General features: G+C 31.4%; 6 protein-coding genes and 1 pseudogene across 6 annotated transcripts in view; 3 read left to right on the forward strand and 4 right to left on the reverse strand.

The window, feature by feature from the left end:
- LOC122595375 overlaps positions 1 to 199 on the reverse strand; it is a 6524-nt gene extending 6325 nt beyond the window's left edge. Inside the window, exon 1 of the mRNA XM_043767726.1 lies at positions 1 to 199. This exon is cut by the window's left edge and continues 107 nt beyond it. Within this exon, the coding sequence (XP_043623661.1) occupies positions 1 to 115 (115 nt within the window). The 5' untranslated portion in view covers positions 116 to 199.
- Positions 200 to 5845: 5646 nt separating this feature from the next.
- On the reverse strand, positions 5846 to 8280 carry LOC122596777 (probable indole-3-acetic acid-amido synthetase GH3.1). Its single transcript, XM_043769407.1, has 3 exons — positions 7870 to 8280; positions 7669 to 7770; positions 5846 to 7504 (listed from the first exon to the last, which is right to left on the reverse strand). Exons 1-3 carry the CDS (start codon positions 8184 to 8186, stop codon positions 6130 to 6132), a joined length of 1794 nt encoding a protein of 597 aa, XP_043625342.1. The 5' UTR covers positions 8187 to 8280; the 3' UTR covers positions 5846 to 6129.
- A 250-nt stretch (positions 8281 to 8530) lies between these two features.
- Positions 8531 to 36112, forward strand: LOC122597464 (annotated as a pseudogene).
- Positions 36113 to 37587: 1475 nt separating this feature from the next.
- Positions 37588 to 40086, forward strand: LOC122596301 (TIP41-like protein). Its single transcript, XM_043768850.1, has 8 exons — positions 37588 to 37834; positions 38440 to 38625; positions 38803 to 38878; positions 39048 to 39161; positions 39238 to 39297; positions 39394 to 39435; positions 39514 to 39642; positions 39753 to 40086. Exons 1-8 carry the CDS (start codon positions 37704 to 37706, stop codon positions 39861 to 39863), a joined length of 849 nt encoding a protein of 282 aa, XP_043624785.1. The 5' UTR covers positions 37588 to 37703; the 3' UTR covers positions 39864 to 40086.
- Positions 40087 to 42189: 2103 nt separating this feature from the next.
- On the reverse strand, positions 42190 to 42663 carry LOC122597465 (zinc finger protein 7-like). The gene has a single exon (XM_043770054.1). It carries the CDS (start codon positions 42661 to 42663, stop codon positions 42190 to 42192), a length of 474 nt encoding a protein of 157 aa, XP_043625989.1.
- Positions 42664 to 50071: 7408 nt separating this feature from the next.
- Positions 50072 to 50957, forward strand: LOC122596724 (MFP1 attachment factor 1-like). Its single transcript, XM_043769348.1, has 2 exons — positions 50072 to 50434; positions 50528 to 50957. Exons 1-2 carry the CDS (start codon positions 50133 to 50135, stop codon positions 50769 to 50771), a joined length of 546 nt encoding a protein of 181 aa, XP_043625283.1. The 5' UTR covers positions 50072 to 50132; the 3' UTR covers positions 50772 to 50957.
- A 4132-nt stretch (positions 50958 to 55089) lies between these two features.
- Positions 55090 to 59063, reverse strand: LOC122595566 (alpha-L-fucosidase 2-like). The gene is made up of 9 exons (XM_043767948.1): positions 58820 to 59063; positions 57988 to 58133; positions 57100 to 57890; positions 56718 to 57009; positions 56418 to 56642; positions 56230 to 56331; positions 55974 to 56109; positions 55692 to 55887; positions 55090 to 55612 (listed from the first exon to the last, which is right to left on the reverse strand). Exons 1-9 carry the CDS (start codon positions 58962 to 58964, stop codon positions 55282 to 55284), a joined length of 2364 nt encoding a protein of 787 aa, XP_043623883.1. The 5' UTR covers positions 58965 to 59063; the 3' UTR covers positions 55090 to 55281.
- Positions 59064 to 72089: the final 13026 nt, after the last annotated feature.

Genomic DNA, 72089 nt, shown 5'->3' on the forward strand with positions numbered 1-72089 from the left:
CTGGAACCGATTGATTGGGACGAAAACAAAGTGATGATGATGATGATGATGAAAGAAAAGGATTAGAAGAAGAAGAAGAAGATGATAGAAAAGAAGCAGCTGCAAAAGATGCCATTAATTTTAATTATAAAAACTAAAACACCTTTTTGCGCTAGCTTTCTTTCTTTCTCTCTATCACTTCCTCTTCCTCTTGATAATACTTGGTTTATTTTTTGCAGCTCATATAATTTGTTACATTTACTTTTGTCTTTTACTTAGACCCAGTTGTCGACAGATTGTGACTATTTTTTTTTTCTTATTTAGTTGGGTCGTCTACATAAAAGCCCAAGTTATACTTTTGGGCTTTGATAAAAATAAACTAGACTTTATTTTATGCCATCGAATAAATGTAAATCCTTGATATTAATATGAAAATAATAATATCAAAATTACAAAGTATATGATTGATACCTACGCTAGTGATGTGGAAGCGTTAACCGATTGTCATTTAGATTTGAACTATTCATGTGTGCACCCGTATAACATTTGTAAGGTTAGATCGTTGCTGTTAAAACGTAAATTTTGATTTATCTCATTTTATTTTTTCGGTATTGGCCCATCGTGTGAAGTCAGATGGGTTTGGGATGTCGGGGGTGAAGTGCAAAGCTATTATGTTGCCTCATGTAAGCGTATGATATAAAATTTAAAAGATGAAGGTTGGTATGGTTTGAATGGTGTAAGTGAATGCCGGAAAAAAAAAAGTGAGTATCTTTGGTTGGTGGGTTGAGATAGACAGGTTGCCAAGGTACAAAAAAACATCACGAAACGAAGTGCGACGGTTGCGATGCTACTCATTTCCTATTTGCAACGACTAGTGGCTATTTTTTTCTTTTATTTCTTTTCCTATTGTTTAGAAAGTGTGGCAGAAGGTTGTAAAATGGTGTAAGATTTCTCCCATTTTTTCTTTTTCCACACGTGATCTATTTTTGAACTACATTTGGGGTATAACTTTGGAGTTGTGGGCAAGAAGTTAATCCAATCGATTATATGTTTGCTTGTTGGTGCATTTCGAAATCACATAATCATGTGGTTTTCCAAAGGAAAGCTTGGTCCAGTCAATAGGTATTTAAGGACATTCTATCTCTTGGATTTATCTGAATTGAGAATAAGGTGAAGAAGGTTTTGGTGATATAATCTAGTTGGAAAAGTTTTTTATTTTTGTAAATAATGTAATACTTGTGCTGTAGTTTTTTTCTTGGTGTATTCTTGTGATAGTGTACTTAATTGATTGATTAATAAATTAGCTATTTTTTTATGGTTAACTAAGATAATGTCATGTATTTTGTATAGGGCAACCCAATGGTTAAAGGTGCGCACAACCTGCTCATTATTCCAGATGCACGGAGCCCTAGCCCATTGAACTCCACATTCCGGGAAAAAACCACTAACTTATCCACCTGTAGGCACTATAACGAATTAATGGTAAAACCCAGTGCTACCTGAAATCTAAACCTGAGTCTCCCCAAGCGTCTCCCCAAGCCTAAACCATCATCCGCAATTTCCATGTCTTTCCAAAATCTTGAACATGAGACCTCTAGTTTAGAAAATTGGCACTCAATCACTAAGCTATAATATAATGAATTAAGAAAAAAGAAAAACTGATTTTTCCATATAATAATGTAATTAAAATCTACACATTATAACCTATGTAAACTATTTTCGCGTGAACAGTGAAACAGTTTGGCTGGCTGCTAGCTTAGCAGCTAGCCTACCTGCTTAGTTTTTTTTTTTTCATTTATTAGCTAATGTGTTGTGTAGATGACAGTTATTTTTTTTTGTTTTATTGATGTCATTTGCCTACTTTGTGTTTTAATTTTTTATTTTTGATTTATATCATTACTTTTAGAGTAGTTTTGTTTCACCTTAACCGCTAACCCTTTTTTTAAGACTTTTGTATTTTTACCATTAAAGTTTTAATTTCGATAATTCATGGTACTACAGTTTTAGAATTTTTTTTTACCGTCAAAGTTTTTATCTTCCAAGAAAGGTTGCAATTATTATTTCGATACCAAAGTTTTGTATTTTATGATTTACGTTGTATTGTTTACCGATAAGTTTTATTTGTCCAATAGTAATAGTTGACATATTAAAATTATGACCTGCATTAAAATATATAACTGCCTAGTTTCTAAGAAACCGAGACATGAAGAGCCTTAAATGAAAACAATTCAGCATCTAACAAGACACTTCTCTTCCCAGTTCCCAGGCTTTCTCTATTTATCCAACATATAATATTATGGACCAAATATGTTGCAACAAGCATTTTAAATCCACAAGGGAGTGAAGGGAGGCCCAAAACATTACATAGGACGAAGTATATAAAACATTAAAACCTAACGAAATAAAATAATCTAATTTTAAAAAGATTTCTCAATTAACTATTTGATATTTAGGCATTTAGGACATGATGAAAGTTTATTTGAGAACTCACGAATAAAAAAGAACGTGAGAACAATTCTGGACCACTCATTTTTTTATATTTTTTCTCTCTTCCATTAAATAAGAAAATTCACCTAAATCATTTAAAATGCTTTATCTCACAAACCGTAAATCGTTAGACGAAACAAAAAACATGGGTAGTCTTAAAATTTCATCCTCTTTCATTAGAGATCCAATTCGATATAATTTTGACGACTTTTTAATTTTGGTTTTTTTTTTCCCATCGCGTTCATCCTACATATGTGTAGGTTCATTCTACACATGTGTAAGATCATTGTTTTCATATGTAAATTGGTAAATGAACATATGTACACAACAATGAAGGTCAAGGGCGGAGCCCGTCAATCCATGGCAGAGCCATGGTAGCCAAGGACGGAGCCCGTCAGTCCATGACGGAGGAATAGCGGCTAAGGGCGGAGCCCGTTAGGTAGATCACCCCTCACTGGTCACCCCCTATGACCTATCACCCTCTATGACCTATCACCGTATGACCTATCACCCTCTATGACCTATCACCCCCACTAGCTTTGGTTTATGAATATCCTTAAGGGTGAAGCCCGTTCTGAATCATAATTTTTGTTCAACCTACACATGTGTAAGTTATGTGTAACTACCAAAAAGAAAAACGAAAATTAAAAAGTCGTCAAAAGTATATCGAATTGGATCTCTAATGAAAGAGAACGAAATTTTAAGACTACCCATGCTTTTTGTTTTGTCTAACGATTTACGGTTTGTGAGTTAGAACATTTTGAATGATTTGGGTGAATTTTATTATTTAATTGAAGAGAGAAAAAAATGAAAAGAATGTATGGTCCAGAATGGTTCTTAGAGAGTTTTTTTTAAGAGTTTTCAAAATAACTCACCCATTTGGACCAAATTTAAATTTAAAATGATAATTAATAAGAAAATATGAATTTTGAAGCCTTATCATTTAATTTCGTTGGATAACAGTTTTATACTGATTAACTTTATTTTTTATTTTTATTTATAAACCCCCAATAACCCATCTCATAAATAGAGAAAATGCAATTTGAACATGGTTAAATACGTTTAAGGTTAAAAATTTTACCAATAATAAATCAATTTGTTATGTCTAATACCAAGAGATATGCGAGCAAATATATCAGTTAACTATTTAGAATGTTACTTCCTTCGTCTCATTTTAGTTGTTTATTGTTGATTTTCAAAGTTTTTTTATTTCAACTTTAACCATAAATGTTTTTGTTTGTATTATATAATACTAATTAAAGTTATATCATTGAAAAGTTTGTTTAAAATCAAATTTGTTTATATATTTTATATCAAGTGTTATAAAATAAACAAAAATATTTGCGGTCAAAATTGAAACAAAAAGACTTTGAAAGTCAACAACGGACAACTAAAATGGGACGGAGGGAGTATTATAAAACTACATTTTTTCGATGTATATCTATATTTATATCTATACTATATAACAAGTCATTTACTCCCTCAATTTTTTCCAATTAAGTCGTTAATAACTCTAAACTTTTCTCTATTTTAAATATATTCAATTAAAATAACTATAATATTTCTTTGAAATACTTATAATACCCATGATGAACTTAATTTACAACATTTATTCTTAACTTTTAGATAACTACATTACTCTTTTTTACATCAATTATTTTTACATTAATTACCATATTGCTATTGCCAACACCATTGTCGCTATCACTGCCGCCATTCCCCACCGTATTACATAGACATATGATTAGTTTATAAATCATTTTGAGTCGCAATTGAGATTTTCATTTGCAAAGTTGATCTCTGACACTTTATTATTATTATTATTATTTTAAACTTAGCTTACTTTTTAGATTAAACATAGTCTCTAAATCTTCAATATTGGTCCAAGTTTTGTGCATCTATTGTTTTTAAAATATAGGTTAAGGGTTCAATCCGCATCCCATATAAAAAGTCGGGGGTCCCTTTCTACCAACTATAATCTATATTTATATTTATAAGTACTTATAAAGCAAACTAGATATTCTATTTTTAGAATATCTTAATCTCTTAAATATTAATAGCGTATATTTTTATTTACTATATTATATTCATTAACTCTTTAAATCACATGATTATTTTACATCAATTATTTATCTTACTCGTCTTCGTTGTCACTATAAGTCGCCGCTGCCACCACCGACAAGTCACCGCCTACACCGCTGCATTGCGCGGGTATTCGTCTAGTTTTAGTAGATCATTTAAGCAGCCTCTTTACTTTGGCAGGGGTAAAGTGTGCCTACATCTCAACCTCCTTCATACACCGTCAAAGTTTTAGGTTAAAAATCCGCGAAAAACGACAACGAGCATTGAGCAGTTCCTTTATCGTTTTTAGAACATGGCCGGGCTTTTATATGTAAATTGTCATTCGTTGGATAATGTATATTTCAATTTTAATGTACCCAATATTGTATTACCAGTTTAACACAATAATTGATTGAAATATGTAAGATAAACTAAATAAATTAATAGACAACTAAAGAACGTCCAAAGAGAAGAATTGCATGTGCATTGTGGTTTTAAATTTCACACCCATTTATGAGTTTCACATTCCTCTCATTAAAGCATGCAATTATGGTTATATTATATCCAATCTAACAACTGTGTTAATTTACAACTGTCAAATTACATCAAATTTATGCTATTTATTAATTTAATTTATCAATATTTTAATCTATCTAGCAAAAGCTTGATTTGTCGGGTAACCTTTGACTTGGATCTTCTTTGAAACTTGCATGATCCTTCCCCAAAGATCAATACATAGAAATGAGTAGCCAGTGAAACGTATTCCAGCTTAAAACCTTTTGCTAAGGAGTTAAACTTTGAAAATAATATTTTCGAATAAAACCATTTTTAAATTTCTTCTTGTCACCTCAACGTTTTTCTAATTACCTAAGACTTATTATACTGACCTTGTGACAATTAATCACTAGGACACTTATTTGATGATGGTTTATAGACAAAATGTATGTACATTATGATATTTGACACGAATCTTATTACTTGTAATGGATTAAATATCGTACATACGTCCAAAGTAAGGCAACCAACAAGCTTATACACGTATACGTAACTTTTTTTGGCACGTTAGATATAGAAAAGTTTAGCCACTTGGGTCTTGTACATGTACGTTTTTCGTTGTATTCTAGCAACAGACTAACCGTACTCAAGTAAAACTTATATAGCAAGCAATTTCATTTCAATAACTATATATAAACCCCATGTGCCAAACAGTTAAGATATATTGTTATGAAAATAAATATTTCTTGTATGATTACGTAACTTCATCTACATAAAATTTCATCTTTCCGCCTAACTGTAACATAAACAAAAACAAATGCCATTTCGTCACGAAACAAGAGTTTTAATTCCTCAAGTAAAAAAGAACTACACAAGTAGACGGATACATACAGGTTTTTATTTATGAAAAAACATACAAAAAAAACCTGTTTTTTTTTCTTCTTCAAACCCATCTTAATCACCTAATTAAACTATACCCATAAGTGATTTAATTATTCAAAATCACCCACACAAAATGTTATAAAAAGAAAATCCTACATGAACGAATCTTTCTTACATTTGACTTCCAAATGGTCGGTTTCGTGTGACAACTAAACAATCACCTGTTCAACGACGTCGTTCGGGTGTCCAATGAGGCAAACTTTGACTAAAATGAGATGACACCACTCTGGAGTCAAGCAGTTCCATGATTGGTGTGAAGTTTACACACCTTGGAACTTTGTATTGATTGATTGATGCACCTCTAGATATTGCATAATCCATTAGTTCTTCAAATGTACCATTTTTCACTACTCGGATCTCCAATGGCCCGATTGAATTGCACTCGACCCGACCCTGTCTATAGACCGAATTCAAGGACTCTTCCATTGCTAAGCAACATTTTTCGAGAGTTTCATCTGTTGGTGAATTAGCCGAGTCTTTAACTAGTAGCTCCCAATAAATGACATAATGGCCCGGGATTGTTTTAGTATCCGCGTAGCTTGTATACTCCACTACACTAGTATTGAATTTCTTCAAAACTGTAGAAGCATTCTCTACCGCGGTTTGTAACTCTGCCTCATCTGTTTTGTCAGAGTCGATACTAAGTAGTACATTTTTTCTTCTGACAAAATGGAACTGCGGGGCAGAGTTGTGGAACCCGGTGACTCTTAGGATGTCACCCACTCTGTACCGGCACAGGCCTGCATAAGTGGTGATTACTAACTCGTATTCCTTTCCTACTTCTACATCCACTAGGTCGACCAGTTTGTCACTGGTCGCCCCAGTGGTGGAATTGGAGTGGGGATCATGTGGGAGAAACTCAAAATACGCCATGTTAGGCATGATGGTGTAGGAAACTTCAGAAGGTTTTGACATCGGGTTAAGATTGAGCCCGAAGTAACACTCGGATGACGCATACATGGTGCAAACTTTAGGTAATCCGCCACTATAATAATCAAGAGTCGGAATGTACTGTGCCATTGCCCCTGTAACGATCACTTCTAGATATTTCGTGTTAGGCCAAATTCGTGTAATAATTCTTTCCCAATCATCTTTGGAGCACTCGGATTCAATAAAATCCGCGAGCTCCAAGTTGGGTCTAATCACTTGTGACATGCACCTTCTGATATCCGAGTCAGATATCTTTGAGTTAAGTGTTCCGGTTCGGATATCATGGGCAAGTTCCTTCCAGTTAAGCTGGAGGAACCGTATGGCACGAAGTAAACCGGAAGCAAAAATTGCACCAAGACGAAGCACTTGTTCACGCTCATAAAGCCCACAAAGCATTTGAGAATACATGCTTTGAAAAGAATCGGGGCAGAGAATAGCCTCATTCGGGCTGGTGTACACATTATACGGGTCAAAGGCCCGTGTCTTGAAATGATCACTTTTGTAGTAACTTGTCAATACGGGTCGGGCCATTAGCCCACCAGGAGTCTTTGTTTCCGACTTGACAAACAAAAAGTATAGTCCCTTTCCTTTGTCTAATCCAGGCATGTACCTGTCAAAAATAAATTAAAAGTCTTGTAAGAAAAAAGAAAAAATTGGTCAACGAATATTAATTCTCATTATTCCGTACTTAATTCATAGATCTTCTTAATTTGTACTTCATAATATCTTATTTAAATTATTACGAGTATTATTATTAAAAGCTAGGGAACTTACAAATTCATAACTGGCATTAGCAAGCTGTAAAGTAGTTGGCGTCGATCCAACTCTTCGCGAATTGTGGGCATTAGTTTGCGTTCACCAGCTGACGTACCCGAGCTGTTACATACCAAAATGCATGTATAAAATTAATACATATGCACAATATATGTAACAAATTTATAAATAATATTTGTTGCATGCATTGAGAATACTAACCTGGTGAGAAATTCAGAAATTGGGTGTGACGAAAGAATTGGAGAGCGATCGCCATTTGCGATACGGTTAATAATAGGCTGAAGATCCTCATAAGTAACCATAGGAATCTTGGACTTAAAAGAATCACGATCAGTAGCACCATTAAGATTGTATAAGCCAAGATATTCGGTTTCGGCATTTCGAGTTAAAATTTCTTCCAATACATTTTCTTGAACAGCATCAGCATTTCGTGTCATTTCTTCAATAAATTGAAGTGCCTTGGCATCTTTTTCGCATGCTGGAGGTCCCAATGGAGAGCATAAAGCATCAACTGCCATTGTTGTTTATTTGTTTACGTATATGTATTTATATATATATATTGGTGTATGTATAGACAATAGAAAGAAAGAAGGAATTGAAGAAAAAGTTTGTTAAAAGAAGAATTTGAAGTGAGGAGAAAATGTTAAGGGGTGAATGGGGTATATATAGTGACATGGAATGGAAGGAAGAAATGGTCACGTGACATGTCATGTGTGGGGTCCATGGGTGGTGAAAGTTGGAAGGAAGGTAACTATTTTCTTTCAAATACGGAAGAAAAAAATGAATGGAGAGGTCGTGGGCAAATTTGTAAATATAAAAAGGAAAAGGGTGGGTGTTGTGTAAGGAGGGAACATGTGGGACCATGACAGGTATAAACAGGGGAACACGTAGGGGCCGCGTTGGCACACGTCACCCAAACCACGCGGCTGTTTTCTGGTAAAATTGTTGCTCGTTGATTACGATGGCTAGCCGTCGTACTCGGCAGTTTCAACTGTTATGCCACATCAGATTGCCCAAACATATACAATGTATATATATTATATACAAACTCACGTAAGCTAAATATATATATACCCGTATAGTCGTTTCTTGTATGTGATAACACAACACGAATGCAAGATAAAAATTAAGAAGTCTAGATTGGAGCTAAATGACATCTCGCCAAAGTCTCCGTCCAACTGAGATTGGAATATATTTGTGATGAAGAATGTAATATCTTTGTTTTGTAATCATGGTCATATTCGGTCATCAACCAACTAAATTGGTTAAAGTTTACCTATGTAGATAGTAGTCAAAGGTTTAATCTTCTCTTTAGATAGTTAGATAGTGGTCAAAGGTTTGATCTTTTTTTGTTACCTTTGAAAAACATCTTTACTAGCTAGCTTTAAATAGCAAACTAGAAATAAGACTGTTTACATTTCAACCTTCCTCTTATAGCGTAAAAGACGGTATTAAAATCAAAACCTATAGAAGACGGCGCAAATAGGTCGTTACTTGGCCATTTTCAGTCATTGTTTCAACCGAGCCAAACTTAACTTATTTGTAACACAAGATAAATTATATAGTGGAACTATATTCAAAAGTTGATATGACATTAGTACAATTTTTTTGGGAAATCGACACAAAGAGTGTGTACATATGAATTACATGACTATGTCGTGATGACTTCGTTTTTCATATTTGTTCGATTTCAAACACTAGTTGCGACACGGTATGTATGTTTTGCTTACACAATACGAGAGTATATATGCCGTAACATGAGCTTTTTAATATATGTCTCGTTATTAATGGAATAAAGTACCGAAACTAACATCTAGATAATCACATAATTAATTAGATAATAGATGCAACACACCATATCGCTAAATTGCCTAACATTTTGTCTACTTCTATTTTGTCTACATAAGAACTTTCAATTTCAAAGTTATACCATTCGAAACTGTTACCAAAATGATTTTGCTTTAAAAAAGCGAAAAGATAATCCAAACGCACGTTGGATTTGTCCTAGCCCATCGAATTTCTTTCCCTTTGATATTATTGTAAATGTCTTTTAGCCATTATTTGTTCATCAATCACCATTCTAGCTAGTAATTTTCTTTTTATAATATTATAATTAGATAGAATAAATCCATACACGTACTCCATCAATCATAAATTGCAGACTTTGAACTGATTCAACCATGACTTCATCGAAGGCCGAAATCTAAATTAATCAATTTGTAGAAGAAATTTAATGCTGTTATTATAATATATTATTAAAAATGTAGCTTATACATAGATAAATAATATTAATTGGTAAATGTAAAAAGTATGTGTTGCAAAATGCAAACACTCGGACGCAGATCTAGTTAAGTGTGTGTGCGCGCGCGCGGAGAGTTCCTGGAGACTTCACTAGTTCGATCCCTTTAAGAAGACAGTATCCCAAAGCATTTTTATTATTTGTTTTAGTAAAAGAGAATGAATCGATGTTTTCTCACTAAACCTTATTATAATATAGACAGGGTATTAGTTAATTAAGCTACAATTTAGCTAGGCTGCATGCCTGCATACTTGCATATAGTATGATTTATGATAATATTACCATCAAACACTGTATAAGTTGACTGTATAAGTTAATTATTAATATTTATACGTGATAAATCCGGTCTATAAAACTAAATTATAGTACAAATATCATCATCCTATGCTAATGGCAAAAAAAAATAATTATTATAAATTGAGTATCTCTACTATCCTAAACAATTAATTACAGTTGAAACAATATCATCGTTTTGTTTTTACACACAGTTGAATCAATTATTTTCTATTTTCAAATTTTTATTCATCAAGAAGCGACTCAAAATCTCAAATTAAAGAGGCTGAGCAATAGGCAGATATATTGATATACGAGTAACTTGTTTGGTTTTTAAAGTTAATATATGAATTATATATCGTTACTATTGATATAGCATAACGATAGACAGTTTGTACGTAATTGATGTTGAAGTAGTAATAAGATATGTTTTATTCTAAATTTGACAACTTCAGTCCAACTTAAATTAATATTCACAAAATCCAAAAGTTTCCATTCCTAAAATATATAATTTTATAAAATTGGGGTTGCCACACTAACGACTTTTTAATCACCTCACCATAGAGGCGGTATCAGGAAAACATTTTAAAGGGGACAAACTTAAAAAACTTATGAAAAATAAATCTAAAATGAGGCAAAATTTTAAAAACTTATAGAAAATTTTTAAAAATTTATAAAAAATTTAAAAATACATGACAAAATTTTAATTTAGAGGGGGGCATTGAACCCCCTTGCCCCCTTTAGTACCGCCCCTGCCTCACCATATGATATATATTAGAATATTAATATTCTGTTAGTTTAAAATAAATATCTACACAGTTAACTTTCATTTTTAAATCAATCAAGATGTATTTTAATAATACTATGGCCTTAACCTTTCCTTGTCACATCCTTTCTTTATGTTATATAATATATACTAGTTTTAAACCCGTGTAGAAACACGGACAATCGATAGACCTTCGTATAAAATAATTTTGACGCTACATATAAAAGCAACTTCATCAATTACATGTTTGTTTACGTTACTTGTTATATTAATCATTAAATTTGATTAGTCTCATGTAAAAACAGTCCTTATCCATTCTTTCTTCCAATATACTACAAACCAACCATCACAACTAATAACTTTTACTCACTCCGTTCCATTAAAAGTATCATTTTTTGAATATTAAAAGTCTAAGTTTTACAACTTTGACCTCAAATAATTTTCTTTGTGTTGAAAGATACTTAATAAAAGTTATATTAATTGCTTGTGTATTAAAAGTGTTTTTAATGATATAATTTTCATCAAGTTTTATATAACATAAAAAAATTATACTTAATGTCAAAGTTTAAAGATTAAGACTTTAAATATTCAAAGTAGGATACTTCTAATGAGACGAAGGGAGTACATTAACTTAAATAAGTTAGATCTTTAAAAGAGAAAAGACAACCCAAATCTCTTCCCCATTAGCACTTCGAGTTGCATTTCATTCTACAATATACTTAAATCACATTTTTTCTCCTCACAACCAATAAAAAAATCATTCCATTCTATATACATTAACCCAATACTCAAATCGGAATGCATTTCTTTTTATAGCTACAAAAATATTAAACATTCCAAAATCCCCACCAAAGTAAAACATGAGAAAAATAAGACTCAAACCAGGAAAAAAGAAAGCGAACCAAATGACACATGCTCAAATTTTATCGGTCGCTAAACATATTCCAAGCAATTTATAAACCACCTAATAATGGAAACAAAGTTTTTCTAACACACGAGGGTTTAAATCCCGTGCGTTGCACGGTGGGACGAATGATAATTGATTTCGGGGAATCGATCATTTTTCTCAAATTTACAAATATCCATATGATACAATCTGTTCTTGTAGTCCACTACGTTGATCGATGGAGTTGTCCTGTTGGGTAGCATTGCTAAACAAAGTGGCATCATTGTAATTGCGTAGAAAAAAAATAAAGAGTCACAATTGATTTGGTGTAAAGATCAAGTAATACAACATATGAAGAAGTAGTCACCATGTTAGGAGAAAAGGACAGAACACTTGCTATATTAAAAAATACTTTTAAAACATAAAATTATAAAAATAATACAAAATTAAACATTAATATAGCATTCAAGCTCGAGGAGCTTCAACATTCATATAACTTTGATGCAACCAAGAAGACATAATTACATTAAAACACTTAGTAATAGGTTGTAGTCCAAGTTGTTTCCATTATGCTTATGCCTTATCTAAAGACTTGCAAACAAATTAATAAGTGAAAATTTCTCAACTCACAAATGAGACAAGTCTGACTATGAGATTTGTCAAAACTTGGATACATGAACAAATGATTTTAAAAGGTAAACAAATTGTCAAACAGATAGGAAGAAACATTGACACCATGGACACAATCAAAGCTCATAAGAAATACAGAGATGTAATGGAACAATTCAGTTGTGTGAAAGACCAGAAACCATTGATCATTTGTTTGCAAAAATCCTAGTCTTTGTTACCAATATGTAAATAGTACAACACACTTCCGTACATCAATAAATAGAAGAAGTGTTTCAATGAGTTCCTGCGATTCTTGTGATCAACATCTTATTATAGGCTCACCAGATAAGATAGATGTGGAAGCACTTAATACTCCATTATTCACCCACAAACATTCTTATGAATATAACATATACAATAGGTCTCCATAATCATACATACTTGAAAACGCCAACCGACCCTAATTACAGCTACTCAACATCTTATAAGTCATAATTTAAATTTGGTCCAGACTTCAAAACCATAACTGTAACACCCGTTGTCTTAAGAACCTGGATTTCAAAAACTTTGCCAAACGGCGTTTAAAAAGTAGCGGAAAAGGATCACTTTAAAACTGCTCCATCCGTAACCGGATGGTACCTTTATAAAATGGTGTTACTAACGTGCATCATCAAAACAATATAAATGAAATCCAAGTTATGGCATAAACATAAATGCCATCATTAATACATGTTCATAAATCATGAACGAAAGTAGCCAAGACATAAGGCTAAAAGGGGAAGTCTAAGCATTCAACAAACTATGCTAGTCTTCTTTATTGCATCTACCCATCTCACCGAGCTAATCCTTTCCTAGCTCAAACCTGTTTACCCTGAAGGACACAACATTTTCATAAAAGCAAGTGTTAGCTAATAAAATTAGCTAAGTAAGATACACACATTTTGATAAAGCGTTCTTCATTTTACTTTCATAAAACTTCGTCATATTTTACTTATCAAAACATGATCACATTACACTTCATTCACAATTATCATAGATCAACCCATACTTCCCTTTTCCCACATTGCATCATATTTCATTTCATATCAACATATACATCATATTATCATATACCCACATCTTAATGAGTATCTTATATCATATCAACATAGACTTACCACTTAAACGTAACTTCATATCATATCTTAGCATATCACGCATAAACTTGTCACACGTATTCATATTAGCACATATTCTCACGTCACATGGTGGTCTCACAACGTAAAGCACATATACTTCTTCCACACATATCTTATTATCATCTTAATCATCTTAATCGACTTCATCTTACGTCTTACATATCACACATAACCATATCGCACATATATGCATAGCACATGTAGGACATATACTCCTAATTGCGCCTATGCATCGTTCTTATCACACGTCTCAACACATCTTATTAAATCTCACATCACCTTGTAATCCCACGTCTTAAATTACATATACATCTTTCTCACATATTCATATATCTATCTTAATCGACTTATTCTCACGTTTTACATCTTTACATATTACGCACTAGCTTTACAACTAGCACGATTTCCCACGTCTTACGCACTAGCATTACAACTAGTACGGGTTAAGCTTAACACTTCCCACATCAATCTCACGTATTTAGCTATAGTATTTCCCACGTATTTATCTTTCTTACTTTTGCGCACTAACACTAAGGCTAGAACGATTTCCCACATTTCACACTTTACTTTAACATTAGGTATATTCATTACCTAAGTAATCTCATATCTACTTTAACGTTTAATCCCACTAACGTGCACAACTCATAGCAATTCCCACGTGTATTTAGTGAACTAGACATGTCATACTTAAGTCCCATATACAAGACATCACATATCAACATTAAGGCATATCAACGACATTATCAACAACACATATCTTAAACATATCATAGCAACGTCATTATAAGCATCATACTTCAAATGCACATATATACTTCTACTTTAAACATCATCATATCAACATAAATCATTTCAACATGCATATATTACCACATAACCTCCCGCATAACCCGGAAAACCCAACACATATAAGGTAATCCGATTAAGAGGTTACTTACAGAAAACCACATTTTGTTGTGCCTCCAGCGTGAGAAAAGTCATGTATCTTACCTCGTAGAAGCGTACAACAAATGATAGCGTAAGTTACCGAGCTTTGCAAGTATTCCCGACTACCTATAATCATTAGACAACATAATGAGCTAACAAGTACTCACTTACTTATGGTCATGACTCAAGTCCAAATACCTATAAACATGACTCATGACAATGCTTGATGTATCGGAGGTTCATTTAATACTTAAGGGCTTATATAACTCGACGGAACTCGACATTCACTCACTAAATTAACCTTTCTGGAAATTTGACATCATCATCATCATTTAAAAGCATTACCATTAGAAAGTAGACTCTCTCACGATTTCGTGGATAGCTTATTTGTCAAAAACGGAGTTACGGTTCAAAAGTTATGACCATTTGAAAATTCTGTCGCTATTGCGTCGCAACTATATGTCACTGTTTTCTAGTTGCGCGGCAGCTTAGTAGCTGCGCCGCAGCTAGCCCCGAATCTGCACAAACCTCATTGTTTAACCTTCAAAACTTAACCAAATACACCCCAAACGACCCCAAATCTTATGAACGACTTTTGCACCTCAAATTTCACCATTTTAAGACCATAATGATGCAATGAAATCATTGATTAATCCTTTCTTGATTTGCATCACAATAACAAATGTTTTAGGTTACCGAATTGATCAAAACACACGTTTTTGACATCAATTGATCTTACAATAACCTAGACCAGTTATGGATCTGATTATATGATTGAAAGGACATAAAATCAATGTTATTATACCTTGGATACCTGGAGATTACAAAGAGGATGCAAAAACTTGATCAAAACACTCTCGAATCAACTGAATAACGATGAAATCGAACAATAGAATGCTATGGAACCAAGGGGACAACTAGGGCTTCAAAGGAAGAGTATAATCTCTGTATTATGAGTCTAATGATAGGTTACAAGACCCTTAACCCGTTTTTGAGTTTAACCCTAAGTCAAAACTAGTCTCTAAGCTTCCAAACGACTTATTTTTAGCTCAAAACACTTATGGAGAATACTTACAACCCATTAAACACTTCAAGCTCGTCAAAAGGCATATAAAACATATCTTAAACAATTTAACACATCAATCATTAAGTCACTAAAGCTTTACACGTATAACACATTAAACACATATAGACATTAAATTATTTAAAGGCTTAACAGACACGTATTGTTGACTTAACGACTCAAGTCAACCGTTTAATAAAACGTTCGGGATGTTACAATAACCATTAAAAAGAAGCTTCTTTTACCTTTATGTGGATTCGTCTAAAACGAAGTCAAGGTTTAAAAGTTATTACCATTTTAAAATATGTTAGGAACTCCAACAAACAACTCCAACCTCTGTTTTTGGACTCACATTTGACTCACTTAAATAAACCCGTTTTCAGCAAGTCTTATTTCATTTGAAAGAGCTTCGCCCATACTTTCATTACCTATTTTCAGTTTCTACCAAAACATTATACACAAATAGTTACAGCTTCTAAAAACTGCCAAAAGTCATTTTGGCTGCTGGAAACTCAGCCCAACAGCTCCAACCGGCAGTTTTCCAACCTTTTTTTGAACTACCTAGACGCATCCGTATTCTGAAAATCATACACCATTTGAAAGACCTTCAACCATACTTTCATTATCTACTTTCCGTTTGAAACAAAACAAAATACAGAAAAAGTTATAATCCTTCAAAATCTGCCGCAAGGCCATTTTTGTTTTTTACCCATGTTGTCTGTCGACCCGTTTCAACAACTTATATGACTTGAGTCCTCGACCTATTTCCATAAGCCAGTAACACTTGAAAACACACCCAAAATCTGCAGATTACTTCAAATAACCCAAAATGGACTACCAAAACTTTCAAACCGCTGTTATTTTGCACCAAAACTTTCAGAATTTCAAATAACATAATATATATGGGATACTTCTAACTCAACACTTCCTAAATTTGACACTAAAATGGCCAAACAGGGCAAGTGACCATACTGAAAGATATAAACCATATCCTAACCATTTGTGTAAATCATTCATGGAATGTCCACAATAGCACAGTTACATTTGACCTGCTATCCAGAATTAAACAGACCACAAAGACATCTATATGTAAATTGGTCAATCCCACATGTAAGAGAAATAAATAGCAAAAAGAATACAGGATTATGAAGAACCATTAATGGGGCTAAAATTCAATAGGGAGAAAGATGCATCACCTGGCCTGTCGGATGCTTATGATCCGAAAATTCAACATCCGCATCATTTCCTTGAGATGTTCTTTGTTGAGGAGGCGGGGCCTAAAATTGAAAAACACCAATTATAATCCCACCATATTAAACATACTAAAACCAAGAAAATAAAGCTTTGAGTTGCAGACTTTAAAAGACATACATTAGATAGACTAAACCTACACAAGGGAACAAATTGTTGTAGGAAAGCGGGATTTATTAATCTGAGGGAAGACTTGAATGTGTTCAAGGCAGCTATATCATGACTATCAAGATGAAGAGTGCATGATAAGGTTGAAAGGCAGAAATTATCTGAAACTAATGGGATTAAAATAAGAGAGGAACCAAATCCTAAAAACAAATACCAACAAAATCCATATTTTTCTTTGTTGATTTAGTTTAGAGAACCAGTCTTCTCATCTGCTTAATACATGTAATACAAAAATTAAAAGAAAACGCAAGAAATCTCACATAAAAACCCAAACAATCAATAAAGCTTAAAAGAAATCTGAATGAGGAATTTCATCTAACACTAATCAGATTTGTACCTTATCTGATTAACCAAAGTCCATCACATTCTTCCTTTATATATATCCAGGACACCTTTATCATCTGATTCACCCCCTGCATCTTGCATCTAGGACTTCAACAAAAAGAAAACATATTAAAACTTTAAAGCTGTATTCTAGAACTGACCGAGTTATATATATATACATATATATATATATACACACACACATACACTAAGTACGTTTTCATAATCTTACATCTCTCAAAATCAAAAAATCTTTAAAAATCGATAAACACATAGAATGATGTATCATCACCAGCAGCAGCCTACCAACACCAACTTAAGACGAGCATAAATTAAAATCATACAGGAAACGATTTCCAAAGATCAATAACACATTAACTGTGAAAAGTAAGAAATCAGGATAATTTAATATCTTGCATTCTTGCCTCATATACATAAAAAAAAATTTAATATCTTGTAACATAAATATCCAAATATTACCTTCATTATCCCAAAACATCTTATCAGTTTCATGAAGAATCTGCTCCATAAAACCCAGAATACAAAAAAGCTCGTAAAACCAAAACCCAACATTCAAGAACAGTAAAAAAATTAAAACTTTTATATGAGATAACTGCCTTTTTTTTTTCTTATCATTAGTTTCTATTAATGATGATATCAAACCTTCAAAATGACCTATTTTGCACAGAACAATCCATTCGAAACATTTCATCAAACAGTTGAAAGACAATCATCCATCCTGCACACAAAAAAAACACCACAAAATAAATATGTTACTGTATTGTTTTTTGATATACAAGAACCCCCAATAATAAAAACCAAACAACAAAAAGTATATTAGATAGAGTAATAAAATATCAACATCTTATAATCGAAACAATATTGTTGTTTGACTAATTAATTGTTAGTTTCTTCATCTTTCAATAGCTACTTTTAACTTTTATCAAAATATCGCCTCTACCAACTTGGTCTTCCATCTTGAACTTCACGAGCGTTTGAAGCAATCCCTGTAGGAAAAACTGGTTCAACCCAAACATGAAAGACTATCACTCATCCTAAACAATAAAATAAAATACAAAGCCAAAGAGATGAGATTACATCAGAATAAAAGTAAACAAAAACCTGAATTAAGTTCTTGGTTTAGATTCCATTCTTCCCAAGCCTTTAGTTTAATGGGCTTTCTATAGTTGAATCTGCTTGTTCCCTTTTCTGCCTTACTTGTTCCACCAGAATTTTCACTATAAAAAACGATTCCATATGGAAAATTATCAGATTTTCTGCATATGGTTAAATATCAGCAAACTTGCATTTGGTTCTAAAATAAGGGTTAATTATCGGTTATTGAGAGAGAGATTTGAGAATTGAAAATAGGTTATAACAGAAATAGATGAGAGAAAAAATAACTTTTATGGGAATAATATAGTCATTGGGAATAATAACCTTTCAAAGGAAGCTATATGATTCAAAATTTAAAAGTGCCGCTCAGTTCCAATTTTTTTGAGATTTAGTTAATTAAAAAATACATTGATTAGTTGGCTTTTTACAAGATTCAAATGGAAATTTTGAATTTGTGCATGGGAAACATATAAAGTAAACCTGCAACATGTTCCTGATCAACCTACAACACCTCCTTTGTATAGTACATAATATCAAACCAACACAAAATCCAACCTAACTAAATAGTTAAAACAAAAGTAACCTCCTAACTAAGTCCCTAACCAAAATCTTATGTCATCAAATCAACACTTTATACTAACGTGGCCACTCTAATTACTTGACAACACCATTTTCTTAGGTCATCATAGAATCTCCTTTAATAGTATTGTAAGATATGATATGATGTTTTAAATTAGCTACTCTTACTGCTTTTTTGTTGCTAATTAAAAATGCATATTAATTTGTTACTTAATTTTATAGAAGCATGCTGAATTCAAGCAAAATTGACAAATTCAATACTCATATATTAAACTTGACCCTATGTTTTACAAAATTAGTATAATAGTTTTGGTTGCCTAACCAGTGTCGGGGTCTCTACCACTGGTCTGTTACCCATACGTAAGTTATGATGCAATTTGTCTACTTAGTTCACTAGTCTATGTCTATTGTATAGAAAGTCTTAAATATTTTAATGAATTTTCTACATATACTAATGTTATCTATGTTAGTTGAATTTTATTTGGGTAGTTCATTAATTTAGTATCGAAAGAAATGGTAATATATCTGGTTTTCATCACTTATTTGTTTATACAAATGTATCAAATAAGGGAATTGATATCCATACCAAACATTTTGATAAATTTATCAAACTGTACAAACTTTATAACATACAATACAAGTAATTAATGTATAACTTTGATAGATTAATAAAAGTAAATGGTACAAATGTCATCTTTTATCAAATAAATAACAAAGTATATGCAAATATTATATAAGATTAATTGCTCCATTTGATTTAGTCAAATTGTTATTATGTTCAATTTTTTAATGATCAGATTACATATATGTGATGATGGTCACTTTATTCTTAAAAAATAAGTGTGTACCAATATTTGATGAATATATTACAACTTTTCCATAAAACGATATGCACATCTACAGTTGCGGAGACATAATTTATATCCTGAGATCGCCGAAAAGTTTTCATGATACTAATAAATGTAAAGTTTTTCTACAAATTTCAATTTTTCTAGTCTCACTACAAACAATATTGCAGTTGTTCGCACTTTTATTGATTGTGAACAAATTAAAATTTTTGTCACGTTTTATTGTGTGTAAAAATATATAAAATTAAAAGTGTGTAAAAATTTCTCCACACTAAAAATTGTGTAGAACTAAAAGTTCACAATTTTTAGTGTGGACTTTCATAATTATTTGTAACACCTCATTTGTCCACGTTTTTAGTATGGACTTTCATAATTATTTGTAACACCTCATTTGTCCACGGTACCGTGGACAAATGAGGTGTTACAAATGGTACCGTGGACAAATAAGGTGTTACAAATAATTATGAAAGTCCACACTAAAAATTGTGAGTTCACAATTTTTAGTGTGGAGAAAATTTTTACACTTTTAATTTTATTTATTTTTACACAAAAAAGCGTGACAAAATTTTTAATTTTGTTTACACACAATAAAAGTGTGAACAAATGCAATATTGTTTGTAGTGCCTGAGGTTGCCAATTACCTTAAAACTGAATACATACTTAAAAATAATATTAAAAATATAGAGTTTATAGAAATTGTGAGATTGTCATAGCCACCCATAACCACCACATAGCTACTCCGCTGCACATCTACACAAAAACTAACACATAACCATTATTCGTCTCCCTTTTTTTCTTCTTAGCATCATGAATTTTATTATATTTTATTTTATTTATGTTACCCATAACTCTCTAACAATTTAAATAACATAGCAACAAATGCATGTCTATTAGGGGTGAGTATGGATCGGTTTGGTTCGATTTTTGCCTAAAACCGAAACCAAAACCGATCCATTCGGTTTTTAGAAAACCAAAACCATTGGATTTGGTTTTTGTTCGGTTTGGTTTCTCGGTTTTCTGGTTCGGTTTGGATCGGTTTCGGTTTTTTTTCGGTTTTTTTAATAAATTTTGTTTTTTAAGTTTTTTTTAAAATATTATGTTATAAATTTAATTTTCAATTGTTAAGAAAAAAATATGATATAAAAATTCAAATACAGAGAAGCTTTTTATTAAGTAATTATATTTTTTAGGTGTTAAAATTTGTATAACTTTTATAAAACGAATTGTTTTTACTGCACGTTTTTATTAAAAATATACAATTTGTATAAATTTGTACAATAAAAAGATAAAAAGATTAAATTATGAACATATTTATAAATTATAAGTAATAAATATAAATGTAATATGATATAAAAATAAAATAAATTAAAATATATTTAGTTCAGTTCGGTTCGGTTTTGATCGGTTTTTTGGCATATGAAACCGAAAACCGAACCGATCCGTTCGGTCTTTAGAAAACGAAAACCAAACCAATGGATTTCGTTCGGTTTTCGGTTTTTTCGGTTTGGTTTTGTCGGTTTTTTTCGGTTTTTGGTTTTCCGGTTCGGTTTTTGCTCACCCCTAATGTCTATGTTTAACAAACTCCATATAAACATTGGAAAATAAATTAAATTAATATGCAATTAGCCTAAGTAAGATTCGCCCTTTAGTTAAGTAGTAAATTAATTATATAAGATTCGGGTTCAATTTGTTAATCAACCGCCACAATAATGTAGCCGGCGCGAACATTAAAAGAATCTCATATATGGTAACTACATGTTATCATTTCGTATTTAACTAATTTAACTTGCTCCTGTGGAATTTTCTAGTTGTATCTGTCGCACGCAATTTAAATTATATCTAATTATATGAACTCATTAGATTGGATAAGGACTACCTACATGTTATTATTTGACTTCACGGCAAAATAGTTAACAGCATTTACAACCGGCGGTTATTGTGTGCGTTTGCTCCACGAAATATTTTTATAAAAAATAAAATCTATCAAATTAAATTTCAAAGAAATACAGTTTAACGGAATATTTTTGGTTTTTGAAAATTCAACTAATGGAATAAATGAAATTCCTTCTTTCATCTCTTAAAAAATAGAGATTTCATCAAATGATGAATGTTTACATTCTAACATAATGAAATTTTTTTCAACTTTAAATAACCAAACACAATAAAAAATGAAATTTAATTGCAATTTCATCAAACGCGGCCTAATAGTTGCAGCTAAAGCTGATTAGCTATTTTAATGAAAAACAATTGACTAATTACAATGTCTTTAATTTGTTTATAAATAAATTATAAGTTTATTAATCTAAAACTATATTTCTTATCTAAAAATCTATATATTTCGTTAAACTTTATTGTAATTTAAAGAATATCTGTACAATGTGACAGAGCAAATGGGAAGCGGTGGCAGTGGCACTACATATGAGTAATGTGGCGTCGGAGGTTCGTGTTAGTAATGTGGTAATGTAAATTGGTGATAAGGTTTTGTATGGGATTTGTGTTTAAAGATAGATATTTGTAGAGGTGCAACTTTGGTATTCTAGTATTGAGTCGTTAGGTATATATATTATTATATATATAAGATTATGTTATATGTTAACACACGAGATACTTTTAAGTCACATTTTAAACTTAACATTAGGATGAAGTAAGATCTACAATGATCGTTAGTTGGCAGTTATATTCCAAAAAAATAAAAATAAAAAGTTTAACTTGAAATGTGAACGAAATATCTCCTACACTATAGAAGTTTTATGAAATCATTTATTTATATGTTTTAACTTTCATAAAAAATCAAATAAAGAAAATATTAACTAAATATGACAATACAAAATAATTTACTTTACTTACTTTTTTTTTCTACTTTAAATGAACAAATTTTTAGAATTTAATTTAAATCCAACTAAAATCTAAAGACTAAAACAATTTAAAGAAAAGGTTAAATCATGAAATTTTAATTATGTGAAGGGTATAAAATATAATCGGACTTGATTGTAGTTAAGATTATTTTTGTTAACTTAATTACAAGTCACACCATCAATTGTAGATAGAAATTTCATTAGAATATAAATAAAGGAAATATTAGCTAAATATATATGGCAATATAAAATAATTTATTTACTCACATTTTTATTTTAAATGAACAAATTATTAGAATTTAATTTCAATCCAACTAAATCTAAAAGCTAACAATTTATATAAAAAAAAGGGTTAAATTGTTAAATTTCAACTATGTAAAGGGTATAAAATATAATAAAAAAGAAAGGACTTAATTGTTATGAAGGTTAAATTTGTTAACTTAATTAGGTCTCTCCTTATAAGGAGTCGCATATTCCACTATCATTTCACTATTCATCCGGTTTTTACTCTCCGGCTTATAACACCCCCTCCTTATAAACTCCTCTTCTTCTCATATTTTTCCACTCACATCATTTTTCTGGGACCCACTTTCCTTCACAAAACGCAATTCTAATGTTGACACAAACCTTCGGACGCCGGCTTGGACACAACCCTAACTACTAGCTTCTTCGGGTTTGCTTCCATTGGACGCAATTGGACACAAGGAGTTTAAGTCTATAAGGAACGGCCTTACATCATCAATTCTAAAAAACAAACATTTCTTTTAATAGATAGAAAGAATGGGTAAAACAGATATATCAACCGATGTCGTTCGAGTTCATAAGGAAATTTCATATATGTGTCTCATGCATCTAAAACTTAAAAAGTTGTTCTAGCTCAACACCACAAAGAATTTCTTAACTGACATTATGTGGGAGACTAACACATTTCCACTTCATTTGTTTGACATAATAATTAATCAAACTTAATTTATATGCTTAAAAATCAACCTAAAACTTTAAGAATTTAACATGTGGATTTCACTAATTCTTTTTTTTAATCTTGCCCCCTGTTTTTCTATATGTCATCATCTTACTATTAGACATATCTTTAGGCAAACCAATTAAGTTGATTTATCATTATTCGTTTTTCCACTGAAAATTACCGTACATCAGAAAATCATTGTGCATTAATATATATATATATATATTTGCTCTTCGTGAATCTTCTTGTATCGATTTTACCATAATATATAGGTCAAGATCTTGTTTTATTTATTTTACATTAATACTTGTTATACAATAATAACTCATATATATATATATATATATAACCCAAATGACCCCACTTGTTCATCGCTTAAACTAGACGATCCATAACCTATATGGAACAACCGAAGAAGTGCTGCCAACGATTCACAAAACAGTCTAACTCGATCTTCGGTTAAAACCGAATAAGCTGTTGGCATTCTTTTAAGATGTACGTGCATCATAAAGAGTGTTTTAACTTACAAGTAATTGGTTATTCATAAGTACGATAACGGTACCCGCACGTTGCGGCGGTGATGGAGGTGATGTCGGGGTGGTAACGTAATGGCGGCGGTGGCGGTGATGGGGTGATCTAATTGACGGGGCTCCGCATTCAGCCGTACGGACTCCGCGTTCAGATTTAAAAATTCATCGAAAGTATATCGAATAACCACTCTAATGAAAGAGCATGAAATTTTAAGAACACCCATATAAATTTTACAATTTATCGATATACGGTTTTTGAGATAAAAGATTTTGAATAAATTAGAAGAATAAAATGATTTATGGAGGAGAGGAAAAAAAATGATTGGTTGAGATTTGAGGAAATAAAAAGGGTATTATAGTTATTTTAGGTAGAGAGACAAAAGTCGAAGGTAATCAAATCCAACATATATACATATATAACACATAAAAAATAAGGACAAAATATTCTACATGATCATGCATCTTTCGTTTTAATTAATTAGTTTGGAAATGAGGTTAAGTTACAATTCGAGCTAGTTTGTCATAACGTATTTAATTTCCTTTTAAACATGTTGCGTTAGCAAAAGAAGTTCACGGACTTCTTCGTCTTCAGCTAATTTGGAACGCACCCTTTGACAAGAAACTCCCTTACTCGCTATAGAACAAGTGTAGAACGTAACCGTGATGGTGATATAGACTGATATATAGTATATATGCACACATGTCACATTCTGTAAATTCATTTGGGAAACAAATATTGGCGAACATTAATCCGTCTACTGTTTGATGTATGGAACACAACAATTCTTTTAAACGGTAAATTGGAATTCAAGCAAATTAATTTATATGGTTAGTTTTAAATAAGAAAAGTGGTTCAAAGACCGTGACCCATGAGCAAACCTATTCCAAAATTAAAGAAAATAATGTGTGGGACATGTGAAGGGACTTCACCCCTATGGTTGATAAAGCATATTTGGTAAAAGTTGTGGCACTCTAGGGACAAGCTTGCAGCTTGATCACATTTTTAGTTTAGCTTGAGTCATTATCATGGTAGGTTTATCTAACCATTTGTTTTCTTTTTTTGATAATTAACTCTTATTTTTTAATTATAGGTGCATGGAAACATTATGTCATATATATGGTATGTGTCTAATTCAACATTATATATCTCTGTTCATTTACATCTGGTTCGGATGACGTTGAAACTTGTAAAATCGATAGCCATTAGTATCGATCGATCAAGTGTGAATTAAGTATGGTTACGTGTCTTAGGTGATAAGAAATTAAGAAAAGACCGTACATGGAATTGTAAGGACAAGAAGAAGTAAGTGCGGTTGACATATTCTCTTGATGTACCGACAACGTAATGTTTGAAGCTCGCAGTCAAATGCATGTACTTCAATTCAATGCCACCCGACAACAAAATTAACACTTTGTTTCCTCTAAAGTTAAAAAAAACTCTACACATTTTTGCCGACCAAGTTTTTATTATGACATCCATATAAGTTAAATGGATAATGTTTTTCTGTATAGAATATGTATATTTATTATAGTAATGATTAGCTAGTACGAGTAAGTAATTAAGTAACAGGGATTGGGCACAAAGTAGTATCTTTAGTTTTGGAAGACCTTGAATTAAAGGGATCATATCATTGCACGTACATTATTGGCAATTGTTAGTGTAGTCGTCGATCACTAAAATACTACAATTTTAAATTGCTACCGTGTTTAGTTTAAGACATGATTAACGCTTTGAGATTATCTAGTACTAGTAGATTAAAAATAGATGGTTGTTATTGATTAAATTGCGGGGTTAGAATTACAATTGTTGCCTCCTTATAAGCTTTAACTCATTCCAAATTGTCAAGTTTTATGTTTTGTTGAAGCTTCTACCCGTAATTATTAGTCTTAATTAATATGTAGTATATATGACCAAATAAATAAATTATCCATGCGACATACATATATAATGGACATGTGTTTTCATACAAACCTAATATAACTATAGCTAGAAATTAAGTTCAAAACAAGCATTATTGTCATGTCCCTATATCCAATTTTGAAAGAGACAAAAAGCTAATTCACTTTCTCTTTAATCACTTTAGACAAAAAGTGATCAAACCAATGGACCCTCTTTACTTATTATTTTGTGTCCTTACTATTTTCCTTCTACTCACATAAAGTGCATGTGACATCTTCCCGAATCAAATGCACATAATTAAGATCGGTGTGAACTGAACTTACACATAGAATGATAAAGTTCTAAATTTGCAAACCATCGTGTATGCAACATTTTTTCATAACCCGCCTTTCACAATGCATTATTGTTATATATACGTACTAGTCTTAATACTCGTACAATGTACGGCAGTTATATAAATTGCATTATAAAAAAATTCGAATATGTTATACATGATTCATGGGTATGAAATAAATTATGGTTAAAGATGGAAGCTAAATTATAATAAATAGTAATGATAAATATAATATATGTTAGTTAGAGTTTTGGATTTACCTTATATTTTACAATCACATCAAAATCGGAACTTATAAACACAGTGAATGACAACAAATAGCCTTGTGATTTCGGATTGAAAAACTCAAATTTTTGAAATTTTCATGTTAATAACTTATTATAAGTAATAGGAGTTGAAGAATTGAGAAAGAAAATAAGAGATAATTTTATTAATGAGAAAACGATCAATCAAATAAGGTTATAATGTGTTTTGTATTTATAAGCCAAAAGTTAGAGTTTAACTCCAAGTCTAATAAGAAAATTGAATTTATATAAAATTAAAAAAGCTAAATTACTAAAATAAACAAATTAAAAGGAAACGTGTCGATCAAGGATTACGCCACATGTCGTTTCAAGAAGATCTCAATCATGTTTTAATTTATTGGTAGATATAAAAATTATAACTAATAATACTTCAAAAACTATTTAATCGTTAAGAAATCTGACAAGATGTATAATTTTAGGGTGTCGTCAATCGTCATTACCTTATAACGATACAACAAAATAATTAGATCGCTTGAAAATTAAATGACACAACAAAATATATAATTACTTATACTTCAAAAACTGTTTAATCTTCCTTTTTATAACTTTGGCATAACTTAATTAAGCTCGATATGATGGCTATTATATTATAAATGTATGTATACCCGCAAGTACGGATGATTTATCGGTAGTGTATTATATTTATATATATAGATATGAAAAAATTAATTAAGCATGTGGCGTGTGGTTGTTACAACTCACAAGTGAGTGTGTGTGTTTTTTACGGTTAAAGAAGAGAGAAGTGGAAGAGACATGATCGAGTTGACGGTTTAACACGGAAACTTCAAAATGCCATTAACTATTTGGTCGCCACACGTTTTTCCTTCTGTACATGATCGATGATGATATATATGTTAGTCAAAATACCCATTTTGAACTTTGCACGTGAAACATCTCTAATTCCTTAACAAATCAATCACCAGGAAACATCCTTTCTTTTCTTAATTTTCCACTACTTAATTACTTTTGTGATAGATATGCAATTCTCTCTTACGTACATTGTACATTATGTGTTCAATTCGTGTAATTAATTGTTGTATTTAAACTTGAGGAACGTATTAAACAAGATAATGTAAAATATATTATTGTGTATATATATAAAAGTATTCTGATAGATGATCTTTGAAAGCGTTTTCATTATTAGCTAAAATTTATAGTAGTTCGTTTGAGCCCTGGTGGTCGTTTATTTGCCAAACTTACAATATCTGCAAGACACAACCTAAAACTTTATAATGTAGATGTGTCACACTGTTTCATATTTATCTATTTTGCTTTCCAAAAAACTATGTCTTATTCATGAAAAATAAATTTACCATAATACTCCAATATAAGGAGTATTGATATTCTTATTATAAAAATTTGATAAATTTACCATTGTTATGAGACAATATTACATACTTATACAGTATGCTATGAAACATATACAGTATGGTAAACGTATCAAATCATGTGGCCGGTATGATTGTCACTTCCTGGAATCCCGGCCATAATACGCTTTTACTGATGGGGTTTGGAACATGATCGATGTTTGGTTTTGGAAAGTCAATATATTGACTAAAACATTGATTTAGTAGTAGAACGTAATGTTTGCTTTTGGAAATTATATATAGTCAAGGTTCACCCAACCATTGCAAAATTGTCGGCATGCATGCATGCACCAGCACCATATATGATATGAGTCTAAGTTGGTGACTTCAACGTCGGAAATTTTACCACTTTTGGGTGTTGCCGTGAAACTTCTTTGTACGTTGGATTTTCCAAAAAGTTGCGTGTGTACGTAAACGGTAGACCAAGAAAAAAAAACTTTCCTTAAAAGCTATCGACTTTTCAATATATTCGATTAATTGATACCATTTTTGTAATTTACTATTCACATTGTTGTATGATTAATTAACTAGAATTAACTTAACTTATCTTTTCTTTTATATTAATAAAACAAAATTATGATAATTTCATTGTATTTGAAAAGAAACTTTTATAACATGTTAATACATGATCTTGATATTTTTATGACATCATCAAAAAGAAATTTAAAAGTGAACAAAATAAAAAAAAATAAAAACTTATTTCAAGTTATTTTTTAATAGATCATGGAAGATTTCTATTAAAACAAGAACAAATTTGTAGATCAAAATTGATTATTAGTATTTTAGAGTTAGATTGATGTATGAAATTTGAATTATTATTAGATTTTAAACAAAACTAATGTCATATGTTAAACAATTATAATCTTAGCATCACTACAAACATACAATACAAGTGTTCAATATAATAAAAAGTTAAATACGTTCATTGTGTTATATATTAAAAAATTTAAATTCTATTCAGCTACCCGCATAATATACGGGTTAATTAACTAGTATATAAATAAAATAAAAGTATTATGAGGTAATATTTTTAAAAATTTTCCATAGATGGCACAACCATGACTTCTTTTAATTCATACTTTCCATATAAAAAATGTAATTATGACATCATTTATTTAGTTTTTTTTAATGTTTTATATTTTCCAACTATTTTTAAAAAAAGGTTTTAAATTTTCATTAATGTATAATACCATAATGGTCCAAAAAAAGTTTATTTTAAGTTTAACGATTCTAATCTTTATCTCTTTGCTAAATATAAAAATTTATATAGCTCACTTTTAATAATCAATTTTTAAAATCAATCTAAAAAAAAACCTATTTTGTGATGTCATATTTACATTATTAATTTTTATTTTTTAAATAAATATTCACCGTTTGTAATGGGTAATTGCAAGTTGTTAAAAAATAGCAAGCAAGGTTTTGAACTTGTTATTTTTGGAAGTTTTTAAAATATTTATTTTAATGTCTTTATTGTATATTTTAAATCCAACTTATTGTCTCAAACTTATTTTCATGAATGGTTCACTCGGCTCTTATATTATAATATTTATAAAAAAGTTCTGAATTTTTGAGTTTTGACATCAAATTTATTATTTTTATGCTAAATAATTATAAAAAATAATTATAACAATGCTCGAATACTACCTAGGTCGATTAATTAGCTAGTATAATGTATTTGTTAAAATAATATATAAGAATTGAAGAAGACAAGGCGGCATAGTGGTAACAAGGCTTTTGGTCATCATTAAGGGTAGAATCTTGTAGATTTCAAGTTTAAATTCTAAAAATAAAAATATACACCAATATGTGACTTTTAAGGTTCACTAATGACGACTCCAAGTTACGTACTCACAAATTAAAACGGGTGGTCACGTTGGACATAATCAGCTCGCTAAAAATATCTAGCTAATATAAGCAAAAGAGATAAGGAGCAAATTAAAAAGGGTGGTCACGTTTGACTTTAAAATTTTAAAAGTAGACAAAGTTAGTAGAACAAAGGGAGTATATATCTCTTGTATTTTCGCTATAATAAGTACCTGTATAATAAAAAATGCACATATGGTAATTTTGAAGCTTTGGTAGACTGGGATTGTTCAATTGATGTTTATTGTAATAAACAGTAATGTAATCAGGGGCGGAACTACATAGGAATTAGGGGTAGTCGGGGCTACGAGTCCGCTAAATTCATGTACGTAGTTCAAGTTTTTTGAAAAATGATGTATATTTTATTGGTGTTACATGTTAAATAAATATGGGATATCGATAAATATAACCATCTTTAGACTTTTGAAACAGTTTTCTATTAATAAAACTTATAAATATGTATGCATATAACTAAATGATAAAGAAAAACTACTAGAAGTGACATAATTTTTTAAAATTCATTAAAAATAGCAAAAGTTCTTTAAAAAAGTGCTAACAATCGTAACAATTTAATCGTTATCGTTATTTGCATTACTTTATGCGGATACAAGGCTAGTGGAAAAAAAATTTGTGCTACGCGGTTCACTTTAAATTATACGTCTGCCACTGAGTGTAACATGTATTAGCAATTACAAACAATATATGGTAATTTTGCAAACAAACATTATCTAATAATTCAAAAGGCCGGTTGATTTTCCTTAAGTTAAAGATGAGCATAGTTTTGGCCTAACTATTCAGTGATCATCGATGTTTGATTATCTATAAGCTAATAGTGCCTAAATTTTTGTATGCAGATTTATCAATATAACGGTCAATACTCACTTTCTTCAACTAAGTATGCAAGCATTATACCAATATAACATGTTTCGAAAGTCAACAAAAATTCTAAATTATAAAGAATTTTAAAATAATAATCCTATATTATACTGTAATTAATTTGCAAGTTAATTAAGTTTATATCAACTAAGTTAGTTTTTTTAGAATTTAATTAAATTTACAATATATAAATCGTAACAGAAAGTATAAGTTGTGGATATTTTGCCAATACATGTGAATATGCGATAAAAATTACGTATATATGTTCAATGTACGTAGATTGTAAAGAACTAATTAATTAAAAATGTGGTAAATTTGTTTTGAAATGGTAAGCAAATAAATTGGGCAAAACCACGTGCTATAGGTTAGATAAGGCCATATAGATAGATATACATATTAGAGTTAGCTTACGATTTTAAATGTACAATATCATGTTCTTGGCATTTAAGAATCGGATACATGCTCATGTTATATGTTTAATCAATACCTACATATCTTCATCCAAATAGGATGTTTGAACTATATGGTAGTATCATTAATGTGTCACGTATATATGTCTTTTAGACGTATATATTATAATAATAATAACAAGATTATCAAAGAAACTATTGAACCGATGATGAATACATGTTTCATGTATCGATGTATTAGTTACAAGTTACTTCTACATTGAAACAAATAAACGGCAAAGTAATAAAGCAGCAGGCCACCAAGTTACTGAAATGTAAATTCCGCTTAATTTGACCGACCAGCTTTTAAAAGGTAAAGATTGTTCACTCTTTTTGAAATGTCATGTGTCTATGAAGTCAAAATATATTCCGTTTTGCTATTTAATTTTGCCTAAATATTTCGTTGTACTTTAAAGGAATGCGGAGTAGTCTTTGTCTTAGACTTTTAGTGAGATGCTTGGTCAAGTTACTAGCTTAGAATGTTGTTGTTTTACTTTGTCGGGTCGGTAAGAGATGCTCCCTCGAAACCTCTTTGAGTCTTGAGTGGCCATTAATATTCTATATTTTATCGTCATTTTTAATCTTCGATTTCAGTAAATACTTAGAACTTTGTAAAAGTGAAGAACTAAGTTAAGCTACTTAATTACTCTCTTGGATATGTCTATTTTAATACGAGTATATATAATTGCTCAAAACATATAATAATTTAGAGTTTTTTTTCAAATTAGTATAATAGAAAATTTTATTTACCAAACTAGTATACTTTCAAAAATATTTATCAAATTAGTATAGTTTTAAAAATATTTAATATTATAGGTTAAATTTATTTTAATATTATATTTATTAAAAAGTGTGTACAAATTTCTCCACACTTTTATTTCTAAATATTTTTACACAAATAAAAGCGTGAATTTTTTTTTAGTTTGTTCACACTAACTAAAAGTGTGGACAAATGCAACATTGTTTGTAGTGTTGATTAAAAGATAACCAAGTTTACTTTCATGTAAATCCTATTTATTTATTTTATGCACATTTCTTTTATTTTATAGGAATTATATATAATTTTGCTTGACTATATTAAAAGACATATAACTTATATTACAAAGAGAGGGTCGTTTAAAAAAAAAATTTGTTAATGTACGGTTTAACTTTTGGATGATTCTCTTTTGAACCATAAAAAATACACCTATGTATACGTTTGGTTCAAATAAGAACCATCAAAAGTTAAGAGCCATGCTAGAATGACAAACAAATTACAAACTAATTGTTACAAACATAGTTAGCATGTGAGGTGGTTCAATCAAAGAAGAGATAGAAAGAACATGGAGAACACGTAGAGATGGTTTAATTGGTGGAAGTTAAGTTTGTAAAAGGTTTGTAAACCTAGAATTACTCATTTTTTTACTACAAATGTTCGTTTCATAAACGACATTCCAACCAAATAATGTTAACACTAATAAGAATATACGTATGCATAGGTGAATCATGAATGACTTACATCAAAAAAATGTTAATCGCTAATAAGAATATACGTATGCATAGATGTATTTGTTGTTACAAATGTTCGTTTCACAAATGACATTCAACCAGCTTATTAGAATCGAAAGCCCTCTATAGTTACAAATTTGTATGGAAAATAAAATTGCGATTGGGGATTTTTTTTATTCTTTAATTTAATAAATAATTAAATATAATAATATTAAATTAGATATTAACCTATAATGATAAATATTTTTGAAATTATACTAATTTTAATAAATAAGTGTGCCCACCACACTAATTTGAGAAATAAAACTTAACATAATTTTGAAACTATACTAATTTGATAAATATTTTTAAAAGTATACAACTTTGGTAAATAAAATTTTCCATTACACTAGTTTTAGAAAAAAACTCTATAAATTTATAAAATAATTTGTGTATATACATTATCGATTAATGTAGTGGACTACTGGATTAGTGGACCAACATGAGTTTTGGGCTTTCATAGTTTTATACGAGTTGAAATTTGGGTTGGAAAAAGGCTATATATTGTTTATTCAAGTTTTGGGTGGAGTCCGTTTGTCGTAATCAGGGCCCGACAAATACGAGGAATTTAAGCCAACAAAAATTAAATTATATGGTCTAACAAAATACAGTACAAATTAGTGAAATTACTACTCGTATCATTTTCAAAACTTAAATTCCAGGGGGAAAGCGGGTAAAACAAATATCAAAATTAAACCTGTCAAAAAAATAACAAAAACAAAAACAAAGCGCGCGGCAATCCCTGCATTTCAAACTCAAAACACCACATCGCCGGCATTCATTCATCCATATATCTCCAACAAACAAAAACCCTTATTTCATATCCAAATCAACTTCACAATGGAAACTGATGAAAATTGCGTAAACGTCATCAACTGGGTATCACGAAAGCGATCGTCTCCGATGAGTGCCGTCCCCAATTACAAACAAATTCAATCCACAAAAAAACGAGTTGTTTTGGGTGACATCACTAATTTTAATTCACCCAAAATTAGCTTAAACAACAACTCTGATATCATCAAGCAACCCAAAACCCGAGTATCTATCTCTTTCGAGTCGCTTCACGATGAGAATAGATTGTTGTATGCACCTCTTATTTATCAGCATCTTCACTCATTAGAGGTATTCAATTCATTTCTATGTTTGTTCATTTTTTGTTTTGTTTTTTAATATGTTTCAAGTTTGTGCAAATATATATATACAACAATTGTATGTTACTATATTTGTCCCCAAATTAGTGTTTTTTTTTCCTTCTTTATTTATTTATTTATATTTTGACTTATTCTAATATAACTGTTGTTAACAAAAGTGAAATTAGTTTTACAAAATCGAAAGAATGTTAAGTAATTGGAAAATGGTAGTAATTGTTACATTTTTTTTTAAAAAATTTGTGTGCTTTGTATGGCGGAGATTATTTTTCGGACAGGCTAAATTTAGGTAATGTTATACGAGTATTGAGTATATGAATTTCAAGTTAATTGTCAATTAAATGAAATTTTATGTTTATATTTAAGAAGTGGTTTTGTTCTTAGTTAGAATTAACATGAAAATTTGTGATATAGATTGAAAAAAGCAGAAGGCTGTTGCAGAATTATATGGAAAAGGTTCAAAAAGACGTGACAGTAGGAATGCGAGAGACGTTAGTAGATTGGTTGGTGGAAGTAGCAGAGGAGTATAAGCTTGTATCGGATACATTGTTTCTGACCGTCTCGTATATTGATAGATACCTATCTTCACATTCTTTAAGCCGGAACAAGCTCCAGCTTCTTGGTGTAACCAGCATGCTTGTTGCCTCGTATGCTTATAAACCTGATTGGTTCTTTTTTTTATAGTCACGATTCATTAATTTTACTTGGTTAAGTTTATTTCTTTTGTTCATGTTTTAGGAAAATGGAAGAGATTAGTCCTCCCCATGTCGAAGATTATTGTTATATAACAGACAATACTTACACAATAGAAGAGGTTAGTTGACGGTCGTTTGTGCAATTTAGTATCATCATTTCATAATATGATATAGAGAGTGTTATATGTTTTCTTTTTGTGAAATTTATAGGTGGTTCAAATGGAGAAAAAATTGCTTCGTTTTTTGGATTCAGGACTTAGCAATCCAACACCAAAAACTTTTCTTAGGTATGATTTTTGTAAGTTATAACTAATATATGTATAATTTTAACTAATATTTTTACTGAAGTTCACATATCGGGTTTGCAGAATCTTTATTAGAGCAGCAGAAGGAGATAGAACGGTATTTATGCCTAATTCCAAATTTTAACCATTCAACCTTTTATGAAGATTCTGATACATGAAAGCTATATCGGAGGCGTCAATATAAATTTTTTTTGACATCTTAATATGTTTGAATGCAGCCATCCTGTTCATTATTAGAATTCCTGAGTTGGTTCCTCGTTGAGCTAAGCTTGCTAGATTATGGTTGCTTAAGGTTCTTGCCGTCAATGTTAGCAGCCTCAGTCACTTTTGTAGCAAAATTTACACTTCAGCCAGAAAACCCACCATGGGTGAGTAAATTCTCTATTAACATCAGCTAACTATAGAATCTGCAATTAAAAAATGACATAGGCACTTTCTTTGCTTTATTTTTGGTTTTATTAAGTTCATTTGAGTGGTTTACTGTAAAGTTAAGTCATGTTATAAATGGCTTATCTTTTAGGGTACTGGACTTGCTTCTGATATCCCAAGATTCAATATTTGGTGATTTGCAGGATTTAAAAATGCAACGTTGTTCAGGTTATAAGGCATCCGAGTTAAAGGATTGCGTGCATCTCATTCATGACTTGCAGTTGAACAGACGTGCATCATCTTCTCAAGCAGTAAGAGAGAAATACTCACAACATAAGGTAATTGCATATTTCATATTTGATATATAGACTTATCGCGGTTATACATATGGTCTGATGTTTGAAAGTGCCTTTCTTTTTTTGTGAAAACAGTTCAAGTGTGTTGCAGTATTACCTGGCCATTCAGAAATCCCAGCTTCTTATTTTGTAGATACCCATAAAGGCAGTCATAACTGTTGCAGAGCTTGATTCTTAATATATGTCTACAATGTTTAGCTTTTGTTGTAGTAATTTTTCTTTGTTGTTGGAGGATTCTCGGTTTTAAAAAGTTTTGGTGTTGATTTTTAGTAAGTAAATATGTTGATATCCGAATGAGTGTTCATTCAGTTAAGAAATGTTGATTTTATATCAGATGTTCAAACTATACTCACCGAATAAGCGATCCATTATTCTTGCAGTTTATAATTTCCCTTCCAATAGCCTTATTGATTACTGGGTGTAAATTTACTGTACTACTTGTTTGTGGGTTGGCTAACTTCAACTGCATTGACATAGACTAGTAAAGTTAGCAGCGCGCTTACCTTAGAACTTGACTACTTGGATAGATTAAACTGCAGTGTGTATTATACTAGACTACTGGTTACTGTAGCATGTTTGAAGACTCGATAAACTAGACATATGACAGAGGACCTAAACACGGTGGTCCTCGTTATATGTAACACAATTGTGAAAATGCCGACGACAAGAGTTGCGAAAGTGTGTGCTAACATTACAAGTTATAACATATGGTTTTTACTTTTTAGTGTTTAATCCTATATCGCATACTGGTTTATCCAAGATTGTAGAACTCGTGAATTGGGGTCGGATTGGCGAGATAGAAAAATAGGATTTTTTGAGAAAATCAGGGAGATATCAGATCGGGTAATTTATATATAAAAATTAAAACTTATGAAATTGTATGTAATAGGAATTAAAAAGATCTAATAAACTTCAAACTTAATCATAGTTGTCTAAAAACGTTAACATAATTCTTCAAACACAAAGATAATTATCTAAAACCAATTTGAAAAATTAAAAAAAAAAAAAAATTGTTTGACTTTTGTTGACCTTGAACGATATTGACCTATCCGGACAATATTTGACCTTTTTCCCAATATTTGATCGATCCCAACCGATTTTACCATGGTTAACCCGATTCTATAGTATTGACCGATTTCTTGGTCGTTTCGGCCAAATTGTATCCTTGACAGTTGATCCCGATTCCAATATCCAGATATCAGCCGATACGACTGATTTTTACAACACTGGGTTTATCCAAGTGTTATTGAATATTCTTTTGGATTTTAGTGTGACTAGAATCATGAAATTGATATTCTTTTGGATTTTTACGACTGATTTTTTATTGTTTAATCTAAGTATCCGATCTGAGAGATCATTATTCCACGGGGATCACCCGTTTTGTGGTTATTCAAAGTTGGGTGAACCTAGGGAGGAGCAAAAGACCCGAAAACCCGTGACTGACCCGCCCGAAGCCCTAACGGTGCGGGTCACGGGTCACGTTTTTAGTGCATTCGCGGATCACGGGTTGAACGGGTCGGGCCAGGCCAGACGAGGCCAAAAACCGAAAAAATGTAAAGGAAACCCGAGATCGACCCAAACCCGACCCGACCTTTATGGCCATAAGAGTATATTTTTGCCCAAACGATTTAAACTTGAAACTTTGAGGTATTTCATTGTACCATTATGGTTATATATGTGACTAACTTAATACATCATTAAGATAAAAGAAATGTATTTAGATTCATGTATTATCGATTAAAATATTTTAAACATAGAAGATTGTTAACATCGATTCTAGACATACGAGCAACATGAAAATAAGTACAAAGCTTGACAAATAATCTAAAGGCCAAACACCCCCTAATTAACCAGTAGCCGGAGCTGAAAAAAAAAACAACAGTTGAAGGAAAGCAGAGAAAGAGAATGGAGTGGAAAGCAGACGAGAAAGAAATAAAAGCAGCCGGAGCTGAGCTTCTGAGTGACGGACTTCGGATCCACGGCTGGGAGATCCATTCCTCCAATCGTTCTTGTCTCACCTCTCTCAACCTCCAATCGTACTTTCTCCCTTCATCTCTCTATCTCAATTCATTTATTTAAACCCTAATTTTACATGTTTTGTATGAACCTAATTTAAAATCAAATTTGGAATTATTAAATCTCCAGGAGACTCTTGATATTGATTTCATTGTATATGATAATATGAATGAGGCTATAAGTAACCGATTAAATTAGAAAACACCCAAATGTTACAAATATATGATGCTGGGATATCTCAATTTTTTGAAATGATTTAGGCTGGACATAGAATATTTGGTTGCACACAAGTTTTGTAGAACTGATCACCTTCCTACGGTATAAGGTCGAATTAAGCAGGCAGGAAAAGTCGATTTCCATTAGGCTCTTAATGTTATTAACTGATATTGTACAAGCTACAAATCGTAACTTGACAAATCGAATAGAACTTGGTTGATGATAGAAATTCGGAACAAGTTTAGTGAAGAACAATTTACATTGTATATATATATATATAGGGAAAAGTGAATATGAGGTTGTCCGACACCTAAGCTTAGTTTTGGAACCCCTCCACACTAATTTTTTAATATTTTTTGTTATATATATTTTAAGGGAACTTGATACTGTTTGTTAATATCGTTTGCAGATGGGAAGAAAAGCTCGAGACATCTCACTTGCCAGAGATGATATTTGGGGACAGTTTTTTGGTTCTTAAACACATGACCAGTGGAACCAAAATTCACTTTAATGCGTTTGATGCTTTAGTCGGCTGGAAGAAGGAACGCCTGCCACCAGTTGAAGTTCCCGCAGCTGCCCAGTGGAAATTTAGAAGGTTACAATGCATCTTCTTCTTCATAATCTTTATCTTGTTGGTCCCGTCACATATTTAATCCCATGAAGCAATTGCAAAAGTTCATATATACTGGAAGCAGGGCTAAATATAAAGTTCGAGGATCAAATAAAATTTTTTTGAACTAATCTTATATTGAATATCTTTCGTGTTTTGCAGCAAACCCTTTGAGCAGATTATTCTAGACTATGATTACACTTTCACAACCCCTTATTCTGGCAGTGAAACTGTTGAGGTAGATTCAGAATTATTTTTATCTATTATATATTTTTATCACATGGTTATTCTTCGGTGCATTTGAGTAAAAAAGACCCACCCTCACTCTCACTAGGTTAATTGAATAGGAAAAATCTCATGCATTTACCATTTAAGTTATTCTTACATTCTGTTATGTTTATAATCAGACTAGCAGAGAAGCAGATCCAGGGGGAAATGGTTTTCTTAAATGGGAGGACTGTGAAGAACAGATCAATGTGGCTGCACTCGCATCAAAAGAGCCTATTCTGTTTTATGATGAGGTTGGTTATACATACGAGTCTTGTATCTCCTGGCATATTTCGTTCTCTTAATAATAAAAGTTGCTTATGCCAACAGGTGATTTTGTATGAAGATGAGTTGGCTGATAATGGAGTCTCACTTTTAACTGTGAAAGTGGTAAAATTTCCAACTCTTAACAGTTTCTCGCATATCTCGTTCAGCCTCCTCATTCTAACTGTATAATAAAGTTTTTTTTTTCCTTGTGGTTTGTAGAGAGTGATGCCTAGTTGTTGGTTTCTTCTTTTACGTTTCTGGGTGAGTCCTCTTTAAATAGTTAATCTTAAATGTGTCTATCAAACCTTCTGTAACCGCCATTTTTTTGGTATATTGCAGCTCCGAGTGGATGGTGTTCTTATGAGATTAAGGGACACTCGTGTTGTTTGCAATTTCAGTGATGATACACAACCTGTTATCCTTCGTGACATCTCCTGGAGAGAATCTACATTCAAGGCATTGGCTTCTGTGAGCATTCTCTCTCCCTCTCTCCTAAGTTTATTCAAAACTTGGTTTAGTTAAAACTTTTGACATACACAATCCGAATGTATGCTTAAGTTCATATATAACCTGTGCAGAAAGGATATCCTTCTGACTGTGCCTCGTATAGTGATCCAAATGTCATCAGCCAAAGGCTTCCCATCGTCATGCATAAGACCGAAAAGCTTAAGGTTCCCGATAACTTATAAGCTTTACCTTAATCCAGTAATATCAACTTTTGAAACAAATATGTATTTTATATGACAATTAGCAGTGGTGTTATATCCTTTTTAGACTAGTGAAAGAAGCCTGCATCTTTGAAGCGTTTATAATTCTGATTCAAATATCCCATGATTCATTTTAGTGGTGTTATAACTCTGATTGTTATTCTGCGTAGCAGCTATCTTAAAGTGTTTATAGTTCTGATTCAAATATTCCATGATATATTTTAGTTACATGTCTATTATGTGCAGGAGACTTTAGATATGACAAATATAGCTTGGAATTTTTTTGTGTTCATGTCGTAATTAGATATACCTTATAGCATGAGAGTTGCGGACATCAAAATTATTAGAGTACTTGAAAGGGGTAGGGTGTGAAGGAAAATTAGCAATATACGAGTAATTATCAACCAAGCATGTGTTTGATCGGTTCAGTTTTGGTTTTTGTGGTATATTGACTTTTTCAACCCAATGAGCAATACAAAATGAATTTGAACCCATAAAGTGAACTGGATTGAAGTCCTTCAGAAATTAAAAATCTTATTCAAATTGTTTACTTAATTAGTTAATTTGATTTGAAAACTCCAAATTCAGCCCATTTAAACTGTATGCGGTCGAACCAAATCTTACCGAAGAAAATAATGAAATCAAGAATGCTTTGTTTATGGAGATAAGTTAAAACAGTGTAAATGGCGATCAATGATGGTGATTGAAGTGACATCTAATACGGCAATTCTTTTGCATATAACCAGTATATGTTTACGGATTGATGTTAAGTGGGAAACACATGGTGTGGGTAATGCAGAGTAGATGAGCTAAAGAGGGGAAGTGAAGTGCCTGCAAAAGTTGGTTAGGTGCCCAGAGTTATTTGAAAAGATTAAGTAGTTCGAACTAAACTGGATTGGTTTTTAAATCAAACAAAAAAGTTCACTAAATTTTAGTTCCAGGAAGTTGATTTCTGTTTCAGTTCAAATTTTGGTCTGTTCAAATTGAAATAAAAATGAGTGTCAAAGTGAAAGTAGAAAGAAGGAACGAAAATTTAATGATACCCAGTGACTGATTCAAGATCTTATATTATAACATAGTTAAAACCATGAGTAACAACCACTTACGAAGTGTTTACATGTCATAGAAACTGAAAGACTACATGATGTGAAAAATATATGACTATGAGTGTATTACATCATATTATATATTATGTACTGTAAATGAAATAACTTAGGAATAGAAAATTTAAGTTTATAACGAAGGCAGATGATTGATGGAACCTTTCAAACTTTACAAGTTAAAATGTACATACAAATATGCTACATATAGAAGTGAGTATTTATCTCTAATTGTCAAGGCCTCAAGGGAGTACTGTATTAGTGTATTACTAAGTAGTGGATTTAGTGATTGTTTTACTTCTGTTTCTCAATCTTTTGAGCTAGAAACATACATTTATAAACCTAAGCATGACCAGATCGTATCTTTCAGTAACATTAATCCTTTTCATTATGAAAACAATATGTAAAAGGTTTACATATTGTTTACCTGGCCGGGTTGATATAAAACCCGTGACTAATTGGCAACAGAAAAAAGTTCATTCCAATATTAAATTTGGATTGCTTCTGAGTTCTGATCTTCTGTTTTCATTTTCAAACTAATTTACTTTGACTGCAGTATGTTTGAAAATCTAGGCGCACCCCTATCGATACATACAAGATAGTTTTGTTTCTTAATGTTAGGAAGAGACGAAGATATAGCTATTTCGAGAACATCGTTATACTCAAAACACGGTGTTAAATCTAGTTCATATACGTAATGTCAATCAACAAGATTTTTCAAATGAAAGTTATCCTCATTCAGCAATTAAACCTTTTCTTTCATTCAGTTGGCATTTTTGGAGGTTTTTTTGAACAATTGTGTGATAGGACCCTGACTACCATATTGTTATAAAACGAGAAAATAAATGGGTTTTTCTAATAACTATTGTGTAAGGGTTGTCACTAATGCATAGTAATTGGAGATACATTATGGTCTGATATTTTTAGGAGTTGATTAGAAAAACCCTATAACATAGTTAAGGTTTGAGAGGTTGATAAGCTTTTCCTTTTTCAGAGGTAAAGAAACTCTCCCAGTTCATATTAACCAATGATCATTGATCAAATTTAGCATAATGACATTACAGTTCTGACCCCTAAATAGAAAAGGTGTCATAAGCCTAATACTTGTAGAAGTAAAATAGAAGGGAAAGTAAAAGTTGTTGCCCCCCCAAGTCTTATTCAAAATCATATACAATACTAAATAACTATACCGGGGTCTATCATCCTAGTTACAACTTGAGATTCAAGTCAAGTGGAAGTGGATCTGATGACTTTGAAGCCAGCTGTGGACCCAAATAAAAACTTCCAGGCCACATCAAACCCATTTCTCCGTTGCTTTGAACCGCAGTGGCTCCATACGTGGTACTGGTGTCAGCTGAAATAGCCAAGGCTGCCTCTACATCTCTGGTTGGTTTATATACAAGTGAGTGGGACTGCACTCCAAGTAATTGTCCATCTGAGAATCTGGATGGCATGATGAGTGATTGGTATCTTTTAGCTGCTTCTCTTTCCCTCCTGTGGGCATTTTGGTGACCACCCAGTGCTTGTGGACTGTAGAATTTCCTCTTACAAAAGTGGCATACCTTCGGTGTGACCGGTTTAGATTGTGGACTCGAGTCTCTCAGGTTCTGTCCCAGCCTTAGATTTAGCCACTCTTTTTTGTGCAGATCCTCTTGATCTTCATCTTCTATATTGGTATTCATCAAGTATGTTGATTACCACTATAGTATGAAAGTTGGGATATTGGAAATAGATTAACTGTTTTTGTGAGATTAGGATGTGTGTAGAGTGGGCCTTGGATTATAGAGGAAATAAATACATGAGAAAGAAGCTTATCATGTATCAATATAAGATGTTTCTCTCTCTCTGACATATCCATACATATATACAAACACAACACCGAATATTAATAATTTAGTAGTCAAAATCATATCCTGTTTGTTACCCATAACTTAGGATAATTTTTCATGTATTTTTGCTACCAATAGTAAGTAGATCTCCCTTCCACTTTTCGTGACCGTGACAAGAATCACATGTGAGATTTCACAAAGTTAATTAGTTTGTTGTACAAATCACAATCCTGGACATCAAAATCGGCATTACTAGTAGTTTTTGTGCCAAGTCCTTGTGTTATTTCCCGTTTATTCATCTCTTTGTCCTCCTTGGCTCTTTGTGTGTTAGTGTTAATCCACCAACTAAGTCTGGTTCTCTCTATGACATCCTCAAAATGTATGTGTATATATATATACACACACACACACTCCTTTACGATACATAATTTCACTACAAACTAAAAGGTTCTATAAATGAATATAATATACGTTTGATAATCAATCACAATCATCTATCTTCCAAATATATCATAACTTTTAGTCTCATAGACCAATTTCTGAAACACCCTTTACTTTCACTCACAACCATTTATTTCATCCAATCACTAATATTTCCAACCTATAATTTATTAATTTCACACATTCGTTAATAGATTAACTCTATAAATAAAACAAGTCGCAAAGCAAAAGAGTCATAGCAAAACTAGTCGAGTTGCGTTCATCATCATTCATTGCCGATCACAAAGTAATCAATCATGTAGTATTGCCAGATACATGCTAGTACTTTAAAATCAACAAATATTTTCAATTAAGGCCCTGAAGTATATTTGTACTGTCTGCCATCTATTTTGCATTCATATCTGCAGCTGCTATACATTGGTCCTGTTAATTAGCAGTGCTGTAGTGATGACCTTGTTGACATGTACTGTTAAGTTTTTGGTTTGTATGCATGAACTGAACTATATATTTATGGTTTTCATTTGAGTACCCATTAGTGTCTTCTCATTAAGTAAACTATTGGAAATTTGAAACACTGTCGTTGTCTTTTGTAGCCAAGCCAGTTAGCTAAGTTGATACATAATTACATACCGTATTACATAACATTTACTTCTGTTGGAGATTTTTGTGTTGGAAAATAAAAAAGCATGTCATCTTTTAATATAACTCACCTTGAGTATCATGCATCTAGATCTGGAGTATCATCTCGTGGACCATGGTGGGGTTATCTCTCTTAACTGCTCACTTGTATTTTTAGCATGTTTGACACTACCCTTGTCCACTACTAAGTGTATAATACCCAATGTAGGGGTGTTGATCGATCGGGTTATTCGAATTTCGGGTTATTTGGTTCGGGTTATTCGGGTTTTGAAGAGTAATAAGTTTACCCGTAACTCAAACCGAATAAGATTCGGGTTATTTGGGTTTGGGTTATTCGGGTTTGGTTGTTTGGGTCGGGTTTTGGGTAACCCAAATAAAAACTATGTGGACTTTGAAGCGTACTAAATTAAAAAAAAAGTTGGTTAATTATACTTCAATATAATTTTAATATCAAAAACATAGAAAATTATACTTCATAAAAGTGTAAATTAACGAATTGTTTATATTCAAAGGTATTTCAACAACTTTGATTATATAATTCTTGATTTAGTGCATTACAACATGGTTGTATTAACCGATAAATAGTCATACATATGTAAAATAGATAAATTATAAACTATTCAAAATAATATTAAAAACACTTAATTAATTAAACAATCTTGCAAATGTATAACACAAATATTATTTGACCTATTGACGTAAAATTTAATTAAGCTATTGTTATATGAAATTTTAATACAAGATGTAAATTGTATAACTATTATACTCGTAATATAGTAATAGTTTTGTATAATACTAACAAAAAGCAAAACGGTGTCTTTAATTTTTTATCTATCATAATACTTACAATACAAAAATAACCGAGCAGGGAATCATACTTAGTAATTTGTAAATAAAAGTATAAAGATTGAGTCAACTACATAATATTCCTATAAATAATATATAGATAAAAAAAATATATTTTATATGGGTTATTTGGGTTAACCCAAATAAAATAAATTTCACCCATAAGCCAAACCAATTAAATTTATATGGGTTTGGTTAACTAAATAACGAACCCGAAACCCGAATAACCCAACCCATATAACCTAAATCCATTCGAGTTGAATCAGGTTAATTGGGTATGGTTTTTTTCAACACCCCTAACCCAAAGTAATGTAATAATTGTATGAGACAGGGTATGTGTCTCTAAAATGTTTTGACATAAATGGTGGGATCAAGTGTTGGCATCAAATGATACTCCAGTGTGTATTTAATCTTCTAGACCCACCAAATGTCAAATGATTAGACTTTAACCACTTGTATCTTTTTCTTGCAAATTAAGATAATGGACGAGTCACTAGTCCACCAGATCATTTTCATTCTTAAAAGGAGAAAACCCAGCAAGAAAAAACTCTCTCGTCTAACATAGAACCTCAATTCTTTTGTTACATTTATAACTTAAACTCATGACTTTCAAGTCAATAGGTATATGCATTGGCGGATCCATAGTGTTATTAGGGGGTCCTAGGCACCTCTTCACATTAACCCAACAAATATTGATTTACATATTTTTAAGTTTTTTAACATCTTTATTTTAGATTTTCACTAAAATAAAAAAATGGATGTTGGTTTTTTATTATCATTAGGGTAGTATATATATGTCTTGTGTACTTAAATGAAATAATATATTTGTATTTTTATGATTTTGATATGTTAATAGCATGCTTGGATAATTCAATGAAAAAATTACAATCAAATGTTTTATGTACATCTAAGTTTTTATTTAAATAAAATGCATACCTATTTTTGTATCATATAATAATCTTACATGTAACGTAAATTTAAACCTAAATATTCTTGAATCGTTACCAACCCATATGTATTATCGTCTCTACTACATATTGCCACTTCTTAAAAAATTTCCTGGATCCGCCACTGGATATATGAAAAGATTTATGATTCAATCATATAACAAAAACTAAATAATGGAAATAAGATAAATTTAACTTAGAAATTAAAAGATTTATTATAGAAACTTAACCTCAATTACAAAAAATAAAAAACTAGCCCATAAAGGGAACAAAATACACAAAGGGATCTACATCTTTAATGTTTTTGTATTTTTCCTGGTTATTCCCAGTTGCTCATTGTGTTGATGGTATATATAGATAATTGTCCAGGTAAATGAACGTTGCAAGTGATCAAGTACTAACGGGTGTATTGAAGGTATGAGACCCACCCATATTTGTCCCTTCATCTTTAAGTGAAATACTCTTTTAGTCCTTCAACTTGATATGAATAACATATTGTCTTGCACACTTTTAGTTTGAACGGAAGCTAAGATTGAGAAAAACACGATCACTTCTCAACGGTATATCACCTCAACCATTTGGACTAAGAGTCATTTGTTTAACCACTTGTATCTAGCACCGACAGAAATCTAGCTACACAACCCACCAATTGAGTGGTTATGGAGAAAACATTATGAGCTCATGCTAGTTTCCTCACATTTTTTTCCCAACTGGAAACAGTAATGCTAAATCCATCAACAAGTAACCTGTGACCTGTTTGCTATTTGTGATTATCCTATATTGGTCAGTTTAGGCTAATACGAGTAGCAATTATTAAGTGAGAAACAATTCTTATAGAATTTCTGCTGACCAGTCTTCACCATATTAGTTATTTAGTGTAACCAAGATAGATAGGCATAAAATTGGTCATGAGATGCGGAGTGTACATGCATCAAGGCGTCGAGTCAAAGACTTCCAGAACACAAATAGTGGCCAGGCCCCCTTGTGGGGTCGTAATGGTAACACTGCTTTCGCAACTCAGCGAGGTCACGGTGCTATTTCATCTAGGCAACGTTGAGTTCCTAATAAATTCCATCAATACTTTTTGGTATTCTGTAAACCGGAACATTACACATAAGATAATGACAACATGAATCTTGATTTGTGCTTATACCAAGATATTACGCTTTACATAGTGATAGTTGTGAAACCCGATTAATATTGGTTAAATAAATTGACTAATACACCTTGTTGCCTATGATAAACGCTTAATTCGTCTAATCTTAAAGTATGAAAACGAACATGTTTTGTGAATGTTAATAGACGATTAGGGCGTTTTTATGTTTGTTTAAGTGTTTCAGGCCTTTGGTGACAAATTGAAGTTAAATGGATCATTAAGAAGTCAAGCAAAGTCAAGAATCAAGTCAAGAAGTGTCAAGGCAAAAATCTGGAAAATTGCCATTTCTGGAGGGCAGTCTGGGACGGCCAGGAGGCAGTCTGGGACGGCCATAGCTGCACCACAAATCCGAATTTAAAGGGTTTTATTAATTTTCAGTTTATAACTCCCTCATGGACGACTTTGGAAGTTACCAATTCATAATTTCACATACCTGGGCAGTTTTCTAACACACACAACACCCCAATTTCATCATCAATTCATATTTTCATGAAGATCAAAGCCTTAATTGAAGAATCAATGATGAAGATTATAGGCTAGGTTTTCTTTGATCATTCTCATGTGAACAATTATGTAAGACTTTTATGTTCAACCTTTCTCATATTCATGTTGGATTAGATGTTTAATTTCCCATTAGTCTTTTAACATCTAATGTTGTTTGGATTGTTTGAATGATTACTAGTTTAGAACCTTGAATGAATTCCATCTATCTTTTGATTTCAATTTCTTGTTAATCAATTATTATTGGAAAAATCTCTTGTGAACTTGTAATCTTGTTAATGAATAGATAATTTAGTTGTGTCAATTCCCCGGTTTTCATTATCGTGAATCATCACAACCTAATTGATTAGTTCTTAGCATTCATTCAATCCAAGCATATAACGAATCATGTCTATGTGATTTCCAACGAATATAAGTTAGGTTACATATTTGAACGCATAATTGGGAGCATGAGAATGGTCTACTTTGTTTAATTGAGTTATTTTGTTAAATCTTTAATCACTTTTAGTTGTTAATCAAACCAATCAATCAATCAATTTTAAGTTTATGTCTAGTTCAATTAACTCTTGTAATTTGTTTAACACTTTCCCTTGATTCCATGTAGATACGATACTCTAGTTACTCGTACTAATTATTGGTATTTAGTTTTAATTTTGATCGGTTCAACAACATTGATCAGCCTCGAACCCATGAGGCAATTAGTAAATCAAAATCATTTGGCAAACATCTCACTCAAATGGTGACCCAACTCATTGATCCACTTTCACTAAGAATAATTACTCATAAATCAACTTCCTCTAACTTTTTCTGGTAATCGAGTTTCAAACCTTTCTGAATGCTCAATCTTTGAACCCGGCTAAACTTTACACGATCACTTTTGTAGTTCACTGACCTAACTTTCTATAAAAATGAGTGTTACTAAAAGATATAAATGCAGCACCACGTCTGACATTCTCCGTAGAAAACAATTGGTCCCAATCTTGGATGCCATTGTTTAAGCAACCACTTAGGTGATTATGGTAGGATATATTGTAACGTATATACGTACTCACCTTCTAGATTTGAAGTCATTAATGTAAAGACTATAATAGCAATCATTCATAAGTAGATATTTTTTAGATACGTGACAAGTGACATGTCATTCTCCCGACCTTTCCAACTTCGGAAGGACTTCTAATGTTCAATGTTGGTAGAATTGCAATGACCAGGACATCCCAAAGATCCCTAATTTAATCTTTTCTAATTACTCGTAGTAAGTTAATACTAAGTCACTAACCTTTATCACTCGATTTTTTTACCACCAACATCGTACGTATTAAATTGGAAAAAGTTTCATTAAAAGAAAATACGAATATAGATAAAAATAAAAAATTTAAATTAATAATAAAAAGTAATAGATATAAAGTAATGATAATAATAATAAAAAAAAAACATAAAAAAGACCATAAACTTATCATAGTATCCACTCACAGAGTTTAAGAGATTTGTACTTTTCATAGTTCGATTGAGTTACGAACGTCTTTGGGAAAACTCTTTCTTAGCGTGCACAACACATTGTATTTTCTTTATTTTTTTCAGAACGTTGTTAGTCGAGTATTATAGTCACTTTTTCGGTTAATTCATCTAAACTCGATATGTTGTAGTTAAAAAAATTGGTCGTTTATATACATTCGTTAATACTCGAAGACAACATGTTTCCCTTTCCCGAACCAGGAGCACTTAATGACATCGCCCGTTGGGACATTCTATGGCCTCCTTGTCGGACGTGGATTTTCGTCTTGATTAAAGGAAATGGTTCTTCTTCGATGTCTAGATCCAAAGGGGATTCCTCTGTTGAACCGGTATCACTTTCATAATATCTTGTATCTTATAACTAGGTATAGAGGCATAACATTTTACCATGTCATTTATAATATGTTCAGTCCACTATTTTAATGTGAGCTTTTGCAGCTTACTCTAGAATACACCGTATTATTATTATTATTATTGTTATTATTGTTGTTGTTGTTGTTGCTAAACACACTTTAATTGACGTTTGTTATAATTCCTCAGACTGTGAAATAGTTTATTATTTTTACCTCTAAATTTCATTAGTACTTTTCCCATTTAATGGTGTCAAATAAGTAATGCTTTGCTTGTAACCCGCGGTAAAACACGGATTCGTTTTTCAATATTTTATACTCGAGTCTCTTGACCATCCTTTTTCTTAATCGATGGTTTTAAAAGCAAACTACGAAACTTGAAAATACCAAAGTTGTTTGTCACCAACCTTTTGCTATGAGACATGTTAGCATGTATGAAGTATTTTCCGATGAATAGAAAATTACGTTTTGTTGAAGACCAAGTGTCAATACTGTATTAATCCAATTGGTGAACCTGAAAACTGAATGAAACCCGAACATGGACTGAACCGTATAACCATGTCCAGTTCTCAGTCTTACAAAGTGCAACATTTCGGTTTTCGATCTGGTTATTCGACCGTGAACACCCCTAGACTAAGCATATTATCTACAATGGTAAACAAACTCTATGGGACTTTTTTTATTTTCAAAACAAATAGCCCAAACCTTATCATTATATGATTTTTTTAAAGCCCAATCTGTTAGCCCAACAAAAAAACCCTAAAATTCCCTTGTCCAAACAGCCGCTTAGTTACCGAGTCCACTACTCGTATATCTGTAGACAAAAAACCCCACTTGTTGTGTGGTAAAAAGTATAAGTAGTATATTTTATCTTTGTTGTGTGGTAATTTCTCAGTATACCGAAACAAGAAAAACAAAAGCATTTCTACCATGTCCGGCTCCAGAAAGCAAGATCCATCATCAATCATCGCAGAAGAAATGGCTAAAGTGTTCGGAACCAAGTCGTCCAGGAAATGGCCACCAACCAAATCAACACGCGACGCCACCATCAAACGAGTCATCAAATGTCTCTCCGAAACCTTCCAGATCCCTGCCACCGAAGCTGACGTCATCGTTCGCCGTATCGAAGAAGAAGCTTTCACTGCCGCCGGCAGCTCTTCTGCTCCTGCCGCCCGTATCTATGATGTTTACACCCAGGAATTCCATAACAGAATCACCGAGTATTCTAGAAAGTGAGGCTTGAGATTTTTTATTTTATTTGGATTTGTTTTAAAATTTTATTTTATTTAAAAATCACGGAGTTTTTTTTGCTTTCTGTCGTTGAGGATTTGGCCGCCACCACGAGGAATGCGTGACGCGGTCGTCCGAGGTCTCATCACAGCTTTCTCCGCAATACTCCAGATGCCTACCGCGAAAGCTGACGTCATCATTCGCCAGGTGGAGGAAGAAGCCTTCAATGTCATCTCCGCATCTTCTGGTGTGGCCGCCGGTGAGGACGGTATGGCGCTCTATATGGCCTACTATAAGGAGATGAATAACAGAATGTTTGGGAAACTGTTTCCGAAGTAAGTGATGATGGTGGCAGTGCTGTTGCTAAGTGTGTGGAAAGTCAAGGATTGAGACTTTTAGTTTTTAGATTATGAATGTTGTATGTTGATATCTCTATCTATATGACTCTCTATATGTATTAGGTTTATGCTAATCTATCCAGGAATGTAACGTGAATCTATCTCTATCTATATCACTATTTATCTATCTCTATCTACATTTGGTTTATTATTATGTGATTTATGTGTCTACTCTATCTAGAAATGTAACTAACTGATGCTTCCCTTATGCAATGTGCTGAATGTATCAATTTATACATTTATATGTATTAGAACATCCGGTGTGGGCGTTCTGTGTGATAAGAGAGGTAAAGATGGTGTGTGTGTGTGTGTCATAGTACTCGGTCGTCCTTCGTATATGTGATGGTCTTTATATCGTTAAAGTTACTTGCTAGTGTACCCATTGACCAGAAATTGGTAACTGATTTGGGCATGTTATATTGATTATATGGTAACTTATAATATCATCTAGTTGGTACTGAAGTAGCATTGTATAATAGCAAGGTCTAGAGTTTCGTAAGCTGAATGCTAATTTTATAGGTTCAGTTTTGTAATGTAGTTTGCCCTGACATTTCTAGCATTGAACTTCTGTTTGCTGGAATTTAGTAACGTTCTTGTATTGTTTGACATATATACAATTATATATACATTGATACATGCAAATAGAAGGATGTTGCTTGATTATTATCAAGGATAACATTAGTGTTAAAAGACGATTCCCCTTCTTGTTTCCTTATAATCTCATTATCTTCATTAGAACATTTTGTTAATTCAAAATTTTCCATTATTACTTAGAAGCTTGTCTTAAACTTGAATTCTGCTTATCGTTACGTGGCTCATGTATCTATTTGTCAGAGTATATGATAGTAAAAGTTGGAAGCTGTGTATGTCAAAAGGTAAATTTAAAGTTTAATTTATACCCAAATTAAACATTTATAATTGGATACAATAAGATGTAGGTTGCTATTACTGAACTTATGTTTACTGGAATTTTAGTTTCATTGTTGGGTCTAGTTTGATGTCTACAGATAGAAGCTAGTTTGTTACTTTTGGAAACACAGGGCTATGCTTTATTGCAGAGTTTCAGTTTCAAGCTCGACCATTTGTTCCTTTTGATAAAAACTGGCATGGTTATGAAACTCTGTCATCGAGCACCTGAGCTGGTAGTTTAATAAGGAACACGTTAGACTGTCAAGTTAGTACTCATATTCTGAATTTACCCAATGGCCATTGGGTAGAACTTGTCCAAAGTAAATATAAAGAAAATGAAGTGGAAAAACAATGTAATTAGATCTGGACAAGTTTAAATTAATTTGCTTTTGGTTTTGAAGTGCTCCGTATTCATATTTGCTAGTTCTGTCGGATCAGATAGCTTCTAGGCTTCTGAAATGGAAGGATTTGTTTATGTTTCATTTAAATTTAACTTGTGTAGTGTTATTCTGTGATAATCCCTGATGATTAGTATCCGATTTTCATAATCAACATCTAAAAGAAAAGTTTTTCAAAGATAAGAACTTATCGATACATGGAAGAGTATATGGCTTAGAAGACAGAGGACTATGCCTTGTTCTTGAGTTCCAGTTTAAGTCATTAACTGCTCACTGTGAATTTTTTCTTTTCTTTATTATATGTAGTGATGTTCTGTATGTTGTGATGGTTCTTTAAAAGCTGCTAGATGAGAGTCCCACTATTTGGCAATGACCCTTCAGAGGTATCTTTGTTATAATTTATGTAGTGATGTTCTGTATGTTGTCAATGACCCTTCAAAGGTATATTTGTTACTCGTATAATTTATGGTTCTACTTATTATGTATGATCTGCTAGTGGCATTGTTTGCCTTTATGGGTGTATCTCAGAAAGGGGTAACATGGATATTACGGTTAGGTGACAAGTTAGACATTCTATGGATATGTGGCTTCAAAAATGCTCAGTGAATCAGGAAATATATAGAACAAGATACGTAGGCTCAAAAAACCAAACCTCTGGACTAGGTCAACGACAATCTCCCAGAAGGGATGAAGTTGGTAGGCTAACTTTTGTTCTAGGATTGATAGTTACATGAGAGATACATTAGTAGAGTCCGAATTACACTAAATTTTCTTACAGTATTCTCCAACAATAGAGTTGTGGAGTAGGTTGATCACACAAAATTTGGTGAACTGGCCAGTTTAGTGGAGTCCTGCGAGATGGCAGAGCCTAGACCATATGGCAACTATCTAATCTCCACAACTCAACCAATAGCACTAGTAGATCAGATAAGTTTTTTGGTACTCTTGTTGATTGTTCTTTTTCTTTAAAATGAAGTTGAACAACTAACTGACTCTTGATTTTGCAGTACTGCTGCTGATATGCCGTATTAAGCATATTGTTACGTTTCTTTAATACGTTGAGTGTCGTTGCTTGCAATAAGTCATTATGGATTTCAAGATATAGTAACAGAAATTAAGTTATTATTGTCCCCACCCCATTGTAAAAAAATGAAAATAACAAGTATGAATTTATGATGCATGGATTAACTAGATTTATAGACTCATTATTGGAAAGTTGTCAAGTAACATGTAGCCTAGTTGATTTCAACTTTTTGGAAACATTAGAGGTTTATCTTAATCTAATAGTAATAGGGTTCAACCCATGCTATGCATTTATATGTACTCAATAAGTATTAGCATTCTCATTTTTGTTATTTCAATTTGTGGCAATTGCCTTCAAAGATTCTAGACTTCTTTCTTGTAGTTGCCATCTGGTATTTTATAGATAGATAGAAACTTATTAAGTTGGAGTCATACTAATTGAATCAAGGATAAGCTTGAAAGTCATGTTTCATTTTGAACCATGTGGCTTTATCACTAAGTTCATATGGAAGGAGGCTAATTTGGGTAGTCTAGAACGAGAAACTTTTCTTGTTTGTCAACAAATGCATGAAGAATCAGTTTAGACTGTGGTGCTACGAAAGAATCTCTATTTTGTATGCTACAAGTGTTACCGGTTTCTTACTTCTGAGTGTTTGTATTCAATCTTGGCTGGTATATTTTCAGTGTTAAGTTTCAATCACATATTCTCTGAGTATATATAAATGAAGAAACCAATTACATTTGCAGTTAATACCTGGAGATGCTTTTAGTACATCTTCTAACTGGTTGTAAATGCATTTGTTAAACAATCCTATTATCTATCAATCTAGCATGCCTGAATATTAGACTTTTAAGCTGAATAGTAATGTTGCTAGTGAAGACATAAGGTTCAAATGAACAAAGGCCTTTTGGTGGACCTTTGATACATCCATGTGACCACCACCAAAAACAAGTCTTCCGATTCTTTGGCTGATAAAATTCCTTAATGAAAATTAGAAAAGGCATGTAAGTGCATCTAGCTTATATTTATACCTGGTCGGGGATAATAACTGGACAAACGCACAGGGATAACAACCGGACATAGACTTGAATGTGGGTCATGAACTTTAAAATGCCAATCGTTTCCATTAAACCAAATAAAAACACATGGTTAATCAATACACTGTAAACTTTGTTAGAAGATAAGAATAAGAAATTATAAACTTTGATTGTAAAAATAGTTAAATAGGAAAGATAAAATGGTTAGAATGTAAAGCACTAAAACCGCCTTCAACTTTCATAAAGTAGCATAGCAACTTAATTAAGCATAGAAGTATACAACTCAAGTGAAGCGTTCCATATGAAGGACAGCCATCACAATAAAGATACAAATCCAAAAATATTTATTTCCCTCTGGCAACACCAATTTCATTAAAACATGGATCTAAACCAAATTCAGCCAGCCATCACCAATCAAGATTACTGAAAAACACACTACAAATCTAGGAAAACAAACTCCTCAATCCTCTTTAGAGCCGCTTTGCGTGGCTCATCCATAACAATCGCCATATTTGGCTTGCTTTTCCAACACTCGTGAAACTCACATTCACATTCTCTTCTTCAAGTATATCTATATGCTTCCAATCATATATACCCGGTTGGTTAATATTTCTAGCATTGAACTTCTGTTTACCAGAATTTAATAACATTCTTGCATTGTTTGATATGGATACAATTATACATACATTGATACTTAGAAAGAAGTTGCTTGATTATTATCAAGGAATACATTAGTGTCAACAGAGTGTTCCCCTTCTTGCTTCCTGGTTATCTCTTTATCTTCAATAGTAAGCAAGTATGCAGTATTAGGGGGGGAAAAAAACCCTTGACGATAAAGAAACCAACCAAACGGTTTGAATGGGTAAAAAAAAAAAATACTCGACCATAATATACTTGCCTAAATTCCAGCATTTGCTTATTCATAGATACCAAATGAAATAGACCAAAAGAATGCAAACCTTCACAAACATACATATATCGTATCGACATTTGATCTCTATTTTCATCCTAGAATATAGAAGATTTAGACTGGTGCCTCTAAGAATATTAACACCCCTTAGAACCAAACCACATACCGCTAAGCTACGTGCTTGAATGATCTAACAAAGAAGATGTCTTTATGGGTCTTAGATGCTTATCAAATGTATATACTTTTCTTGTTAAGATTGTAGCCTCAACACTCAGTTTTTTATAATGTATTGTTTTTGTGAAGCTTTGACCCTTTTTGTGATCTGACCAGAGACTGAACTGATGGAGATCTCCATCATTCCATGAGATACTGACCGTTACATTCCCACGTGCCTTTAGTCCTATCACAGAACCGTTTATCCATTTGTCTTGAGGAAGTGCAGGAAGCAAGTAAATGTCATTTATGGTGCTTTGGATCAGCATCTCGGCTAATGCTGCACTGAAACTGAACACCACCAAGTACATTATCATTACTTCAATCAATTAATGATATTGTGCTGAGAATATGAAGAAATTATACTTACCCAAAGTTGGCATCTATCTGAAAAGGAGGGTGTGCGGTAAATAGATTACTGTAAAGTCCACCTTCATAGTTGCTTTCTTTTTCAGGATCAACCAAATCAAACAAATGTTTCATCATTTCATATGCATGTTCGCTGTTATGAAGCCGAGCCCAGGAAGCTGCTTTCCATGTAGTTGACCATCCTGGACCCTCCTCTCCTATTCAAAGAGTAGTAATAATACATTATGCATATGATTATCGTGTATAACAATTCAACCTAAACAAAGCTTACAAGTATGTCCACCTCTTTTATTAAGAGAGTGCTCTGCAGCTTTACAAAGTTCAGGAGTTTTCCCTGGTGTTATAGTGTGGCCTGGAAATAGCCCAAATAAGTGTGAAATATGTCGGTGATGCACATCTGGATCCTCAAAATCTTGAGCCTGTCATAATTAAGCACTCACAAGAGGGATAAGATTAGTAAAAACAAGAAGTAAATAAACAAGTAATCTGTTAGATATGGTTACAAAAACATTCTTGATTATGAGATACATCAAACATACCCATTCCATAATGGAGCCATCTTTGGCTATTTTTGTTGGAGGAAGTCTTTGTTGGGCTTTTAGTACTTTCTTCATCAGATCATTTTCACCCTTACCCAAAACCTATATCCGCAGCTCTTTATTAGTCTTTAAGTAAGAAAACATGAATACGCTGCAGCATAAAAACCAACGATAATATTGATTATTACCTCAGCAGCAGAAATAATGGCAGAAAATACTTCTTTAATGATGGATATATCCATGGTGGTTGAATAACTGACACTAGCCGGTTTACCATCAGGAGCAGTGAACATATGTTCTGGAGAAGTAGATGGATTAGTTTGAAGATATCCTTCTTTCCCTTCAATCAACCAGTCCAAAAGGAACATAGCACATCCTTCAAGTAACGGATACGCTTTCTTTTCTAAAAATTCCTGTTTTTTTAAATCAACTATAAGCTATCACATAAACAAAGAGGAATTTCAGACAGGAAAATATAATGGTCGTACTTTGTTCAGTGTATAAGTATAATGCTCCCATAAATGGGTACAGACCCAGGCTCCACCCATTGGCCATAATGCCCAAACGGGATCCCCTGCATCAGGGGATGTCTTAGCCCAAATATCAGACACCTGATGTGCTACCCACCCGTTTGCTTCGTAATTTACTTTTGCAGTTTTAGTCCCATTGACCGAAAGAGATGTAATGTAGTCAAACAATGGCTCATGGCACTCATGAAGGTTACACGAAAGTGAAGGCCAATAGTTCATTTGAAGATTGATGTTCAAGTGAGGTGCCCCGCTGTAAAGAAAAAATAAAATTCTAGTAAATGGAGAAAAGAGCAACTTTATATTTAAACCTTTATGAAAAAAAAAATGTTAAAGAACTTACTTCCATGGTGGGTAGACTTTATCATTCCATATACCCTGCAGATTTGCGGGCTGAGTTCCAGGCCTCGAGCAAGAAATAAGCAAATAACGACCGTATTGAAATAATAACTCGACCAACGCAGGATCTTCATCCATTTTAAAAGACTTGACTCTCTCTGAAGTTGCGACCAAATCTTTCTCAGTGGGTTTTGATCCATTTGAAAGTTTAACAGAGACAGAATGAAACAGATTCTGATAATCATGCAAGTGCCGAGTATAAAGTTGTTCATATGAAAAACTCTTTAACGATTTCAATGTGCTAAAACACTCAGATTTAGGATCTTTTTTAGAATCTGCAGGCTTATTGAATGGCCCTTCAAATGAAGATGATGCAACTAAAAGTATAATAGCCCAATCGCATCCCTGCACCTCAATCTTCTTATCTTCCGAAACACTTATAGTGCCAATACCATCACTAATACGCAAATCAAGAATAGCAGAAAACTGAATTCCATCTTCGGCTTTTTCCATAACTACTTGATTTTGACCATTTATATAAGAACGATGAGGTAGCTTGCTATCAAGAGATGCAGTGAAAGACAGAGAACCTGACTTGTTTCCAGAAATCTTTGTCACAATAACTTGATCTGGGTATGAAGCAAAATGCTCCCGTTTGAATAGCACTTCACCAATAGAATAACTAACTTTTACCATGGAGTTATCGAGATCCAGCTCTCGTTGATATGTTGACTTGTCATATGAAGAGGCATCGTGATTGAATACTAGATTGATGTCACCTAAGATTTGGTATGCCTTCACAATTACAAGAAATCGACAAAAAATGATGATAAATTCTCTTGAATGGTTAGTTTCTCATGTTATTTAAAGACAAACAAGCCGATAAACATACATTAGGGCCTTCTCCAGATAAGTTGATGGCTGATGTAGTAGCTTTGGCATATTTCCCATCATCCACAAGTTTCCGGACTTCAGATAGAGCTTTTGGGGCGTTTGGGTTTGTGTAGTTCCCCGGACCTCCTGTCCATAGAGTGTCGTCTGCAGCAAATGTTAATTCAATCTATGGTCAATTATATAATGAGAAAGGGTACATCAAAAAGGTCAGATAATATATACATATATATATATATATGACCATAACCAAAGAATTTGGGAACATGGCAATACATCCCTTTCACAGATTTCGGGGTTTAGATACTAATTGTCTCATGTCACATTTCTTGCACAATATATTGTTTATTGTTTGAATATGCTTCCGCTCAATGAGGTAAAATAGTATCCATGTTGTTGCATATATGAGAAGTGCAGGCGGGGTGAGTTAATAGCCAGCCAGTGTCACTTGAACAGTCAAATATATGCAAACTAATAGTATCACCAACTTATAATGCTTGATGCAAGCATTGATACTTCTTTATATGGCTTTAGCTGTTTCTTGACTGGGAATTTTATGGCAAAGCCTTTAGCTCTACTGATTTTGCCAAAAGAACATTATCTAGCTACTTTATGGCTAAAGGAGCTTCTTTTTTTTTGTATTGATAATTTATTTAAATTTATGAAGTGAAATTATCCGCCAGGCATTATCCAGATTGATTAGCCAAGTATAGAGTACTAAATAACATGAGAAATAAATTTTCAACCACCAAAATTTATATTTGATATCTTAGTTGGAACGAGTAGCTAGTTATAAAAAAATAAAATAGGTAGCAATTAAATTACGTTCGTACCATTAAGATTGATGGTTTCAGAGAAGACAGCACCCCACACCATCCCACCAAGACGCCCATTCCCGATCGGAAGCGCATCCGTCCAATGCTTTGCTTCTTCGTTAAATCTAACCTTCAACTTATTATTATTCCCTTCTTCTTCCATTTAATTTATTTTAATTTTATTTCCACACACTCTGCTACAATAGTATAATGTAACGTTTCTATGTGTACTGTATATAATATAGCAAGAGAAAGAATCTATAATTAAGAAACTGAATGAGTTGAGGCGGCTAATAATAAGAGAGTATCATGTAATTTATTGGCCGCGTGTTTGTAGGGCCTTGTGCGCGCCATTGTCATCGATCGTCATCCGTTTTATCCAATTGCACTTTTTGTGACCTCATATATCGTCCTTTATTCACGTTTAATCTAACCCAACCCAACCCACACTCGTATGATTTTTAACGTTTCTTTTTACGTTATTCTTTTTTTCCCCCTTAGTTGTAGACTTGAAGCGTTCAACTTGAGTTTTATAACACTTGTAAGGAAAGTAAAAATACGGGCGGCCTTCGTCACATAGCGTTTCATATAGACACCCGTCAAAATGAGGGACCAAAATGTTTGATTTTCATGAAAACCATGAACATTTTTGTTTATTTTCAAAGTTAAGGACGATCTTTGTACTTTTGACAAAACCACAGATACAAAAAGTTTATAAATTTTTAACATTAAACTTAAATTTTTAATATTGATTTTAAGTATTTTCTCAAAATATCTTTCCTAAATCCCTATCTATTATATATTTACCTAAAATAACTATAATACTTTTTTTCTCTTTTCAAATCTTAATCAATCATTTTTTTCTCACTCCTCTATAAATCTTTTATTCTTCCAATTCAATCAAAATCTTTTATCTCAAAAACTGTACATATAAATTATAAAAATTATATGGATGTTTTTAAACTTTCATGTTTTTTCATTAGAGATGTCATTCGATATACTTTTGACGAATTTTTAAATCCGGGGACGGAGCTCGTACGCCTAAGACATTTGACTATCATACTTTATGACATATCAACTCCTATGATCTATCACACTTTATGACATATCACACTCTATAACCTAGCTATCACCCACACCATCTCACCGTCAAAACACGCGGGTACTTACTCTCGTAATTTAAAAACACCGAATAAGAAAATGGAGTGTTTTCAATAGACATACAATTCAACTATTCAAGTCAAGTATACATCATAATTAGTTGGTATGTCTTGACGAAGTGGTTGTATACTTTTATTGAATTTTTTTTTGATATTTAAAAAATACATGATCAAAGATATATTAACTTATTAGCAAAATTAAGTTATTACAATATCAAATGTGAATATTGAGAAAATCCTTTTCGTTCGATTATGAAAAATAGCTGTAGGTTGTCTTTTAGGTTGCCTCATAGTTGATGTCGGCGGTGAAGGGAAAGGGAAGAAATGGTTAGGATCTGGCGACAAACACTGCCACTATAATACTGCCTATATATTAAGTTAATGCTTATATTTGTTGAAACTTATGTTATTGAAAGTTATATAGGCGAAAAAGACGATATATATTAAGTTAATGCCTATATATTTAGTTCAGTAACAAACAAGTTATGAAAGTAAAATGTTTATTGTGCCACTTAATAGACCAAAATAGATTTGGCAATTAATTGTTGGACGAATGAAGCCTCACGAGAAGTATCGATGTAATTGTATTTTTGTTGTAATATATGTTTTGCGATACCGGCAACTAATTATGGTGTATACTTGTCATCTGCTAGCTAAACTTAATTGGTGTTAAATAAAAATCCTGATTGACCATTAAAAAAAAACACATAACTAGGAAAGCTTACGGATTTTACTACTTTTTTTTTTTTTTTTTTTAATCTTGGTAGGCTTTTCAGATTTTTTTTTTTTTTTTTTTTTTATGTAAATCGTAAGTCATCATTACAAGGTACAAAATTGGATAGGTTCAAATTTGGACTTTTAGAAAGTAGATTTGTTTTGAAAAGTTTTTCCAACTCGATCAATGATATAAATAAAGTACATTATTGAAAATTAAGAATCATATTTTAATTCTGACTTTATAACGTAGTCTAACAAAGTACCTTTTGCTCTTGAACTTTTTAATGCCTTTGATTAATCACTATATATATGGAGTACATTTTTTTTATCTAATTTGCACAAAAATCAAAATAGTATAAAAATATTCAAAAAAATTTAATGTGAAAGAGATTCTACCCAAGTTAGGTAGTGTTGTCTCACATCTTCACTTCCCCCTGTATTATTATTGCTAGTCTTAATGCTCGTACGATATACGGATTATGTAATATATGATGCTTATATTTAGAGAATAGAGAATATTATTTAGTTGTTAAATACCTAAGTTTGAATATAGATCCATTCACATATTATATAAAATCTCATGAATTATACTAAACAAATGCCCGCACGATTCAATGGTGATGTGGTATCGACGACTGTATGACAACGGCGGCAGTGGTGGTGCCAATGTGTGATAGCGGTGGTAGTGGCGTGGTAATGATTATAAATTAATTGATGTGAGAGAGGTTATTATGGTTGTTTAAGTGTTGGAAGATCTATATTGTAAGTTATTTCATTAAGTGTATTATAGGTATATAGGTGAAAATGTTTAAATTAGTGAATAAAAAAACGAGTAATATGGTCAATTTAAAATCTTAATTACTTAAAGGAAAAGGGGTAGTTTGCTTTATATAGTAGCATAAATATAGATAATATATTTGTTTAATTGGATGTTTAAAACTCAACATATATAGGAGTTGGGTTTTGTAAAACAAGTATTAAGGTAAAACAAATAAGACAAAATCTTGACCCTTAGATCATGGTCAAATTGATGCACGAAGATTCACGAATCAATTGATGCACGATGATTTTCATGATGCACGATGATTTTCAGTGAAGATGAACCTATTGTTTTATTTGTTTTACTTTAATACTTGTTTTATTTCACCTTAAACCTATATATATATATATATATATATATATATATGGAAAAGTTAAATTAAGACTCCTTCTTTTAGGAACTGTTAGGGACTCCTTCTACCTCCTTCTCCGGCCACCACCATCATCTCTGACCACCACCACCATGATCATCTCTTACCACCACATTTGTAAGTAACTTACACATGTTTTAAGTACAATTTTTTTTAGGTAGATCACCTATCACCGATTACCCCCTATGACCGATCACCCCCTATGACCTATCACTCTCTATGACCTATCACACTATGACCTATCACCCTCTATGACCTATCACCTCCATCCGCTTTGGTTTATGAATATCCTTAAGGGCGAAGCCTGCTCCAAATCATAATTTTTATTCAACTTACACATGTGTAAGTCTCGTCGGAGATGATCGGTGGTGATTAAATCTGATAAAAATGAACGGTCTAGATCGAGTCCCTAACAGTCCCTAAAATAAAGAGTCCCGAATCTAACCCACCCCTATATATATATATATATATATATATATATATATATATTATCTTTTAAAGTAGTTGTATTCCGTATTAAAATATTAGTTGTTAATATTATTAATTTTTTTTATAAATCGTATACATGAAAACTTAGTATAACAATATAATAAAATATATAATGAGAGATATGTGCATATATAAAATCTAAATATTTGTATTTGATTACAATTACGTAATTATGAATTAGAAATTTTTTTAGTTACACCAAAGTGACACATGTCGTGCAAGAGATACGTCAAATGTCAATCAAAAACCTTTTTTATGTTAAATCCAAAGATTAGTATTTGATTACAATTAGGTAAACTATGAATTTAGTTTGAATCATTTTTTAATTACACCAAACGTGATACATGTCGCGCAAGGAATGCGTCAAGTGTCGATTAAAAAAATACACAATCATGTTTTAGTATATTGGTAGATTATTATTATTATTATTATTAAAATTATTGATTTTAGTATTATCATCATCATCATCACAATACATAATAAAAAAATGTTAAATGAAACTCTTTAGGCTTCATTTAAACAAAAACAAATTGTACATTCATATCAAAAGTCTACCTTTGAATTTTATGATAAGTGTACAACTATTTAATGCAACTTAACGAAATCTTTTAAAGTTTCGTTTAACAAAACTCATAAATTATTTACATCCATTTTTCTGTTCTTTTTTTTTTCTTCCCAAAACAAGTAGTTGATATGTTATAAATTATTAACTCTTTAAACATTTATAATTGATATAGGAGTATTATCTTATTAATTTGTTAGTTACATTTTATTTAGTTGTTTTATTACCTAATTAAAAAAATTTTTCTGATAAAGTTACTTTATTTATTATTAATTAAGTTTATTATAACTTATACTTTCTAAATATTTGATTAAGGTTAAGATGACTTATTAGAATATATATATATATATATTGTATATTGTATATTGGATTAAAATCCAAATATAAATGTATACAAACTAAACACATGTCCGCGTGAAACGACAGTGTGGTAATGGTGGTGGTGGCGGATGGTGGTGATGACGGCGGAAGTGCCGGTAACGGTTTGGTTATTAATGTAAAAGTAATTGATGTAAAAGGAGTAGTTTGATAGATCTAATGTTTTGTTTTAATTTTTTTTTTTGAAAAGAGCTATGATAAGGGGGATAAATATAAATATATGATATAAATTTCATATGAAATCTAATCTCCCAATAATTATAAAACAATCTTTAAAATTCATATTTTAAGAAGCTTCATCCTTACATAAAGAAGAATTTTAATTTATGACCTTTAGATAAGGGGAATATATTGTATTTCATATTTTGAAATACTTTTTAATAGATAATATTTCATACGTTAAAATTTTTTTAATTAATTAAATGATGAAAAAATTAAAAAAATCTTTTCAAGTTAATGTCTAGAAATTGTAATAAATATAAATTAAATATTCAAGGATTAAAAGTGTAAATTATTGATAAAAAATAAAAAAGTATAAGTTAATGAAGTTTTCTTTTTAAAAATATTAATACAGATACCAATATAATAATATATATATTTGGATTATGATGACATTAGCATAACGTAATTTGATAAAATCAAAACGTAATTTGATAAAATTAAACGATGTGATTAGTCAATAATGCATTAATCCAATTGTACGTCTTTTAATATGCACTAAGAATAAGATTAAGGTAAGATAAAATGTGTTATCATCCATCCAATCCTCATACTAAAACAATGTTTTTAAATATTTTATTTCATAAATATTATTGTATCTTTTAATATGTTTTAATTCTGGCGGGTTAAAAAAGAAGTAAAAAATGCTAATCGTTTATGCTAGCTTGACTCGGAATTATACATCGACGCTTTAATTTCAAATTAAGCGTGGGCTTATACTCATACCTCTTTAAAAAAAAACTTTCCATTATATATATATATGGCTACCATTACAAAGAGAAAAAAAATATGAATTGTCTTTTGATCTTCACCATTGAAAATAAATCAACAAATTAATTTCAACCATCAAAATTAAAAGTCAAACTTTGATATTTAATTATGGTAAATTTTTATGATATTTAATATACTTATTTTAATACTATTGTCATTTAGAGTAAAATTAGATTTAGTCTTTTACTATTGTCACTATGTAGTAATAATATGTTCGATGAGCAGGAGAACATTCAAGAAAAAAAGAAAAATCGTAACATGTCAAAAGAAAGTTAAAGATGAGATCAATTAAGCAATAGTGCAACAAATGATATTCCATATACCAAGCGTTTGATGTTAAAAAAAACATTTAATAATGTGATTAAAAATGATGTAAAGGGTTAATGGAGATATTTCAAAAGATAAATAGTTGATATATAGTATAATTTAATCATCAATGCCAATGGGTTGATGGCCCATTGATAAGGTCTTTGATTTTGGGAGGATCCATATGGGTTCGAGTCTCACTTCTCACATTTTTGCGGGTGGATTAATTAACACGGGATTTTTCGAGAATCCTGGTTTCAGGCATACATGTAGTTTAGGAGTAGGAGTAGGATAAAATGTCGTTAAAAAAATTAACCATCAATGTTAAGGGGGTAATGTATGTGAAAATATTGTAAAGGGTGTTAAGTGATATTACATATTTTCAAGCACTTCCAAAATTAAAATGCTGCTTTTTTATAATATAGTATAGATATAGATAGATAGAAAAATCGGTAGCTAATTAAATCAATGTCTCTTAGCTTTGAAAAATGTATTCAATATCTACATCTTTAAAAGATTATTCTAAAAAATCTAAAGATATAGCTAATAAATTAGTGTACATCCCGGATGAGCATATGACCCGAAAATTCACGACTCGGCCCAATACTACCCAAACCCGACACAAATCGACCCGCCCGATAGGTTAATGAGCCGGCTCACGGGTTTGATTGTGTTGCTCTGTCGGGTTTTAGTCAGGCCGGAACGGTTTATGAAAATGAAGAACAAAAGTCTCTTAAACCCGAGAATTGAATTGAACCCGACCGAACCTTACCCAATTGACTCGTTTGACGCTTAAAGAACCGGGTCACGGGTTCGTTTTGTTGCTTTGTCGGGTCACGGTCTGCATGGGTCGCGTCAGGGTTTGACCCGTGCATATGTTAAATGTACACAACAAATAAACTTCCCCACAAATGAAGTAAATCTATACCGGACGTTGATCGGGTTACAAACAATAAATATTATATATATATAACATGTTTAACTTTATAAATAATATATATAATGAGTTAACAAAAGTGATACTACCTTATGTTTAGGTTTGCAATGTTTATATTACGTCTTACTAATAAACGTTAGATATTTGCATTTTTATTAACTTGTTGTATCTTTATATATATAGAGATGAACATGTTTCGAGTACTTGTAAGAATATATATATATATATATAGACATATAGATATAGATGTATATTTGTTGTTAATAACCCGGTCAACGACCAGGTATATATCTAGTTATTCAGTGGATAGAAGAGAAAAAATTAAATAATAATAGTGCCTCATGTACATACGTACGAGCCTTCCTTCCACTACTCTAACCCTCCCGCGGCCCCCACCTTGACCTTGCATGCACGTATATATATGTGTATATATCTCCATGTAAATTACACATACCATTGATTAATAACCTCCTTAGCTTAATTAACCCGGCCCATTATATTCAAGATGAGAATTAAGGCTAGTAGTAGTGTTATGGTGTTGAATATGGTTTTATTGATCATCACCATCTTTCTGCTCCTTGTTTCCAACGGCGGCCGGGTGGAGGGTATTCGACACATCAAAGATCACCACAACCGCACTTCTTCTTCGTCTCCTAATTATCTGGTCTCGGTGCTATCTCAATTTTACTCTGGACCAAGCCATCGCGGCCGTGGTCACTAGCAGCTAACGTTATCTCATATATGTAGCTAGCTAGCTAGTAATATCGCTCGCTATATATGTTTTTAATGTTTCTCTCTTACATATACGGCGTACAGAAAATGATATATTGTGATCGACGTACACACATATATATGACCATCTGTAATTTATCATAAAATGTCATTATGAATTCGCTCGCTCGATCTTTTATCTAGCTTGTATACATTTCTTAATTACTTTTTGTTTCGGTTCTGTTCTCATTAATGGTTTGTTAATTTCTTAACAATGAAGTTTCTGATATGATCAATAAAGTTTCTCTTTCTAATTTCAATTCTTCATGTTTTTATTTAGTATAAGATCGATCAAGATGTTTGTTCATTAGGGGAACTTGTAGTCTAGTACATAATCTAGTGAATAATTAGTTAACTAGGGAGTATATGTACGTACCTTGAGGAGTGGAGGGGGAAAAAAAACATGCAATGGATGCTTCAGAATATATTCAAGGGGCAATTTCTGTGTCAATAAAGAGCGAATTATTAATAAACCGAGATAATCTGTTAATTTTGAATGATATGCAATACCAAATAAAACAGGTTGGATAGTAAACATTGTTCGATGATCATCATCTCATGCAAAGGTTGAAGGGTGTTTTCTACCATTTAGGTAGACAATTAAAGCAGGCTCTCTACTTAGGTAGAGGTAAGGTATGCCTACATTTTAAACTCTCTCATACATCGTTGAGGTATTGGGGCTTAAAACCAACGGAAGACAGCACTAAGTTTTTTTTTTTTTTATGCAATACCAAATATGTGCAACTTCTATATCACCAATGAAATTAGAGAAATAATATTCCTTAATTGTTAATTACTCCACGTGTTGATATTTTCATAATATATAAAACATAATTAATTTTGTCATTAATTTCGGCGTGGTCAAGTCTTTAGGAGGAATAAAGCTAGCGAAAAGAGATAATTTGTTATTTGTTTGGATTGTAACATATGGTCAAATATGTTGAAAACATACCATATCACGGAATTTAATTAGCAAAGAAATTGGTGCATCATATCTTGTTAGTGAGTAACCATCACAATTGTTAAGTTCATCGAGATCCCTCATCCTAGGTGACAAATATAGAATACCAATCACGTTCTTAACTAATTACGGTACTCAATATATGACTTACTTCCCCGATAGGTCGGCTCGGGTCGTATGCTAATTAACTAGATTTTAGGCTTGTGTCTAATATACGGACTTACAACTTTATCAATGTTAAATGTTAGTTTATATTTTAAAATTTACTTTTACAATTTTTAGTAATAAAAAATTGATCTATATTATAAAACTTTGAGTTTTATAGTGAAATATTTTCAAAAAGTATGTTCATTGAAATTGTTTACTGTGACATGCATAATGATATTTAAATATTTCAAAATCATAACATGTCCATCAAAATTGTAGATTGTGACATATTTAACGATATTTGAATATTTGATTTATTGTTACACAAGGTGATGTTACATTTTTATTTTACACTTTTAAAAGTAATATCTTATTTTTAGGTTAAACATATTCCAAATACTTCAATTAAAAAAATAAAAAAAGAGTAAATGTATCGGAACTCTTTAGTTCTATCGAATAATTATTCCTCAAAAGCTAGCGACACTGCAACGCTGCATATAAAGATTATATTTTTATATGCTTTATTTTTCGTATATGTGTCATGAAAATTACTAAAAAGAAATTCAAAAAAAGGATAATAGTACAATTACTTTTAAAATCTTAATATATAAAGATTTACATTTAATTTTATTTGTTTTTTAGTAATTAGTTTACATTTATATAATAGAACGTATAACTAATATATATATATATATTAGTTATTATTCTATTGAATATATATTAGCTATTATTCTATTAGATACTATTCTTTATCTGTTATATTGAAATTATTGATTAAAAAGTATAAATTGTGATTAAAAACAAATAAGTGTAAATTAAAGTTAAAATTGAAAACAAAAGCAACTTTCTAATTGGTCAAAAAGTGTAAATTTGTGATTAGTCAAATAAGTTTTTAGAGCAAATGTCTTTACGAAAGAATACAATGTTGAAATTTTTTTAATTATTAAATGATAAAAATCTAAAACAAAATTCTCAAGTTGATAACTACAAATTGTATTAATTATAAATTAAGTATTTAATGAAGGTAAAAAAGTGTAAATTATTAATGAAAAACAAATAAGTGTAAATTAGTGAGATTTTTTATACAAATATTAATATTAATATAATATACTAATTTTTTGGATAATAATTATTAGGATTTTTAATTTATAATTAAATTAATAAAGACATCATCAATTTCCAATTTGATAAAATTGAAAGCTATGATTGGTTAATATAATATTAGGTCAGTTTTCTTTTAGTATATATATAAAAATATTTAGTATATACATAATCTCTATATATAATAAAACAAGATTGTTTCCTATAAGTATATTTATAAAGTTTTTGATGTAGCCAAATCCATATTTTACCTTAAAATTTTTTATTTAATGATGATGTCATATATAAATAAAATAGAAATAACCCTTTACATGTTTAATAAAAGTATTAATCATTTATTTAAAGAAAAAAAATTTCTCTCTAATATAATCTTACAAATAAAATGTCTTTTTTTATTTACATAATGTTGTAGTCGTTTTTATTTTAAATATTATTATTGTGTTAGTTTAATTATTAGATTTATATCAAGTTATAATGTTTTAATAACAAACATTATATATATTTTATAATTTTAAAATTTTAATTAACATGTCCGGGTTGAACCCGGGTTGATTAACTAGTATATAATAATAACACGAATATGTTAGCTAGGTCCAAAGTTAATCCATAACATATTATAAGTGTAAATATTATATTTTTAAGTATATAAAATACTAGTGTTCAGACCCGTCCATTGGATAGATAGTCTCAAGATATATAAATTTTATAATATATGTGAAACAAAAAGTGTATGACCATTATCACAACTTAATGAATACGAAAGTTAAAGAAGAAACATATGAAAAATTAACTCCATATAAATACGTATTCAAGTTTACCCTTTTTTTTCAGCTTTAGTTAAATAAAAGGGATAAAGGCATGAGAATGTACCCAATTATGGTAAAAAGGCTATGTAATATACCCTACTACTAGACTTGCTATTCAATTTAACTAACTACGTTTTTTGGGTTATTTAATGCAAGCAACCGAATACACAAGAAGTAGCAGGTTACCAAATAGCAAGTGTATGACCAATATCACAATTTAATCAATACGAAAGCTAAAGAAGAAACATATGAAAATTAACTCCATATAAATATTATTCCATTTTACTTTTTTTTCAACTTTAGTTAAATAAAAAGAGAAATAAAAAGTGTATAGTATATAATTTTGAAAAATATATACCAATTCATCAACAAACGCCATTTCGAACGTTTTAATTTTCTTCGGGTTGTTCCACTCCAAAACAGTCCATACATGTACAATACGGAGTCGTTGATGATGGTTAATATATATGTGTTGGCTTATAAGATGTTAATTATTAAAGGTCGACTATTTTATATTAAATAAATATTAAAAAATAGATGATTAATAAGAATGAAGTATTAGGCTAAAAGAAGGGAATTAATGGTGCCAAGTGTACCCCAACCTTCTCTTTTAGTTATATTATGGTAAAGTACTACCTTTTTATCTTACATTTATTTTATCTAATGATTATATATGCAACCAATAATTAATAACAAATACAATTTTTTTTTTATCTTTATGCAACTATAGAACTTTTAAGGGCCAAAGGGGGGGTTCCATCCCCATCAAAAGTTTTTACGTTCGATACTAACTTTCTTATATATTCTACAAATATAACTTTAATGTTATATATTAGTCTCTCTAATAAAGCTAAATCTTATGTTTCATTGAGGTCCGCTCCTTTATAATTAGTGTTCAAGTTCTGTCATTGTCTTTATGTTTCAGACAAGGGAAGTGATGTTTCTACATCACAATTTAACCATCTACAATAATTACTGCATGATCCAGTTATACACTGCGTAATAGATTTTGTACGTGGCCCAAATTTGTTATACGAATATCACTGAGAATCCAAAATCAACCGTCGATCAACTAGGCACTAGCCACCACCGCCACTTGCCTCATATATTAGCTAAATATTATATTTAAATTTCGTTTACATGAAAATTTACTTTTTTTATATATAAATTATTTATCATCACAAAATCCCATGGGATTCTAGGAAGCATAAACAACCTTATGGTAATCAAATCAATATCACTTTTCCATTTTCTCATTGTACGGAGTGAATGAAATAATAATACAACAAACGGTATTAAAAAGTGATTATTTAGTTAATCTGATCAAAAAGTTGATTAAGTTGGTTGAAAATCAAAATGAAATTAATATTTTTTAGAAAAATCCTTTTTAAAGAAAGCTAAAAAACAGAAATTAGTAAAAAAAAAAAAGTTCTCTAGTCAATTTATGTTTTTTCGACTGCTACTATTCAAATTCACTTATAATAACATAGTGTATGATATAAATCTATAATGTATATTGCGATCACTGTTAGTTATTTTATTCAAAAATAAACAACAAAAACTTAATTAACATAAATAAACAAACTTGAATGAACAAATAGATAAAGCTTTTTGTTTAATTAAAAAATTAATTGGAAATAAAACACACCTTATTCATAAGGTTAAAGTTTTGTACTAGTATTTTACAATAGATATGAGTTGGCGGTTGGCCTCCTTTTACAGTTTTACTAACTGATGAAAAAAAAACCCCATAAAAATAGAGAATAACGAATTATCACTCTGCTCATTATATTATATCTAGAGTTTTGTTAATGTCAGAGCCGTCAGTATTAATTGATTTGATGCATTAAAATTTGTACTTTATCTTATGAAAATTTGATGGGTGGTTATTGATATATAAAATACTATTTTTATGCATGTAATAAGCTAGAGTTATCATTATCATTTTCCTTATATCTATACTAAACACTTATATGTTTATACAAGTTTTTCAAGTATAGTACAATCAACTATTGCATGCATAGATCAAATCATAAGCTTTTTACTCTTTACCTATAAAATATATCTACTTTAGGTAAGAAAAAAAAGTATCTTTTCTAGCATCGTTTTTCACCGACCTGCTGCAATTGTTACCATTTTATGGACCAATAAAATACGAGTAATTATTATATCTTTGTTCCTGTGATCTTTTATGGGTTTAAGAGTAGTTTGTTAATATTTGAGGTGGTTAAGTGAGATTTTTAGTCTCATAATTTATTGTCGGTTTTTTTTTAACTTCACCCGTATAAGTGTGTAATAGGGTTGTAAATATATTATAAAATGTACAAGTCTTTATGCATAACGTACAACAACATTTTTCTTTTAATTTTCATTTTTACACCTTAAAGTTTCTATCGTTTACAGTAAATTTTTGCTCCCATCACAGTACAACTTTATGTATAGTATATAAAATACAAAATCTCTAATTTGTTTTTTTTTTTCTTTCCATTTTTACCCTCAAAAGTTTCTATTCTTTAACTTTTGCTCCCATCAAAGTTTTCGTTTTCAGTTTTGCAGACACCGAAATTCTGGGATCTCATGTTTCTAAACATTCACAAATTTATGGTTTTACCTTTAAACATTGGTAATGAGTATTAATTCTCATCATTGTTACCTTTTACGTTCATGTAACATTTAAGTAAAAAATTATATTACATCACCATCGTTGAAATGTTATTATATGCATTAATATAGTTATTCTTTTGTTCTATATTTTTTGTACATCTTCTATTAT

This window comes from Erigeron canadensis, chromosome 4 (genome assembly GCF_010389155.1).
Source record: "Erigeron canadensis isolate Cc75 chromosome 4, C_canadensis_v1, whole genome shotgun sequence".
Taxonomy (NCBI): Eukaryota; Viridiplantae; Streptophyta; class Magnoliopsida; order Asterales; family Asteraceae; genus Erigeron; species Erigeron canadensis.

Excerpts from the sequence above, each read along its gene's own strand:
- LOC122596777 (XM_043769407.1), bottom strand. The coding sequence starts at position 8,186 with ATGGCAGTTGATGCTTTATGCTCTCCATTGGGACCTCCAGCATGCGAA. Across the intron at positions 7,771-7,869 it reads ATTTCTGAATTTCTCACCAG|CTCGGGTACGTCAGCTGGTG; the intron begins GTTAGTATTCTC and ends GGTATGTAACAG. Across the intron at positions 7,505-7,668 it reads CTAATGCCAGTTATGAATTT|GTACATGCCTGGATTAGACA; the intron begins GTAAGTTCCCTA and ends TATTTTTGACAG.
- LOC122596301 (XM_043768850.1), top strand. The coding sequence starts at position 37,704 with ATGGAGTGGAAAGCAGACGAGAAAGAAATAAAAGCAGCCGGAGCTGAG. Across the intron at positions 38,626-38,802 it reads GCCCAGTGGAAATTTAGAAG|CAAACCCTTTGAGCAGATTA; the intron begins GTTACAATGCAT and ends CGTGTTTTGCAG. Across the intron at positions 39,436-39,513 it reads TTCTTCTTTTACGTTTCTGG|CTCCGAGTGGATGGTGTTCT; the intron begins GTGAGTCCTCTT and ends GGTATATTGCAG.
- LOC122597465 (XM_043770054.1), bottom strand. The coding sequence starts at position 42,663 with ATGAATACCAATATAGAAGATGAAGATCAAGAGGATCTGCACAAAAAA.
- LOC122596724 (XM_043769348.1), top strand. The coding sequence starts at position 50,133 with ATGTCCGGCTCCAGAAAGCAAGATCCATCATCAATCATCGCAGAAGAA. Across the intron at positions 50,435-50,527 it reads ATCACCGAGTATTCTAGAAA|GATTTGGCCGCCACCACGAG; the intron begins GTGAGGCTTGAG and ends TCTGTCGTTGAG.
- LOC122595566 (XM_043767948.1), bottom strand. The coding sequence starts at position 58,964 with ATGGAAGAAGAAGGGAATAATAATAAGTTGAAGGTTAGATTTAACGAA. Across the intron at positions 56,332-56,417 it reads CCATTATTTCTGCTGCTGAG|GTTTTGGGTAAGGGTGAAAA; the intron begins GTAATAATCAAT and ends CTGCGGATATAG. Across the intron at positions 55,888-55,973 it reads GCACTCTCTTAATAAAAGAG|GAGAGGAGGGTCCAGGATGG; the intron begins GTGGACATACTT and ends CTCTTTGAATAG.